The sequence below is a fragment of the Numenius arquata genome, chromosome 10 (assembly GCF_964106895.1).
Source record: "Numenius arquata chromosome 10, bNumArq3.hap1.1, whole genome shotgun sequence".
In the NCBI taxonomy this organism is placed as follows: Eukaryota; Metazoa; Chordata; class Aves; order Charadriiformes; family Scolopacidae; genus Numenius; species Numenius arquata.
The window spans coordinates 48,669,137-48,740,152 of NC_133585.1; the positions used below are offsets into that span (position 1 = coordinate 48,669,137).

General features: G+C 40.6%; 3 protein-coding genes across 5 annotated transcripts in view; 2 read left to right on the plus strand and 1 right to left on the minus strand.

The window, feature by feature from the left end:
- The first annotated feature begins 483 nt into the window (after positions 1–483).
- Positions 484–29,955, plus strand: ZDHHC2 (zDHHC palmitoyltransferase 2). Its single transcript, XM_074155118.1, has 12 exons — positions 484–655; positions 10,615–10,641; positions 13,807–13,901; positions 16,649–16,769; positions 17,700–17,769; positions 19,299–19,331; positions 24,532–24,652; positions 25,369–25,501; positions 27,850–27,976; positions 28,146–28,238; positions 29,313–29,422; positions 29,876–29,955. The coding sequence occupies exons 1-12, from the start codon at positions 484–486 to the stop codon at positions 29,914–29,916; spliced, it is 1,143 nt and encodes a 380-aa protein (XP_074011219.1). The 3' UTR covers positions 29,917–29,955.
- Positions 29,956–41,919: 11,964 nt separating this feature from the next.
- Positions 41,920–62,342, minus strand: CNOT7 (CCR4-NOT transcription complex subunit 7). Of its 2 annotated transcripts, none has more exons than XM_074154589.1 (7): positions 62,319–62,342; positions 61,235–61,360; positions 60,734–60,927; positions 57,189–57,350; positions 50,971–51,115; positions 46,111–46,221; positions 41,920–43,674 (listed from the first exon to the last, which is right to left on the minus strand). In XM_074154589.1, the coding sequence occupies exons 2-7, from the start codon at positions 61,349–61,351 to the stop codon at positions 43,546–43,548; spliced, it is 858 nt and encodes a 285-aa protein (XP_074010690.1). In that variant the 5' UTR covers positions 61,352–61,360; positions 62,319–62,342; the 3' UTR covers positions 41,920–43,545. The 2 variants fall into 2 exon arrangements, with proteins under 2 accessions (XP_074010690.1, XP_074010689.1); XM_074154588.1 differs by having other exon boundaries at positions 61,235–61,452; positions 62,186–62,324.
- Positions 62,343–62,468: 126 nt separating this feature from the next.
- The window catches only part of VPS37A (VPS37A subunit of ESCRT-I), a 13,131-nt gene continuing 4,583 nt past the window's right edge, over positions 62,469–71,016 (plus strand). The window contains exons 1-6 of one of the 2 annotated variants that reach the window (XM_074154541.1): positions 62,469–62,645; positions 66,792–66,866; positions 67,709–67,823; positions 68,645–68,745; positions 69,598–69,814; positions 70,872–70,942. In XM_074154541.1, the coding sequence (XP_074010642.1) occupies positions 62,527–62,645; positions 66,792–66,866; positions 67,709–67,823; positions 68,645–68,745; positions 69,598–69,814; positions 70,872–70,942 (698 nt within the window). In that variant the 5' untranslated portion in view covers positions 62,469–62,526. The remainder of the gene's footprint in view (positions 62,646–66,791; positions 66,867–67,708; positions 67,824–68,644; positions 68,746–69,597; positions 69,815–70,871; positions 70,943–71,016) is intronic. The other variant, XM_074154542.1, reaches the window with a different exon arrangement.

A 71,016-nucleotide genomic window follows, 5' to 3' on the forward strand; every position in this document is an offset into this window, starting at 1 on the left:
CCTTCCAGTCCCTAAAGGGGCTACAGGAGAGATGGGGAGGGACTCCTGATCAGGGAGTGGAGTGATAGGACGAGGAGGAATGGTTTTAAACTGACAGAGGGGAGATTTAGATTAGATATAAGGAAGAAATTCTTGACTGAGGGTGGTGAGACACAGGAAGAGGTTGCCCAGGGAAGCTGTGGGTGCCCCTTCCCTGGAGGTGTTCAAGACCAGGCTGGATGGGGCTTTGAGCAACCTGGTCTAGAGAGAGGTGTCCCTGCCCCATGGCAGGGGGTTTGGAACCAGATGGTCTTTAAGGTCCCTTCCAACCCAACCCATGACTCCATGACGCCGCTGCCTCTCGATGGGCCCTTCCCCTGTCAGGGCGGGCGGTGGGAGGAGCGGCCGTGCCAGAGAGCCCTGTCAGCGCGGGAGGGAGGGACCGGGGCGGGCTCCGGCGGGGCGCTCGGCCGGGGCCCGGACCCCCGGAGGGAGGCGGCCGGGATGCGGTGCGAGAAGATGGCGGCCCCGCCGCCGCCGGGGCCAGCCGGCTCGGCGGGGGCTTGTATGGGCTTGAGGCGACGTTGCCAGCGGCTCCTCTACTGGGTGCCGGTCCTCTTCATCTCCAGCATCCTCTGCTGGTCCTACTACGCCTATGTCACCCAGCTCTGCCTCCGTGAGTGCCGCCGGGGTGGGGGCAGCGGGCGGGGATGGGGGAGCGCGGCGGGCTCCCGCGGGACGGGGCTGAGGGGAGAGCTCCTGAGGGGAGACCGCCTCTGTGGCGGCCAGGGGCGGGCCACGGCGGCGACAAACAACGGACAACGCCGCCGTTCGGCGGCGTTGTCCGTTGTTTGTCGCCGCCGTGGCCGCCCCTGGCCGGGCCGGAGACTGGCCACCTCAGCCCGGTCCCCTTCAGAGTCGTGCTCGGCCTCCGCGCTTATTCGTCATGTCGTGTGTCGTCCCCCCCCCCCCCCCCCCCCCGCCATTTGGTCGCCTGTGGTCTCCAGTTCTTTGGGAAAGTCCTCCTCACCGTGCCCCTTGGCTCTTCAGTAGCCTGTGGCAAATAATTCATCACGTGGGGTGTTTTGAGTGGATTTGAGTTGTCGAGCCGGAAGGGTTTTATTAAATTGAGCAGGAATGTATGTTAGATGTTGTTTCCCCTTTCCCTTCTGCTGGGGGTGAGGTTCACGGTGGTCGTTGGTTGTTTCAGGTCTGTCCAAGGAGCAGCGCTGAGGGGAAAATACCCAGCTCAAGCTGAGTCCATCGTGAATACAAGCCAGCAGTGTGCCCAGGTGGCCAAGAAGGCCAGCAGCATCCTGGCTTGTATCAGGAATAGTGTGGCCAGCAGGACTAGGGCAGTGATGGTCCCCCTGTACTGGGCACTGGTGAGGCCCCACCTCGAGTGCTGTTTCCACTACAAGAAAGACATTGAGGCGCTGGAGTGAGTCCAGAGAAGGGCAACAAAGGTGGTGAAGGGTCTAGAGCGCAAGTCTGATGAGGAGAGGCTGAGGGAGCTGGGGTTGTTCAGCCTGGAGAAAAGGAGGCTGAGGGGAGACCTTACCGCTCTCTCCCACTACCTGAAAGGAGGTTGTAGCGAGGGGGGATCAGTCTCTTCTCACATGTAACAGGAGATAGGACAAGAGGAAATAGACTCAAGTTGCACCAGGGGAGATTTAGGATGGATATTGGGAAAAATTTCTTCACCGAAAGGGTTGTCAAGCATTGGAACAGGCTGCCCAGGGAAGTGGTGGAATCCCCATCCCTGAAGGTATTTAAAAGGCAGGTAGACGTGGTGCGGAGGGATGTGGTTTAGTGGTGGGCTTGGCAGTGTTAGGTTGATGGTTGGACTTGGTGATCCTCCTTTGAACTGAGACAATTCTGTTATTCTGTATGACTGTATAACTTTGCCAGACCTCAGCTGTTCATGTTGAAAATCTCGGCAGTTTGGTACCTAATTTTGGATATTTCTTTTTTTTTTTTTAACAGAAGACTGTGATAAAATTTTTGTCCTACAGATGCATGTCTGAGCAGTTGACACATTAAAATCATTGCCAGGCCTAGCACCTCTGTTTTGGAGGGAGGTGTCAAGACATGGTGTGGTTCCTATATTGGAGGTGGGCTTTTTACATCTTTTTTTTTTCGCTGACAACATTCAAATCTGTTAGTTTTACATGCTGCTTTTTAACTAGAAATTGGGATTTCAGTTGCTGTGCCCTCAGGAGAGGTCTGAAGTGTCTGCCTCCAGCGCAAGGCAGAGAATTGTCTGGAAGGTTGTGGGAGAAGTTGGCTGAGCGAGCCTGGGAAGGCAAGCTGTAAGCTGACAGGAGGAGGGCAAGGATGTTTTGGAGGAAAGTGACCGTCTTCAGTTAACATCTGTCCTAACATATACATCCCTGTGATGCTTACACAGTACAGTAGGCTTGATTCCGGTGCTGCTGTTTGAGTTATCTACTGTATTTTTTTTCTTCTGTGTAATTCTGTATAACAGAGGAAAGGTTTTAGTTTATCTGAAAGTGGGTACTTCTTAAGGAAATGGCATGTTTGAAACTTGCTTCAAGCTATAGACTATAGTACCATTATTCCTTGAGAACCACTCAAGGCCTGTGATGAGAGGGGAGGAAGAGGGAATCCTGAGGCTCTGATAAAACATCTTTTACTGTATTCCTTCCTAAGGACAAAGGGGATTTTATTTTTGTTTCCCCCACCACCATCCCCTCCCTTCCCTATTCTGCCTGGCTCACCAGTTTTTGAATTCAACATAATAGCGGTCTGCGACTTCCACTAATTCCATCTTTTATCTATATCTGGATGTTTTCCCTCGCTTTTGGCATATTAAGATAAAATAAACTTATGTCTTGTCTTACTAATGAATATTTAGTGTAAACAACAGAAGGAATAGCTAACAACTCTGAGAGCGAAAGCCAACGGCAGGAATAGACTGTGAGGATTTCAGCACTTTGAAGCCAGCCTGTCTGCTCAGTGCATCTTGTATTCCTGCAGCACTGACTGCTAAAAAGGACATACATCGCTGCTTATTTTACTGCGGCTTACTGTCATTGATGCTAATGACAACGTACAGGGAACAGTGTTAACCATGGTGCGGTAGGACGTAGCAAGGACTTTGCACAGTTGTAATGCAGGTGGTTTATAGGAGCTTTCACTAATGCGGAGGAGTTTCAAATGTAGAATTTTAAATATGTTTTGGTGTTTCAACTGAGCCTTGTAGGAGGGGAGATTGTAATTTTTTTAAAAAAAGAAAGAAAAAGTCTACGAAGGTGATCCCTGTCATCCCTAAAGCTGTGAAGTTACAGTATTGAGTAGCATTATAGAAACAGAAAAAGGAATCCACAACTTTTAACTTTACTATTACCATGTCCAGAGTTCCGTCTCTTTTATTAGTGGATTCAATTAAGTGCTTGTGCTGCTTTAACCTTTAAGGAAAATGAGAAACTATTATCTTCTTGCTGGTGGTTAGAGAATACTGGAATTAAATGTGTACATGAATTGGTTTTAAAACCCCGTACTAAAAATTGCTCCTCTCTAATCCATTTCCATTCTCTTGATTTTACCAGTATTGTCATCCCACAACCCCTGCCTGGCAGTAGTAGTTGTCTTTTTTTCCCCAAATAACTTTCTTTGTGTTTAAACTTAATGGCCTTTAAGTATTCCTTGCCTTAAAAAAAAAAAATATTGAATGTGTTTATGAAAACCTGAGGGTTACAGATTTGTTGTTCTTTCTCTGAAAAAGATGAGGAAATAGTGGCGATGTACGATGAGTACATTGAACTTCGATAGTTGAAGCTACTGAAATTTCAGCCTAGGATGTATGGAACAGCAGTAAGGTGAAGTGCAAATGAAATTCTTTCCCCCAGCTCCTGTATCCCTGTGTCTGTACTCAGAAAATACATACTTGATTCAGTAAAGTGTTTGCAATGGAAATAATTACTCGTATATCTTCCTTCTTAGGTGTATCTCTAACTTGGGTTAGTAGAACTATAAGGGCCTTAAGAGTAGTTGTCCACTCCATGCTTTGGGTAAGGCAGAACCAGTACTTACTTGCAGTTTTTGACAGTTGTATTGTATATGTTCAGTTTTGATCCATTTTTACATGTCACTGATTTTAATTCTAAGGATAATGCTCTTGCTCAGGGAATCCTGTCCGAAAATGCAGCTTGAATTTTTAGTTTGCTGTGGAACACGGAAACAAGCAATAAGCATTTCCTGACTACCTCAGTGAAGGGAAAGGGAGGAAAGATTGCCACCTGGTGAGTGATTTGCCTGATTTGGAAAAGAATAAGTAACTTCAGCACAGTTGAAGAGGGGGGCAACAAGACATTCACAATACGGTCAGGAGAGCTCGTAAGCCACATCTTTGGGTTTGGAGTAGAATACGTGACTGGGATCTGTCCACAGCTACACTCGGTGTGGAACAGAGAAACGTGGAATGTTACCCAGTTGCTAAAGATGTTAATGATCGTGACAGATTTATGCTGGAGGATCAGATTGATTAGTGCCGAATCGAGGATTTTGACTTTGTGTAACATCGGGGGAATGGAATTACAGCAGGATAAAAAGCTGCTTAATTCATCACAGTTTAGAGGCAGAATTAATGCATGCCCTGTAAGCATGGCACAGTGTCATCAGGGGACCAGAAGCGGCAGAAAATACGGAGATAGAAGCTGAGAGAGGAAAAGAAAAAGGGGGGATGTTGAGGGGGGGGGAGGTGAGGCCCAAGATTTGGTCAGCTGGATTTGAGCTCTTTCCTCAGTATGTTCTCCAAATGGATCAAAGGATTTATGGTAATTGCTGCTTATGTCTTGTAATCGTCTACAGCTTACATTTGGCTATAGAAATAGAAGTGCATTTTAACGCAGCAGTTGGCTATTGTCAAATAACAGTTAAATACCCTGTCTGTACATTGGCTGCTAAGGTAGCAAAGGACTTTGATCAAAGCAAATAGGTATTTTTATACTGTATTTTGCAAACAGCACATTTTTTCCTCTTCTGAGATCCCTGGTTACTTTCAGAAACATTTCAAACCTGGCAGCTGAAGTAAAATCGGCTGCTGAATTTTAGCCAGCAGTACTCCTGTGCGTTTCTCAAATCCCATTTGATTTCTCTCTCAGACTTTCAGAGGAGGCTGCCATTCTCCACTGCTGAAATTGAATCGAAATCTGTGTTAAGTGGGACTGGTTATGTCTCCATGTAGTGGCTAGCGTACTACCTATAAGTTTTGTGCCTTGAAATTTAAACCATGGCTTTAAGTTGAGAACATAAGGTCTATGGTGAAGATATAATTATTAGATAAAATTGTGGGTTTGGTTAAAGATTAAACACTGCTTGATAGATAGCAGCTTGAATAGATGTTCGTGTCAAGGCGTACTCTTTGTTTGCTAAAAAGGACTGGTCATACAAGTTCTCTAGAAGTAGTCTTCAGTCTTTACTTAGTCCTTGTGACTTGGAAAGTAAATGGAAAGTTTGCGAAGAAGAAAGATTAGACCAATTCTTAGTCCAACTCAATTCAAAAGCAGTGGGTTTGTGACCTTACCTAAAGGTACCAAGCTTGCTGCTGGGTAGGTGGGCGGTGATGTGGTTTGATGGGCACAGGGTTAAAATGAACTTACCGAAACATTCACAAATGCTGTCAAATCCAAACGTATGGGTTGTTGATGACTACTTACGCCAACCTTAAATCTCCCAGAAATATTTCTGTTACTCTTGTCCTGAAGCGAAGCACTGGTGGCAGAGTCTCCACCTTGTCAATCCAAATCAATGCAAATCACTGCTCTGTCTGGCAAAGAGGTAGTTTTTATTGCAAGCGCTGATGTTTTTTCTAAAGGACTATTGCAGACAAGGATAGAACACTTGTCGCAACTATAAAACACTTTTATGTGTACAGAGAGCTGAGTTAAACTGCATCTATAGATTAGTGTTTTACAGCTTCAAATATGCTATAAAGATAAAATACGTACTTAGTTTTGTGAATCAGATCCAAGATGTTAAACTCTATAAAAGTTTAAGAGAAACAGCTCTTTATAGATGTGACTGCAGAGTCTCTGAATCAGATGTATCTTATTTTCCCATTCTAAAGTTTTAAATATTTTAAAAATATGCATAAAATACGGAAGCAAGATTTTGTAAGTCCACTTCCATCAAAGCTTTAAAAAATTAATTGCTTTCTCCAGTCTTTTTTTTTCAAATCTAACCATTACATTTACTGTTCGGGAACTTTGATTTTTGGATTTTGAAGTCAAGGAAAATTTAATGTTAGAAAACCAATGCAGATTTTTTACATGAATTTTATCTTCCAAAATCTTTTGGATTTTGTGGTAGCAGTGTGTCCTGCCATGTCTCTAGCTACATGCAGATGGATGCCTACTTAATTTTCCATGGGTGAATGCTAATAGAGATTTCTGGAGAAAGTGAGCCGCAGTTCAAGAAATGGGAAATTCATTTCTGTCACTGAATTAAGGTCTGACCCGGTGCAAGGTGCCTCTCAATGTGGCTTTTCTTCTTGGCAAACTGATTTGGTGATGGAGTCGCAGCAGGCAGTTTTGAGATACCATGGTGCCTCTTTGCTTGCCAAGGCAGCATTCCCAATGCTTCATGGCTTTCTCCCAGTAAGGAAGACCACCAGCAAGTGTGGGATGAATTCCCCAGCCTTCTCTGTCTGTCTTTTCCATTCTGGACTTCACCCTATCTTTTGTAGCACAATTTTCTGTCCTCAGTCACTGTTGTTTTTTGGGAGTGCAGGCTGTTCAGCAGCATTGACTACTGAATGTGCCGTTCCTGTTTCTGGCTGCCTGTGGCTCAGGGCAAGCAGGGAACGATGTTTGCGGCTCAGGAAATTGGCATCTATGTTGGCTGAAGTCCTGCGTATGTCCCAGTCCGTTCCCTAATTCTGATGAGCACCGTCTGCAAGCTGCATAATGAAACAGAGAGGCTCTAATTATGTGCTGGTCTGCTGGTACAGGACTGTAAATGGCATCCTGACGCTTTAGCAGTGGAAGGCAGCTTCTTAATGAAATTGGCCCCTGCAGTATCTTGGGCGAACAGAGCTGTAACTTTTTAATGACTTCTTGAAGACAGGTCATGGTTTTGTAATTATCTCCATCCCTGAGTATACGAGAGCATCATGCCATTCCTCCCTCCAAGTGTTTTACTCTGTTTTCTCCCAGATTATAGAAATTGCTTAATGGTTCAGATTGGCATGTCCTCGGTGTTTATTTTAGTCATTGTAGACGTAAATGCTTTTTACCCTTATTATTTATATGCTATTTGACTACCAGTAAGTGAATTTGCAGCATTTAATGACAGGATGCACAGCCTGACCTACTTTTCTGTGCACTGCCAGCAGTGAATATAACTCCTTGGAAGAGAAATGAGAAAACTGCAAGAAAGACTGATATAAATGATTCACAGAAAACTATATGATCAAATACTATTGAATCATATAGCAAAACTGTATCACTGTATCTACTGAAAAATATAAAATTTGATTAAAATAAATATATCATGTGTGCTGTTCAGAAGGTGGGGGAAGATAACAAATGTTTCTTTGATCAAATCCAAAATTAGAGAGGGTTTTTCATGTTGGAAAGTTATTTTCCATGCACTTAAATAGTGTGATTTTAGAATTATAAGCATGTTGTGGTTACCCTAAGAAGTCTTTGTACTGTGGTCATTCTACAAATAGAGTAGAATGTTTGATTTTTAAGAGGAATTTTAAGGGAGAGTTTGATATGTAAGGGCTTCTCCCCCAACCCCCAATTTAAATTGGGCACTTAAATTTTAGCCTTCATGGTCTGCAGCTCCTGACTGTCAGAAACATCTGGCTTCCCAATTAGATACCTCAAAAGCTGAAAAGATGGTTCACAGAGCAGGTATGGACTTCGAAGAGCACATTTCATCCCGGAGGGGACAGAGATTTTGAAAGGCTGTAGGCTTGCAGTCAGGTAGAAATTAATAAATTTGCGGTTATTAGTTGTATTGGTTCTTTACTTACAGACGTGTGGAAAAGTTAAAAGTCTTGAACACATCAATTAATACATTTTATCCAGGGTTAAATGGGAAAGAAAGGTGACAACTGCTTTCACACCAATGTTCTGTGAAATCTGCCATTCCCTTGTTAGGAGAGAAAAATACCACAAATTACTGTGAAAGGTTGGTTTTCTGAGTAGATTTTAGTTTGGAACTGGTGATTCTGCAATGTATGCTTGGCTACAGTTTTTTAATTAGCAGAGAGTAGTTACTCCAAGAAGACTGGCAAAATTTCTGCACACTTTGCTGACCATACCTAGTGGAGAAAGAAGATCAACCTTTGTGTATTGGCTGGTTTGTCCTAACCTGAGAGCTCCAGCACTTTTAAATTACACATCGATTCTGAAGATGTCTTTTGTGGTTTTTTTTTTCTGGTGAATGGCTGTTTACTTACAATTTTACAGTTCTTGTGCATTATTGTACTGCAGCGTCTCTGTTCCTCAGAGTCAAATGTGTATCCCTGTTCCCTCAGCTTCTTTCTAGCAGTTGTCTGGGTGGATATTTGGCTTATCAAGACCTAAAGATTTCTCTTGGCTCTACTAGAAAAGTGAGGGCAGAATAGAGTTTTCTTTATAGTGGCTTATGCAACTTCTGTGGTGTCTTTCAGATTTTGTGAAGAACTTTATAAATGTGGTTATTTACTGTTTTCCCTCAGGTAAGGTAGATGCTCATTTTGGTAGAGCTATAGTCAAATCTCTATTTTAATAGACTTACGGAGTCGTGGAATAATTCATGTTTGAGAGGACCTCAGCTCATCTAGTCCAACCTCCTAATCAAAGCAGGGTTTGGTGTGAGGTCAGGCCAGATTGTTCAGGGTTTTATCCAGTTGAGTCTTGAAAAGCTCCAGAGATGGAGACTGTACAATATGTCTGGACAACTTGCTCCAGTGGAAAAGTTTTTCCTTGTATCAAATCTGATCCTCTCATTTCAACTTATACCTACTGGCTGTTGTCCTTCCACCCTGTGCCGTTATGGAGAGCCCAGCTCCGCCTCCTCAGTGCCTCCCTGGAGGTCCTGTTAGGTCCTCCCAGAGGAGGAGCGGTGTCTTCTCCAGGCTGAACAAGCCTCTTCTCAGAGGATGAGTGATCTGGTCCCTACCAGCTTGGTTGCTCTCCCTTGGACTTGTGTCTTTCTTGTACTTGGGGGCCCAAAGCTAGGGCAATGTTCTGGATGTGGTCTGAACGCTGTGTAGAGGGGGATAGTCCCTTGCCTTCATCAGCTGTGCACCTGCTAATGCAGCCCAGGAGGCTGGTGGCCCTCTCTACTGCCTGGGTGCTACTGAGTGATACTCAGGTCAGGGCCCACCAGCACCACCACAGCCTCTTCCACAGAGCTGCCCCAGCCCCGCTGTCCCCAGGCTGCGTGATTTCAGGGAGGTGTTTCTTTACAGGTGCAGGACTTGGCCTTTGCCCTCCCTGAATTTCCTAAGGCCTGTTCCCGCAGCCTGTCTGGCTCCCTCTGGATGGCAGTCCTGCACACGAGCATACCAGCTCATGTCCCTAGGGTGGTGTCATCTGTAAACTTGATGAATGTTCACTCTTCCAGAGCATTAGTTGCAGTGTTGAGCTGCACTGGTCCCACATTACATCCTTGCATTGTGCAAGTTATATTTAAATAGCGACTCCCTCTATCAACAAGCCTGAGTTTAATACATCAAAGTAGGATGGCACGGCTGCTTGGCCTTTCAGTAGGAATTGCCTTGTGCCTGGTGCTTGAAGACCAGCCTTATGTAACCATTTTTGTTGGGAAAACAAGAGCAGATGTCCTCTTGCTCGCAATTGTAGGTGTCAGTATATTACAGTTTGTAGACTGCTTAATTGGGATGGACAAATGGGTGGTAGAGGGGTTTGGGTGGAAAGGGAAGAGGACCATGAGGTTTTGAACACCTGGGAGTTTCTGATCTCTCTGAGATATATGTGTTGTGGGGTGGTGATTTTTTGTAAATAATGTGACCAAGAGTGGAATATAGGTGTAAGAGAAAGATTTATTCTCTTTTCATAAATGCGGTGACTGATACATGATATCTGTGTACTCCACTCCTTGCCTGACATACTCGCACCTTTCTCACTGTCTTACTCTCCCCAAATCCTGTAATCCATGAAATTTCCTTTTCTTAAAGGAAATGCAACTTTTGTCTACTTTTGGGTTTTATGCCTTAGAGACCTACTGAAGGTATCACTGAGTATTGCTGGCAGAACCAGTTCTGGAGCCTGACACCTCCGCCTCAAGAACAGAACATAAACAATGAAACTTGGAAGGAAGACCACAGTTCTGAAGAGCAACTGTTCTTCAGAGATGGCTTCTCTTGGGTTAAGCTTGGGCAGAAGGAGGTGCTCAGTTGCCAGGAACTAAGCTTGGGAGTGGGAGCCAGAAAACATTATAAGCAATTGGCAGCAGCTTTAATTTTTTATGTATTCTCACGATGAATGTACACAGCTACACCATAAAAGCTTGGTAGTGTGTGGCCTTAAGCTTGTATTGTTTGATGATTACTCCTCCCTCTTTGGTTGAAAGACAAAAGTTTAAAATACTCAGCTATATAACTTGTAATTTAAACATCATTTTTACTCTTTCCTTTTTTTTCTCATTTTTCAGTGACAATGACAAATATTGGAGAAAAAGGTAAGATTTTTATTAGCTTTTTATAAGTAGAATTCATATATCAGGATAATATAGTAGTTTGTTAGTAGAATTGACATACAGATCTAACGCGTTTTTAAAAAGTGTAATTTTTTTTGTGTGTTCCTCAGCTCCCTTTATTATGCTGCTGTTACTGGATATTGCTTTAGCCATTTCAAATAGAACTTTATACCCTTCTTACTGGCTTTCTGAAGTGTCAACTAAAATAATCCTTATATTCTTTTTTTAAAAATTTTTATTTATGAACAAGGAGAGCTCTTGTAAAACCAGGACTTCTAAAGACAAGCGAGGTGTTTGTGCAGAGTGCAACATACTTAAATGGAAGGTGATTTTTTCCTACAGTTTCTTTTTAGCCAGCATCTTTGAAGAAACAGAATCCTTCAGATACGTAACCTTTTCAGAAGATAATAAAACTGCCTGATTAGCTGTCATTAGAGCTCCTACCCTGAGGCTGTAGCATGTTTAGATTGCTTTTCCAGATGCTATTTTAATACTACAGCGCAACATGGAAGTCTAAAGTGTGGGGCTGTGGAGCTTTTGGAGGAAGGAGTTGGGAGTTAGGAGACAAACTGTATGCTTCCAAAGTTTGTGGAATTCCAGCGGGTTTTACTGAGTCATTGGCGACTCCCTCACTTAAAAAAAGTGTTTGCCAATTTAGAAACGTTTGCTTGAAAAACTTTTTTCTGTCCTATGATCCGTCACCCCACATGAGTGCATAAGCATATCTGCAAAGTTCAGCACCTGCAGACTCTGAAATAATTCCAGTGTCTTGCTGCTTCATAGTTTGTGTGTGTGTGAGACCACTGTGGTGTTAGGCATTGCTCACAAAGCACATTAGAATTATCAGCAAAATGCATTGGGGAACACTAAAGTTCCTTATTTTTAGCTGCTGAAAGCCTTGGTGAGCTTTAGCCAGTCAGGAGAAATTTTCCTGGGCTGTACTTGTGCCCCAAGTGTTTTCAGGGGTGAAAACTGGGCAAATGGGGCTCAGCCCTGTTACGGGTTGCTGCAGGTTTCCCGGCACCTCTAGCGATGCTGCTTATTTGTAAATGGGTTGCCTTCAAGCAAGGGATATATGATTTGGATTTTTGTTTTTCAGCAAAAGTGTAAAATAGAAGGATTTCTGCCCAGGGAGCTCCTTTTTTTTCCCTTGTCCCAAAGGAATTGAGGTTCTTTTGTTGAACTCTCAACACCCACAGACCCAGTGGAGCAGCTGGGTAGCCCAGGGTTCTCCATGGCGGTGCAGGGAAACTGATGGGTAGGTGACCTGGGAGAAGTGACTGGTCAGGACCTGGGCCAGGTTGGAGAACTGAGGGGCAAGAGCAAACAAGAAGAGCCTAAGTCTTGTGCAGATTTCAAAGGGCAAAAATAGGATAATGTCTTTAGGCTAAAATTTTGCCTTCCTCCAGTATTCTGTTTTTTAATGTGTAAAAAAGGAATTTTCTTATCAATCACAATTACCATTATTCTCACAACAACAAAATGTAGATGCAGATTAGTAAACTCAAAGTGCACAGAACTGATGTAACTTCCCCTACCTTGCCCTCACTTTATGCCATGAATCTATTGCTGTTTAAAAAAATATGGATTTTGTTTGGGTCAATCAGGGTTTTTCTAGATTTGATAGAAATGTGAACTGTTCCTGCCAGATGCTTGTGCAGTAACAAGATGGTCATTTAGTTTATTGTGTTTGATGTGGCGTCCAGTTCTATCACTTACTTACACTGATGAGATTTTTTTTTTTCAGTTTCTAGACATGGCGTATGGCCCTTTTCCCCTCTCATGCCAAAAGCTTTGTACAGTGTTGCTCCTCAGATTTTGTTGGCTGTTTATTATTTTTTAACTGCCTAGTGAATAAGAATAAATATTTACTATGTTGCTGCTTTTTTGAGTAAACAAACTTCAACACCAGAAACATTTATTCAGTGTTACTTTTGAGGCAAAATTACAAAAAACAACAACGTGCTGGGCTACTGTTCCTGCATTTGTGCAAACCATAACGCGTTATGGAGAATTTTCTAGCACTGGATAGCATTACATGTATAAAAACATGGGCTAACCATACAAGGGCAATATTTCAGATTGTGTAGTGAAAGTATACAAGTTTCCCTTTATAATGTTTTTTGACAATCTTGTGAATTTATAGAAGTTGTGTAAAGACTATTTGACCTTGTAGCTTCCATATAACCTTGAGCTCTCTATGATCTGAGTTCATCTGTACAGCAGGGAAATAATATTTTTCACTGTTGCTGTCCTAGCTGCCCTTTATTTGCTGCTCCTCTGACCGACGAAGAAAAATTCAAGGACATACTCTTCCTTGTGCATTAGAGCAAGTTAATCAGGGGATACTGGTTTTGGATTTACTATTTACTGTAGTGAATTGCTTACTACAGTGAGAGCTTTTCAATGGAAACACCTATCCATCCATGGCAGGCTCTTCGGAAAAGTTAATGTTACCTTCTGTATTCTATTAAAACAACTCGGCATGGTAAACATTGGCTGCCATCTATCTAAAAAGCCATCTATCTAAAATCTAAGAATAATCACTGGCTGTGAAAAATACAAAGTAGTGAATGAACATTTGAATTAAAAGAACCCGCAGGTTTTTAAAAATCACCTTACTGTCCTCCCTCCTAAAAATCTAGCAAAACAAATTACCTGGTTATGGTTACTGCTCAGGTATCATATGTATATCCACTCAAAGATTCCCCTCACTCTAGGTGTTGTTTAGGTAGCTATATTTCCTTTGAGGGGGGAGGTTTTGGGGGTTTTGTTTGGGGTTTTTTGCATGGCTAGCACTCTCCCTACATGGTTTATAAAGCTAAAAAGCAGAGACACATCAGTTGAATAGGATTTAACAAATGTGTAAAGGGAGAGTGCTTGCTAAATAGCTATGGGGCTCTAATAAGCTATTAAGCATTCCCCTCAAACTTTTGTAATATATGTAGCCTGTATCGTGACTTTCCCCACACAGTCTGTATTTGTCTCATGTAAAGTTGCAGTGCAATATTTTTGTTGCAAAGCTTTTGCAGAGCCTCTGTATTTACATCTGTTAGAGTAACTATCTGTGATACGTACGGCATCCGTTCCTAAGTACTATAATATCACTGGTCTGTTTGTATTAATTCTGTTCCTTTTTGATTTTAGTTGTGTGCCTGGTTGCTTACCACATATTTTTCATGCTGTTCGTCTGGTCATATTGGAAAACAATCTTTACGCTACCAATGAATCCTTCAAAAGAAGTAAGATAAACTTTTGTTTCTGAAATAGCCTAGTCAAATGCCTTGTTTTGTAGTAGTTGAATAACTTAGACTCTGATGTCATGTAGTTTTACACTGTGTAGAAAAATACGGAAGGTAGTTACAGCTTCTTAATAGGAGTAAGTCAGATTGCAAACAGTGTAATGACCAAGACCAAAAAAAATTACACTTTCCCTAAGTTTTAAAGGTTTTTTAATAGATTTTTTAAATTAGATAATATTTATGATATTAAGAAGGAAAAAACCTCTCCACTTGAAAAGTGTGAGTTATTTGAACTAGCAGCTTAAATCTTTGTATGGGAATATAATACTTTTATGTGGGCAAAAAATGTATTTCCCTGTGTTTAAGACTTAAATTTCTTGTCAGCATCTGTCTGTAGTCCTCTGAATTAAAGCTTCTCCCCAGCTGTTTTGGTGTGAAGGAACTTGGGGGTTGTGGCATGAGCGCACAACAGGTAAACTGATGCTGGGAAGCCACAGCTGGCTAAGCGGGGAGGCAGCTAGTATAGAACAGCTGCATGGAAAACTAAATATATACCCCACAGAAGTGTTAAAGAAGGAGGATCCAGTTGTGTTGGAGAATATTAAGATACAAAACCATGTTCAGCATGATGTAGCCTTAAGATAATTGCTTTTAGTACAGTGTTGGGGTTTTTTTTATTACTTTAATTTCACATTCTTTTGGAAAAAAAAAAAAAAAAAAGAAAAGAGAAAACTGTCAATAGCTTTGATGAAAATCCTCCCCATGCAGCTTGGTATAACCAGTACAACTTTTTGGCCTCTTCCATCCTGTCTTTGTACCAAAACCCCACAGTCCTCAGCAGGTGCTATGTCACACAGCCTCTGAGGACAAGAGGAATCGTGCTGTGGCTGTTCTGGAGTTTGAAATACCCACAAAGCCAATACTTATTTCAGCACAGACTCATAACTCTTAGCTCCTATAACTACCATGCCAACAGGAAATAAATAGCTTGTGATTTCTACTGTCTGTTGTGTAGAGGTTCTTTTCTGAATAGTTTTCATTCACTAATAAGATATGTAATTGTGGAAACAAGTAGATAATTCAAAGTAATTGCATCTTCCTTGAATTTCACACTGCAGTCTTTACTACAGTTTGGGGCAGAGAGGAGCAAAATAAATTAAGAGTCTATTTCATTTGGTAATTACATAACAAAATATATGCATGTATATGGTGACTGGAACGATAATGAGAGGGTTTTCAAATCACTGGGCTGATGCCAATAAAAGAATTCCAAAACATTTTGACAAATCCTTCGTAATTACAGTGGGATTCCAAAGCCATCATACAATGCTACGGGAGAACGTCAAATGGGATATTAAAAGTATTGAAGTTGGGTTATAGAAAGCAATGTGTGGTGTTTCTGTGTTCTTTGAATTTACACAATGTTGCTGGCAGTAAGTGACATCTTTGTTGTTCCGTGTCTTTTTCCTAATCTTCTAGAGCAGTATTTTTAAAATTTAATTAGGGTATTTTGTAATGTTAAGTTGCTGCTCAGCTTCCAGTTTCTAGGATGAAGTCTGTAAATGTAAAAGGATGTATTTTCGACTTAACTGAACTGACTTCTCAGCTGTAGCAAGTACTCGATTGAAAAATGAAAAACGGATAGACCTTTTGTGTTTTGTTTTTGTGAGTACTGCAGCTGGTGCAAACCACACCAGCTCATGCTAAACGGTGAACTTCCAGGTTCTGCTGGAAGATTGTGAGCTTTGTCAGAAGGGTAGAGCGGTGCATTCTCTATGGAGGTGAGAATAGGATCATAACTGTATGTTTCTGTCTGCTTTCTTAGTTTTACGTGCATCACTTTCATTTAGGGAAAAAAAATAATATTACTGTAATGACTAGCCTTTCTGTAGACATAAATGCTACGCAGAGGGCTTCTGCGGTACAGGTTAGGGACAACCACTCTTCCTGCCTTTTCAGAGGTGATTTTATATCCTGTTTCTCTGATAGAGATACCAAATACTTAGGCAATCTGCTCATTTCTAGAAGCTATAGCAACAAAGCTGACGGTGTTGCTGTGTTGCAGAGGACTTTAGAGTATAAGAAATTTGGACTACTTTGTGTATACCAGACATCTCTTTCAGTAATTTTTACCCTCTCAGCAATTTAGTGGAGCAGTGTTTATTACTGCCATTTTGGGCAGTGACAGAAGTTGTCTTTTTATGCAGGAAGATGTTAAGACGTGGTTATTCTGTCATATAGGACACACACGTCTTCCTTCTCTCAGCCAGTCTCTGATGTAGAAACACATCTTCTCCACTGGCAAAGAATAAAAGGGAAAATGCCCGACACCGGAAGAGAAATAAAACTATCTTTTTCCGCTATTACTAGTAGCATATTTTCTTTCACTTAAAGCCTGACATCCCTAGGTTATATTCATTAGCTAATATTCAGTATTACAGAAGCAAATTAACTGACCTTTCAAGGGGATGGTCAGCTCTCGATCCTGCTCTTGAAGAGTGTCACTTATTACATCTGGAAGCATTCAGAGCTGCACCAATACCAAATCGGAAATAATTTTAATTTTGTCTTCACTAATTTAATTTATGGCAACTGGTCTTAGAAACACTGGGTTATTTGCTGTAATACTTTCTACATGCTGCTAATCCGTCTTTACATAATGAGCATTTATTTCTCTTTACATTTCTACAGATACTTATTTAACTTGAAATTTGCTAACATTTCTTTGGTTTTAAAAATTATTCCAGTTTCATCTATCATATTCAGACAAGGAATCCCTAGAGAGGGAGCCTAGAGGTGAATCCCAGCAAGAAGTCCTAAGACGGGCAGCCAAGGATCTTCCTATCTATACACGGACAATGTCTGGAGGTAAATAGGTGTTCAGAAGACCACCGAAGGCAGGTGTCTTGCTGTACTACCTAAACTAATTAAAAAAATGTCAAGGGTTTGGATTGTAGGGAAGAACTGCTTTTCATACTTCATAAAATAACTAAATGACCAAAGAATTTAACTTTAGTGTAGGTTTATGCAGCTGCATTTATTGAGTGGAAAGATTGTTGGAAAGTAAATTGCTGTCTACAATTCAGGATTTTAAAGCATACTGGCAATGCCTTGCTAAATGTTTGCAAGCTGACATTAACAAATGGCTTGTAATAGTAACAAACTGTAGCAGTCTCCAACTGCATAATTTCTTCTTTCATAGGTTAAAAAAAAATTAAAAAATAATAAATTTATCACTGTCTGCATGTCATGTATATCTAGACAGATCACAATAAAAAAGTGTTACTGTTTTACTTGCTGATGGTTCAGTTGAAAGAACAAAAGATCTTCCAAACTAAGAGTTAATCTTAACCTACTGATCCTGTAAGTTTGTGAATGCTGGCTAGCTAAGCAAATCCAAGAGATAATCCCATGTAGTAAATTAAAGCTGTTAGAATAATAGCTTAAAATAGCTATATTGTTGAACAGTCTTTAAAGGTTTTCCAGTCTAGTGAGGGTTTTGTGGGTTTTGTTGATTCATTGGTTGTTTTGCAGAGCTGAGGGGTTTGGAAGAAAAAACCCTGATTAGCATGATTAGCAGAGATTGCAAAACCTGAGCTTTTTGAGTTCGCTCTGCTAGATTCAGCATTGCGAGTACTTAAAGAATGCTTCAGTAATTGCAGCTGCTTCTGATCATGCTAAAATGCTTTCCTGGGTGTTCTGCTGGGCTGAGCTGCTGGTATTTATGTTTTCACAGACTTCAGGAATCAAAATGTGTAACTGTACATGGAGATCTAATCTTGGAACTTTTTTCTTTAGCAATCAGATACTGTGACAGATGCCATCTTGTAAAACCAGATCGTTGCCATCACTGTTCTATATGCGACAAGTAAGAAAATATTTTAAATAAGTAGTTTTCTGAAGAAATTTATTATCTTTTTTTCTTGACACAGAAACTTTTATTTTTTATGCGTAGATTATTCAGGTTTAATGTTTTGGCAGAGAAGCTTTTTTTATTCCTTAGATTTTTTTTCCAGCTTTAGTTGTTATTTATTTATGTATTCCTAAGGAAGTCTGTAACTTACTCTAATTTGTTTGATGGCTTTCATGATGCCAACATGGATTACATGGTCTTACACATTCTTTATGCAATGGTTAAAAATTCTGAATATTAATAAAGAACTTTCCTTAAGAATGTAACCAAAAATAGCTGATAAACAAAAATTTGCTTCTTTTGTTAGAATCTGAATAAAGATCACTACCCATCTCAATCTAATCATGATGTCACTTGCATCTTATCCAAGGTAATAAACTTAATATCCTATTTTTCATTGGATAACTTGCAGGTTATTTTTATTTGAAGAAAGAACCAGGCATCACCCATTTCTCACTGAAACCATAAAACAAAGTTTTTGTTTGTCTAATAAAAATGAAGTTCACCTCCATATTCCCCAGAAGTTTAATCGCTTTCCAACTTAATCTTTCTTTCGGCTGTTCTTCTTTCTGACCTTTCCCCAGTAAGCTTGGATATCTGTGTCTTTCTCCACTCTTGCCCCCTGAGATTTAAATTTCTAACTTTAAGAGAAGGGGCTTCCTCAAAGGTTGATTTATTCTCAGCTTTAAGGCTGATCCAAATACTCTTCAGCTGATAATACATCAAACCTTCCAACATTACTGTGAGGCAGAGAAGACTTTCCATTTTGTGTGGTGAACAGCAGAGGCACTGAAAGAGTAACTGAGTTGCGGCAGAAAGAGGATCTTGGTTGTGTTGTATGGGATGGTGGTTGCGGTGTAAGATAGGAACATTCTCGTGTCTCAGCAGGGTAGAGAAAAAGGGTGACCTGTGTTATCCTATCAAACATGAGTGAAATTTCGAGAATGCCATTAGTTAAAATATTTTGCAGAATATTTTAATTTTGTCCTTGCCAAAATTCACTTGCTTCAATTATATCTGATTTTCTTGTGCATATTTTATTGTGGAGAGTGATAAATTGCAAAACTGTTTGGGATTTTTCATACAAGGTAAGTTCGTAAAAACTTCCTGTGCATTTGCATATTTCTGTAAAAGCAAATCATGTACTTGGAAATATGTTTAGTTGCATCACTAAGCATAAAAACCTATTCAGAATGAGGACCAAATCCTAAAGCTGAAGTTATAGATTGCATTTTCTTACATCACTAAGCTATCACTCAAAACAAGGGTTTTGAGTTTGGGTTACCTAGACTTTACTTGTAGGTAAGCTGTATTATTTGAATTTAAATAGACTTCTTTGTTAAGTAGATTAATTATCCAATAGTACATATGGGTAATTCTGAATCTGAATTTGAATGATTTAAATCTGACATGTAACTGTGCTTCTGACTTTTGTTTTTCTTTTGCCTTTTGCAATGCTTGGAATTCTCTTGGGTTTATTTAAGATGCATTTTGAAAATGGATCATCATTGCCCTTGGTGAGTGTACTATTGGCTTTCCTTTCTTAGTTTCTCATTTGGTAAAATAAACTCGAGGGGCCTGTTTTGAAGGTGATGCTTCACTACTCTAGAGTTAGATGCTTACATAAAGTTACTGGTCTTACAGAACCACTGGAGTTATTTCCTCTATGTCCTCTTTTCCTAGTTGTGAGATGTGGAAAGAGGTTCATATATCATTTTTCTTAGACCTTTGAGTTAGGTAACTCCATGGTTTTATAGTTAGAATGAGACAGACTTCTGGTCAGTAAGAAAACTTCTTCTAAGAATTGCTTATTTTCTTCATGGACTTTGACTATGACTGTGGCTGAGTTGTATTGAAAGGTGAAATACTGCCCTAGGTTCAAAACCAAAGAGAAGCGCTGTGCCGTGTCCCCCCCCCCTTACTGAAGCTCCTAGCACAGCTTGAGTGGGCTTGCTGGAAACAGCAAGTTACCTCTTTTATTTTATGGGTTATTTGTTTTCTTTCATTTTTTTTCTCCCCTCTCCCTCCCACTCTTCCTCCTTTTGCTGCCATGTTGGCCTGCACAGTGTTTTCGTTTTCCTCTCTTGTCTCAGCAGCCCTTGGGACTCAGTGGGTAGACAGGATGTGTAATTAATTTTGTTAGTTTGGCAGGTATCTCCCAGAAATAATTAGAGATAATTGTTTAGTAAGGGCCAAGTTAAGAGGATTGAGTGGTAGATGGCAGTTCTTCACCACATGAAACCAATCAGAAAAGAAGAACTCTTTGTCAGGAGGTGTAGTGACAGGACAAAGGGTAATGGTTTTAAATTGGAAGAGGGGAGATTTAGATTAGATACCAGACAGAATTTCTTTACTGTGAGGGTGGTGAGGCACTGGGACAGGTTGCCCACAGAAGTTGTGGATGCCCCATCCCTGGAAGTGTTTAAGGCCAGGCTGGATGGGGCTTTGAGCAACCTGGTCTAGTGGGAAGTGTCCCTGCCCATGGCAGGGGGCTTGGAACTTGATGATCTTTAAGGTCCCTTCTAACTCTAACCATTCTATGATTCTGTGAACTTCCTGCACTGAACAAACTGAATGGTAGATGGTTCTAAGCAGCTGGGTTGACCTTCTTAAATTCCCAGGGCAAGGAGACTCTGTCCTGGGGGAGGAAGGGCTTCTGGGCTCCTCCTGTTTGTCTTGGTCCTGACTACAGCCTCTGACACAATACAATGCGATTTAAGAATCTCCCCTTATTTTGCAGCTGCATGGTAGATACATTGAAAGAAATATTTCACAGTATAGGGCAGAGTTACTTCCTACATGTATATTTTTTTTTGCTGTAGGGATATCAGCGTATGAAACTTGATGATGCTTAGTGTTAGTAGCGTGCTTCTTAAAAAAACCAAACCAACAAACAAAACACAAACTGATAAAAACGTTGAATGTGGAATAAATTTGTTATAAGAAGAAATACTTCTTATAGCTGTCTTGTGGAAAGCCATAAAAAAAAATAGCTGTCAGGCTATTCCTGACAAAACACCAGTGAAAAGTCTCAATATTACTATTATTATTCAGTGTTATACATACTTCTCATAAGCTTTATGGTCTGTTTGGGATTTTTTGAGTTGTCCTGCCTTAGGATAATACATGAGAATGTCATTTATGTAAACTTCAGTTTGAGAATAAACATCCATTGCATCAAATAACGAATCATAAACTGAGAGCTTCATGTTGTGTAAAAGGGCAGTGAAGTGGTATTTCACTAGGGCATAGACTTCTAGAAAAATAAACTCCATTTTCCTCTCAGTAGCATTTGCCTATTTTACCCATTTGCAGACTCTTTGTATCCAAACAACATAAACATACCCAGTTTGAGAGAGTGTTTACATTGCTCCTTGTTTTTAATCTAATAAGCAACGGATGCAAAAAGAAAAAATAGAAATGGAGAAGGTATATATCTCCGCTTATTGATGGAGAATTGTTTCCTTTGCACTCCAAATAACAGAAATGCACTTGAAAAAGAGATGTTGTCTTATTTTTCCTAATTTGAGTGGATGTCCCCTGTTCCTTGCTGACCCTGAAAAAATTAACTATGTGGAAGTGATAGGAGAGTTTTGAAATACTGCAGAGATGCTGATCAAACTTTATATTTCCTTTAAAGACCCATGTTCCAGGGGTCTTTGGGAAATATCACGTGGCTATTTTACCAACAAAAGTAAGGGTGCAAATCAGTATCATGGGTGGGGTTTAGCCCCCCTGAAAACATCGTGAGGTCCTGCTTTGCTTATCATGTTGGGATTTTTTGGTGGGAAGGAGGTGGGAAAGAACCTGTGTGGTGCTTCAGGAGAGCAGGGAAACAGTAATGGAAACTACTGTTTTAATGTTCTGCTCGGAGACGGGTTTCTGAAGGGAGGACAGGTAAAAATAACCAAGGGGGAAAGTAAGACGGAGCATTCGGAAGGCAGAGGTTGTGAGGGGGGATAGTCATGGCCAAGCCCCAGGTCAGTTCTTTTCTGGGAGGCTTATTTTGGCTATCACTCCTGCGCTAATGGAAGCGCTGTGATAAATGGAAATATTTAATGCTAATTGCCCTCTAACTACTCCAAACGGTTTAAGTGGTGCAGAAATAAGAGCATTAGTGATTTCTATGCTGGTGCTGGTGCTGCTTATACTATTTAGATGGAGTATCTATCTGCCAGGAATGCGATGGCTTGAGTCACCAAAAATGTAATTTGTAACAATTCTAATGTTAACAAGGTGCATTAGCAACACCTTAGAAACATTTGAAACATCTCTCCTTTGTCTTTTGAATCATCTGAAAAGAATTTAGCAATTCCTTAATTCTGTGATGCTTTTTGTTAACTAAGCTGCATCACCTTCAGTGCCTTGTAAATTATTTTTTTCCTGGCGTTTTCAGTAAAATAACTCTTAAGCTGGAAAGGATATATTTTCTTTTTGTACTTCAAAATTAATTGTTTTAAATGTTATCTGTAATGTAAATTTTAACCTGGAATGTTCTTTTGTATGAATGTTTCACTGCAATAGCACCCCCTTACTTATTTATGTCTGTATGTTTATCAGTTTTATTCTTCCTCAAAATATTAAACTTTAACCACCATTCTTGGGTCTTATGATTTGATATTACGTGTTCAAATAGCATAATTACCAAACCTTGGTGTTTACTTTCTCTTTAATCTTTTGATGAACTAATCTCTTCCAGTTAGAACCCCTCAGTCTGGGGCTTTGTCAAAACACTGACAAAGTGTTGCTTTGGGCAGGGAGTGGGATAATTCATGAATTTTTTTTTTAATGTGTATACCGTATGCAGTAGTGCAAAAGAACAACAAGAAAGAAATATGTCTTTGATTCAAGAAATTTCATCCCTGGTGAATAACATTTCGCTTGATAGTTCTTTTCTCACTAAACTGTCATAAAGTAAAAGAAATATGAAAGTACAGTAGTGTTATAGAAACCTTGCATCTGAATTCCTTGCAGTTTATCATGGCATTCCTAACTTTGACATGTCTAATGAAGAAGACACTTTGCTGTGGAGAACTGTAAATTTACTTGCCAATAAGAGTCATGATCAATAAGAATCAAGACCAGGGTGGATGGGGCTTTGAGCAACCTGGTATAGTGGGAAGTTGCAGCTAGATAGTCTTTAAGGTCCCTTCCAACCCAAACCATTCTATGATTCTGTGATGAGCTTAGTTAGAAACATATCTTCTGGGGCGTTTTTTAATTAGAACAATCTCTTGTCAGTCCTTCTTAATTATAGTTAATATAGATGCTTAGCTATTGCTGCTTATTTAAATGGCAATGCTAAATTTAATTTTTAGCCAAGGTAGCATGTTTTGTGAAAACCCAATAAAAAACAAAAAAACCCACCTGTCTACCCTGAGGATGGATGACAGGAGTGCACAGCGAAAGATTACTTGGTATTTTAAGATCTTATCCTATTCTGATTCCTATGTATCCTGCCATTACCATCACTGTCTCCCTAAAGAGAGTAGTTGCAAGAACTTGTCCTGCACTTGTAGAAGAAGCTAAAGATGAGACTCGCCACGCCTTCTTATTTTTTGAGAATTATTTTTCAACATACAAGTGCTTTCATAGATGTGGTCTTCTCTTAGTTGGCTGATCTTTCTTACAGCAATATCAGTTAGTTAAAGAAGGTATATGGATTATTTTTTTTAAACTCGTATGGAGAGCTATGTCAACATTAGCAGTGCAGTGATAACTTTGGTTAGCTTCTTAATGCAACCAAATAAAAGAAAAAGGAAGCTGCTTACCAATGAACTATCCATGGGCAGCACTCCAATATTTTTCATTTGGTGGATGTAACATCATTACATGTTTAATAGAGCTCTAGAATTCTTAGATAATACTTAATATATTGTCTCTAATGGAAAGCTGCTATGCTACTAAATGTACCCTTGTTACGTCTCTCTGATGATAGTCTATACAAGTTGCTTATTCTCATGTATAAATTCTTCAAAACTGGGAAACAGGTGAACTTGAAGCCCATAAATAAAAATGATAAAATGAGATTTATTTTAAAATTTGGTTGTGTGTTTAAACATTCCTAATCTTTTTTTTTTTATTTGCTGTCATGTTGTCGCCGTTAAGGAACATTTTCTGTTTACTCAACAGTAGTATATCCCTCATTATTTTATATAAATGTAAATCTTTTTAGGGATCTCCTTCAAATCTTAGTAGTAAAGTTTACACTAATATATAATACGATTAGTGGAGGAGGTTGTGGATTAAATGACACTGCTTTTATTCTCACAAAATTAAATCGAGATTCAAAATCTTGATTTGTAACTGTCCCAGTTGTTATGTACAGTGTTATGCCTAATTGTAAAACAGGGATACTTAAACTTACCTACAAACTGAAAAAGTAACTGTAACTGCAATCACATTTACATAGGGTGTGCTGGAAACAGATTTCATACTGTAAGTCAAAAGTGAATTTCAGTAAACTGTTGCAAATGGTGTTGCTTGGTAAAGTTCTTTGTTTGCTGTTGTTGTTTTGGTTAGAATTTACACACTAATTTGAAGTTGAAGCTAAATACATTTCAGTAGCTTGAAGCACCACAGGTAGGAAGGAAAATTTGGTTTACATGCTGATACTAACTATTTTAGAGTAAATATGTTTAATTTTAAATTGGATGACAGCAAGGAAAATAACTTTCTTTACATTCCTTTTTTTTTTTTACTTTTTTTTTTTATCAGGGTGAACAACTGTGTAGGATTCTCCAATTACAAATTTTTTCTTCTCTTCTTGGCTTACTCTCTACTGTATTGCCTTTTCATTGCTGCAACGGATTTACAGTATTTTATCAAATTTTGGACAGTAAGTACTCTACATACTGTCTTTAAGCATGTGAAGTTAATACTGTGCAAGAAGTCTAACATTCGTGGCTTTACAGAAATCAAGTATCTCCTAATATGGGGTACTAAAGTTTAATAATCATAGCCCTCTTTTTTTCTGTTTATCATAGGTTAGGAAATTTCACTTATTCCTACATTATTTTGAAGCTGCATAGAACAAGCATGCAGTTACTTAGAAAACATTTTACAAGGGAATTGAAATTATAGATAGGTTTTATTAACTTCCTCTAATAATTTGAAAAAGCTTCAGAGAAATGTTCTAATATTTTAATTATGATTAGCTGGGTTCACAACTTAGAATGTTCTCTTCGTAGATGTGCATTATTTATGCTGTTATATGACTATTTTGAAAAGGCAAATTAAACAAGGTAATTTTTGTAAAGATAAATTATTCTTCTCTGAAAGACACTTCAAAGTTCAGACCCAAATTGCAGGTTCTTGTTGTCAGTATTTATACGTTCTCAAGAAAGGGCCCGTTTCTTTAATTTAGATGCCGTCAGCAACCTAATTGCACGGTCATCTGTACATAGAAGGTGTATAATTCATCTATTCAAACCCTTCTTGCGTGGTACGTTTGTGTCTGCACTGAATTTGATTTGGCTGAATAGAGGATTACTAATAATCAAATTAAACAGCTATTTCCCCAATTCTAACGGCATAATTTTATTTTATTTTTAGAATGGCCTTCCTGATACTCAAGCCAAGTTCCACATCATGTTTTTATTCTTTGCTGCGGCAATGTTTTCTGTCAGTCTGTCTTCTCTCTTTGGGTATCACTGTTGGCTTGTCAGCAAGAATAAGTCTACGTTAGGTAAGTGGATTTAATACTTCTGTGTTTGACAGCAAGAAATAAATAATAGATGTATACTATATATACTGGGAGTAATGGAAAAAGCGGGCAATCCTCTGCGGGTTCCTTGGATCCTGGTTAGAAGTGCCTGGGTCTGGCAGTAATGGTTTCCCAGTTCTGCTGCTCCCTGGAAATTCTGACTCTTTTCCTCCTGCCCCAAGAAGCCAAACTATTAATGAATTTACCCTTTTCCTCTCAGTTCCTCCCATCCACAGCTTGTTAACAAAAACTGAATAAACTAAAAAAAAAAAATTGAGATTGCTTTGTAATAAATGTTAGGCACACTAATGCATGTTTGCACAAGTGCTTCTTGTTTGGCCTTTCCAGCCCCCAGGTCTGAGTCCTCTGATGTGGTGTCTCTGTCCGGGCAGTGGCTCCAGCGCTTCATTCCCACCCTTGCCCCCTGCAGAACCAAAGTTCCTGTGTTCAATTTGGCTACAATTTTGTTTAAAAGCTCTGAAAAGCATAGTTATTAATTCCAAAACTTTGTCTGTACTGGAGAATGATCTGATACAGAAGAACAGACTTTAAGGCAGTGCTTCTATATTTAGTAGTAAATGAACACAGAGATCTGAAAGGCGGTTTCACAGTTGAGTCCTGTCTGCCACGTAATCACAGATGCATAAAAAAGGACTCTGTGTTACGAGTTAATTTTAAAAACCTCAATGAAGATGGCCTATGCCTCTACTATGGGAGTGTGTGTATAACTGCATTAAATATGAGTGTTAAACCAGGACTTCCCACCACCTGGATGCACGTTTGTCTGGTTACAAATCTTTAAAAAAAAAAAAAAATAAAAGGAAATGCAGAAGATTTGAGTGCCTGTTCTATACTATATCCTGGACTGCAATAATACCAATTTGCAATATCGTCTTTAAAGTTTCTAAATCTCTAAATGCTTTTCCATTGATCTAAGCTGGATTAGAGCAAGCCAATGGATTGACCTGTTTTTTCCAGTTCTGTTGGGAATTACTAATACGTAGATGATTAGTGGAAAACTTTGCTTATATATCATTGGAAGGAAGCTTGTTTACATCAAGATTTCTCTAGGGTTTGTGGGTTTCTTCAGTATTCTGAAAAATCATCTACTTGGAAATTAGTAGAAGAAAAAATTTGTTCAATCTAGTTATAAATGGAGAAAAGTTTTATTAATGATGCTTAAATGAACAGAAATAATTAAGTATTCTGTTTATAAACTGTTCATATATTTTTAGTGCCCCAAAAAAATTTGTTCAAGTGTAATGCAGTACACTTCTAATTCAGTATTTCATGTTTTTAAAACAAATTGCATTCCATGCAAGTAATATACCTTGTTTTCGGTACACTTAAGCTACTCAAAAGATGAGTTTGACTCTTCTGCACGTTTTACTTTTGGAAATTGCTCGATATGTGGAACTTTGAACATGCAATAGTTTGGTAATGAAGCCATGACATCTTCACATGTGATTGTGCTTACATCGTCCTGAGAGCTGTTTTCCTAGCCTCACATGGACATCTAAAAGGAAATCTCTATTTTCCCTTCCCCCTTCTTTAAAACACCTTACAACTAATGCATACTCCATGCTGAAGGTCATTTCCAGCAGTTCATAGCTAAGGATTTACTGCAAAAGGATGATCTCTGTGTGGTTCCAGCAGGGTTTGTGTGAGCTGTACTGTCAGGACATGGTTTGCCTACTATATATAGCCAATCAAGGGAATTAAATGGCTATCAGTCACTTGGAGGAAAGTGAATGAGTTTTCTGCTTCAGGCACTTTGCAGCACGTGAAGCTATATTTAGTTTTCTTCTCCAGAAATATAGGTTGGACGTCCATGGGGAATAATCTGGGTCTACAAGTAAAGTGCTTTCTTTATGCAGCTGTAAAAACACACAGTATTTTCGTACCCCAGGGTGTGAAAAGCCAGTTTTACTACTGAAGTGGGTTAAGCTTTACTTCTTTTCCATTACTCTTTCTGTAAGAAAAAACACAGATAAAGGTTTTCCCTTCTCAGACACTCTCTGTGGTATAGTCACATGCTGAAATCTTCATATAACATCACATTTTCTTAAAAAGTGGGTTCTTTGCTCTTTCTGGCCATGATTAGGGTGGAAGAGGAGGGTAGAGGAGGTTTCCACCCTTCCTCAGCCATAGGACTTTCTCTGCACACACAGAGACTGAGGCACTGACTTTGGCTTTCATGAGTGGACTGACTTCCTCAGTTACTTGGCCTTTCCACTTGGATGATATCATCAGTGTAATTGGCTAAATACTGCTGTGAAACTTAAACGTCCTATCTTGTGAAGAAATCTAATGCATTTTTTTCTTTTAAGAGGTATTCAGAGCTCCCATATTTCGTCATAGAACAGACAAGAATGGCTTTAGCTTGGGCTTCAGCAAAAACCTAAGGCAGGTGTTTGGTGATGAGAAGAAATACTGGTTGGTGCCTGTGTTTTCAAGGTATGCTCAGTTTTTAATGCTTCATTTGTTGAAACTTTTGAATAATCAGGATCCACAGAGTTTGGGGGGTGGCTAGTTTTTTGAAATAATACACGGTAATCTTTAGAAAAAAACAATTCTTCAAAGGTTTTTTTTTTTGTATGTATGACACTAATTCTGAATTTTTCAGTCTAGGGGATGGTTGCTCCTTCCCAACTTGCCTTGTTAATCAGGATCCTGAGCAAGCTTCCACACCCAGTGCTCTTAATTCAACATCCAAAAAGTAATCTGCTTTTTGTTACTCATTTCAAATCGTTGATGTTCTGTTTTTTTCCTGTGCACGTATAAATAGACCCATGTATAAGATACACTTCATTTGCTTACCACTTTTAAGTATCTTATTAATGAATACAAATCAGATTTTAAACAGCTAATTCAGCCAATTCTCAGACTTATAATTAAATTTATGGAAATATGTTTGTCTTGGTTCAGTGTCATCCTAGGATCTGAATTTTCCACGCCTGCTTAAACAGTATCCATAACATTGTGTTCTGCATACATATGAGCCAGTTAGTCAGCCTGCCTGCGATATGGATGCATTACCTTCCAAGGCTTCTGGGGGAGGCCGGCTTCTTCATAACTGGTGAAAAGATGCTTCACAGAAGGGAATCCCAGATCTCTGCTCTTGTGCTGAAGCACAAGAAGCTGCCTATTAAATGTATTTGTTTTATTTCTGCTGATACTAGGAGTCATTTTCATAATCCTTATCCTTCACAGCCATGACATCTTTAAAGTGTGAAAAGTATGCAGGTGTTCCTTAAACTAAATAAATATAATAGCTTAGTATTTCATATTGTCGCTCTTCAGCAATGTTTATGTAATGAAGAGTGTGATAAGTGTAGTAGACTTGAATATGGACTAAGAAATTATAATGGAATGGTATTGACAATCTCTTATTCATAAAAGAAATGCATTACGCTTCAGCTAGCTCTTTATTAACATTTTAAATCTTACCCTAGTGATCCATAGCTTATATTAGGCAAGATGTTTTGGAGATGTTCTCTCCACTGTTTATCACGTGAGGTTTGTTGTAGTGGGAGTGAATATGGATGGAGTGCACTTGGCACTGAAGTACGTGTTTTAATGTATAATATCTGTCAAAGAAAAAATGAGAATGTTTCCTTGTTCTGCACTAGGGAGTTGTGCTTCCAACTGTGACATCTACAGTGTAAGGTACGTAATGATCAAAGTGTAGTGATTCATCAGAAAAGCAGCTAGGTAAGGTAGGGAAAATACTGCCTACAACAAACAAAAATTACTGCAGTTTACTACAATGTTCTTTTTATTGGCATTACAGTGAGAACCACCTGTTTCCTGCAAAGCCGTTGCGTGATTCCCAGAGCCACCTTCTTACGGATACACCATCTTGGTCAGAAAACAGTGGGAAGGCTGAAAAGGGCAAAGTTGGTAAGGAATCGATTTATGCTGCGATGATTTGTTTTGTAATAAAGGATATTGGAGGATATAGTGTAAAAATGACCAAGGTCACTTAGTTTTTGTACTCATGAACGAAAAGTCATGAAGGTTATTTTAAATGTATGCTTGTAGGAGGTTCCACGTATCAAGCTGCTGTGCCCTTCCCAGGTAAACTTGACTAAGAGATACTGAGAGCACTAACACTAGTAGGTGCTAATTATCTTTTAGGCTGAGCCTGATAATTCTGTCCAGAACAAATTGCTTATATCAGAATATGACACCTTGTTGCAACTACTGAAAAGCCATGTAATGGCCACAGGACAGGAATAGACTTGGTAATAGTGGAGTGACATTAAGATGATTGATAATTAAAGGCTGTATTACTCACTGAAAGAGACATGAGACCTTTTCCTGTAGAAATATATATTTTTTTTGTCTTTAAAGGTATGAGCAATCCTGCATTAACCATGGAAAATGAAACCTAGTTTCCCTTAAAAGAAACATCTGAATACATAAGGAAAAAGGTATGATAATATTCTGTGTAGTTAATATGCAATTCCAATCTGTTTTATTTTCTTTAATGTTTTTTTACCATGAGGTAGTAGCACATGAATTCATAGTTTTAAACTAAAGCTCCAATTTCTTGATTTTTCATGTTTGGAAAATATTGTTTAACCTTTATACCCATTGCTTCTAGGTAGTGTTCCAAAATATTATTATTCCCTTTCTCTAGAAAGATAATGAAATTGTGACTATTCAAGCTGTCCAGCAGAGCTTTGTAAAGCTAAGTTTGACAATTAACTTAGTTCTTAATTCTGAACGCAAAGATCATAGCTTGGTCTACTAAAGCAGGTAAAGATCTATCAGATAATGAAAGGAAAACAGATTTATTCTAATATGTAAAACTTACTTATCAGCAGCTTGTTCTTCTATGCCAGGTACTGAGCACCCGGTTCAATAACTTTAAAAGTGCTGTCTACTGAAGATAAAAGACAGCCTTTCCTGAGCATTTAGTCACCTATTGTCAAAAACAACCGCGATTATTATTTTTTTTTGTTGTTGTTATTATTTCTTGCATTGATATCTTGCCACATAGACTTCTCAGAGGGCAGATTTGAGAAGCAGTTAGTAAATTCTATTACATGCATAAGAGGAGGAGACCTTAATAATTGGTTGGGGAGAATGAACACAATCAATCATCATTCACTTCAGTATTTGAAAATTTCTAACCTCACCAAAGCTTATGGAAATCAACTATTTAATATTTAAAGCTGGATAAAAAATTTGACTCCAACCCTAAGAATTTCAGCATATCAAATAATTTATGATTTTCCAACAACATTGGATGAGTCATTCCAGCAAGGCAATTTCCATCTCTGCTACTGGAAGCACTCTTTTAGTCATCCTGAAAAAGTGTCTCAAGTGGATGTCCCTCATTTGTGCGTGACATGACTCCTGGGCATGGTGTCACGGCTGTCAGTCTGCTCTCGGTCGCTCCTGGAGGGAGTGGAAGGCATAGAAAGCCATCAGAGAACTGCAGCGATTGATACTAGACCCATCAGGCATGGCATATTGGACCATGGTATATGGTTAGGGCAGATTATAAAAATGGTAGGTGCGCAGATACCAACAGGTGGCCTGTAGCTTTTACCAAAAAGGTCCCAGAAGTTCGCTTGGATTCATCAGAGAAACTAGAAAATTCTTGACCCTTACATTCTGGTTTTGTGTTAAGTAAGTTGTGAATGAAGACACAGATGGTTCTAGATATAGGTACATCTATAAACTTGACAATGGTGTGAAGTGTTAAAGTGTTGAAAATGTGGGTGTCAAATGAACAGTTATAAACAGATGAGCGAATGCATCTCAGTCGGTGTCTGCAATTTTGACTCTGTAGGGTTTTTTTAATAGAATCTAAAAATCTCATTTCTAACCCTTCGTTCACTGTATAAAATGACATACTTCAGTCCTGTTTAATCCATCAGGATTTCAACAACAGCTTCTGGAAAACAATAAATTATTCAACTTCAGTTAGTTTAATGTCTTACATGTCATCACTACTCAAGAGTAAAGCATTGGAGATAGGCTTCAAAGAAACAGGTTTTTGGATTGGTGACACCAGCCATGGAGCCACTTATTAATAGACTGGGCCTGTTGGATTCTATGATTATGTTACAGAAATACCATTAATTGCAAGTAGTTTTGTCAGGTTGGACTTCTACTTTTAAAAATTCCTAACGCTTTTTTTATAGAATCATAGAACAGTTTGAGTTTGGAAGGGACCTTTAAAGGTCATCTAGTCCAACCCCCTTCCTGCAAGGAGCAGGGACATCTTCAACTAGATCAGGTCCTCAGAGCCCTGTCCAACCTGACCTTGAATGTTTCCAGGGATAGGGTATCTACTACTTCTCTGGGCAACCTGGGCCAGTGTTTCACCACCCTCAGTGTAAAAAAATTTCTTCCTTACATCTAGTCTAAATCTTCCCTCTTTTAGTTTAAAATCCTTACCTCTTGTCCTATCGCAGCATGCCCTGTTAAAAAGTTTGTCCCCATCTTTCCTGTAGCCGCTTTAGGTACTGGAAGGGGCTATAAGGTCTCCCTGGAGCCTTGTCTTCTCCAGGCTGAACACCCCCAACTCTCTCAGCCTGTCCTCATGGGAGAGGTGCTCCAGCCCTTTGAGCATCATTGTGGCTTCCTCTGGACCCGTTCCAACAGGTCCGTGTATTTCCTGTGCTGAGGGCTCCAGAGCTGGAGGCAGTACTCCAGGTGGGGTCTCACCAGAGCAGAGTAGGGGCAGGATCCCCTCCCTCGACCTGCTGGCCACACTGCTTTTGATGCAGTCCAGGATATGGTTGGCTTTCTGGGCCGCGAGTGCACATCGTCGGCTTTTCACTCACTAGTACCCCCAAGTCCTTCTCGGCAGGGCTGCTCTCCATCCCTTCATCCCCCAGTCTGTGCTGATACCGGGGGTTGCCCCCACCCAGGTGCAGGACCCTGCACTTGGCCCTGTTGAACCTCATGAGGTTCACATGGACCTGCTTCTCAAGCCTGTCCAGGTCCTTCTGGATGGCATTTACTTAAGTAATAACTTTAAGACTTTAATCTTTCTTTGAGCAGTGTGTACATTTTATTGGAACTTTGTCATTCGGATTATTCTGAATGTCAAACATGGTTTGTGACTGCTTTAAAGATGCTGAAAATGTTCTTAAGCTGTTTATATTGATAAATATCTCATGCTCCTTTTTTGGTTGTGTTTTTTTTTAATCTTTTAGTCTAGTCTGAGAAAGTAATCATTAGATTTGTGTTTGCAGTCTGATTACCCCACCCCTCGGATTTTGTGGGGTTTGTTTCTTTGTTTGGGGTTTTTTTATTTCTTCTTTTTGTGAGCATCCATTTTGAAGTGCAGCTTTTTAAAGAGAGAGGACTTTATGTTTTAAAGAGGCAGTGTAAAACCACGTAAAGGGTGGAAGTCAGTTTTGCCTCAGACCGATGCATGCACATCCCAAAAGGGCAGTAGCTAAGGACTGGTGTTGTCTCTGGCACGAGCATAAGTGCCGGTTTGGTTGTACCCTTGGCTCTGTCTGAGATATCTCTGTGTGGCAATTAAAAGACCTTCTGGAGATGTAACAAAAAAGGTAGATTACTTTGTGTGTGTACATACATACAGAGAGAGCTGACATACAGTTGCTGGAATACGAGCCCTTACATAAAAATGTCTTTATATTACTTTTTTGGAACTGCTTTGTGTTTAACTTCATTCCTTTATTGTCAGTATTTGAGTTATATTTGTTCCTAGGCGGTGACTAGAATACTGTGTTAAAGATGCTGAAGTCAAAACAACAAAACAAACTAATTTCATCTTTGACATGAAAAATAACAGCCCACAGCCCCTGCTGGTGTCAGTAATTTGAATTTCTGTCCCGATTAAGGTTATGTTCAATATCCTGTATCCTGTAATCCCTTATAGTTAATCAGAGGACTAATTACTGAGAGCACCAGATATGGTTTACCCTAATGTAATAGAGAATTGTTTTTTTAATGCTGTTGGTACCTGGAAGTACTCTTAAAAATAGCTTGCTTCATTTAGTAACCTGGTGGCCTGCTTACTCTGTAGTTGGTTTTTAATCACTGTCACCCTGAAGTGGGTCAATAACAACTGTGCACAGTCTTACTGTGTTCTTCTTCAGGGTGGGATTTTCATTCAGCTGTTCTTCGCTTTCCCCTTCGAGTTGATGAAAGCTGTTGCAATAACTTAATTTTTAAGTGTTCTTCAATTCTAATAATGTATTTTGTGATTAATGTTCTGTTCCAGTTGAAGAAAAAGCTGTCATCGGAAGAAAGATGCATTCTTCCAAATATCAGCCCTGTTGGCCAGCTGCTCCTGTCTGCTCCTGTGTGGATATGCTCAGAAACCAAACTGACAGACGATTAGCTGTCTCCATGTCATTGCTTGAAACACGAAACCAAACATACTACTTCTGAACCATACAAAGAATGTTTCAACTTTAAAATTATTGGGTTTGAATGGCGAAGGATGATTCTGAAACGGCAAAAAAAAAAAAAAAGGAGTCTGAGTTTACTATTGTAAGAATTCAATGGCTGGTTTTACTTCGATATTCAGCACAAGAAAATGTGACCTCCTTGCATATCAGTCCATGTGCTTGCCTTGGTTTTGAAAATTCACCTGTTAATTCAAATTGCTGTAAGTAGTTGACTTCAAAATCAGGTTTTTGCACTACTGGCTTTATGAATTGGGAGAACAGCCAGTGTTGATTACGAATAACTTAGTGGCTTGGTGGTCTGTATTTTCTTTCAAGAGCTTGATAAGCAATTTTTGAAGATGAGGAGACCCAAGTGGAGTGTCTGACTATTTTTGGAACATTTGGGGGAAATTTTTGGAAAAAATTTTTGAAAAGTTCTGTTTTCCTTCATATCTGTACTACCAATAGTTTGAAAAGTTGCAGAGAGGGGGAAAAAACGCCTTTGTTAATTGAATGCTGCAGTGGGTCACTGGTAAGTAGAGCGATAAAAAGCCTGTGTTCAGATGGGTAATACATCCATGAAGCTGGCCAGCTGGGGAGTTTGAAGGGAGCTGCACAGGACAGTGCTATGAAATGGGAATTTTACTGTCCCATTTGGAATTATTAATCCCTTCGGGAAACAAATGTTGGCACTTTGATCCAAAAGGCTTTTTACCAACCTGCCTTCCTGAGAGCCACTGTCTTTCAAAATCCTAGTTTCTTATTAATCAATAGTTGTCTCAGATGTCTTTTTTTCACTTGTTTTTTAAGACACTGCCTTTCTTGCTGCATAACTTAATGAGTATCATGTACGGTCAAGGAGACTTACTGTTCTAATTTGTGATATTTGCATTTACAGGACAACAGAGGTGTGATTGCAATACCATAAAGCCAAGCTGCTGCAGGTAGGGAACCCCCTTCAGTTCAGTTCAGTTCAGGAGCCTGCAGCTTGCTTAGGATCAGAGTTTATCGGCCAGATAACGTAAGATGCGTTACCAACTTTCAAAGTCAAGGAAGTTTTCAGCAACACAAATCGAATTTGTCTCGTGCCTTTTGTATACGCTACATTTATGGTATCAGTGTTTACATTTAAATGCAAATCGTTATTCTTAGGAGGAACTTGGTTACGCTTTCGCGGTGGCTGGATAAAAAAAAGACTAGTCCAAAAAAGAAAAAACTTAAAACCTCTCAGACTAAGCTCAGTTCAGTTGAAGCAGAGAAGTACTTCTGTTACCAAAACTGAGTCATTTAGGTGGGTTCACAGTGTAAAGATGCCAGTTGTTTGTTTAGAAAACTGGCAGCAGGACTAAGTGACAGATTTCTGAAAGCAAAAAGCTCATCATTAACTCTCCTATAGGCAGGTAACTTTAACATTTGTCTTTCCTGGGTTTACAACTTAAGTGATGGCTGTTGGAGCACAATGTGGCTTTTTTCCTAGTGAGGGAAAATCTATTTGTTTTACTTTTTTTTTTTTTTTTTTAAATCTCAAAATTTTACCAGCCTAAAAACATCTGTTTCTTGCCAGAAGTGCCAGAATGTGGATCCCTTGATGTAAAACACCTTGTTAAAACTAGCATGAAGGTAGCATACAGTTTACATGATGCCTGCAGACATCTAGCAACCAAAAGTTTTTCGCAGCTATTTATTCAGTGTTGTTCTGTCAGTTTACCTCGTATTAGTGTTTGTTTAAAGGCTAACTTGTCAAGGGATAAAGGGGGAGAGGTAAAATATATATATATATTTTTAACACTTCAGGTTCTCTATCTGTATAGTCTTGTTTTTTACGCAGTTAGTCACAGGGTGGTTTGTCTTGGAGCATGCTTTTGAAAATACTGAGTAAAAAGTTGAATTTCAGCTTCGGTGTAACTTGCTCCGTATTTTTACGTAAAGACAAAGTACAGATTTCTTCCCCAGCAAAATTCATAGCGGAAATGGATCTCTCCAGTATGGATGTCAGCCACCCTGACTATGGGCAGGGCTCTGGCTGGGCATCAGCATAGGGAAAGGACAGGGATAAGGGAGCAAGAAATGCCTGGCTTCTTCATGTCTCAGAAGTCACGCGTAGAAAGCACAATAGCCCTAAATAATCTGCAGCTTTGATGTAGCCAGAGGCTGTCTCTCTAGCAGAAGAGTGACGGAGGCGTGGGAAACACACGTGGATGAATGGAGGAAAAAGGGGGAAGAGCAATGAGGGTGGCTCGGAGATGACTGTTTGGCTGATCCGAGCCAGCGGGCTGTAGCTACAGCTGCTCTCAGGATGGGTGGGAGCTGTGCTGCCAGGAAGAGCACTGTTGGCATGGCTTTGAGGGTTCCTGGCAGCTCTCGCTGTATAGAGTATGGACAAAAGTGAGCTAATTGTGCTCCACAGTCCAGCTTCTGGTATAACTATGTTCTTGGCTTTAAGCTGTCTAATACTTTATATAGCAAAGTGGAAGTGATCTTTTTGATGTACTGTCATTGAGCATTGATGCTGTTACAATGCACGCGGGAGAATTTGTGCAGAGGGAGGAGGAGCAAGGATGGAATGTTGTTTGTCCACTTACACTGATTCTCCTGTTCTTGATATTCTTGCTGGGCACTTTACTACAGCCTTTTGTGTAATTTCTGTATTTTTTTTAAAGACTGCTTTTTACCTACTGTACAGTTACTAATCTACTTTTTTGCTAAAAGAAAATAATAGCCCTGATATTTGTCTAGCAGTACAACTGCATTTCAAGCTTCAGTGGAACGAGTTCTACAGACTCCTCAGATGGGTTGGAGTCCCTAATGACAACAGAATTAAATTTATTTTGTATATATGTAAACAGTCACATGCATCATAGCCCCCCACATGCGTAAGAAGCTTCCTTAATTTGTAGGTTAAAAGAAATCCCAATACCCATCTGCGCCAGAAGTGGTCCACAAATATTCTGTGTCAGTTGACATACTGGTGGTGGAATGCTCAAAGTCTTCACAGAGAACTATTTTTATTAAGAATATGGAACACCTCGGTGTTGGTGAGCTCCTCCCACTGAGCAATTGGACACAGCTGCTGCTCTGCACTTTAATTCTTTGAGAGAAAAAACATTTTCCAGTTTAAGTTGCAGATTGAAGGTTCTTTAGTAGCCAACAACTCTGGGCAGATCATTAATGAAGTTATTTTTAACTGTTTTTGTACTTAAAATCAAGGTCTTCAAGCAAGAGCTTGCGGGAAGCAAGTTTGTTGTAGTGCATGGTGTGCTGTAGCAGTTGTTAGGATTTGGGCTGCAAGTTGTTGCCCCGATGCAGTTGGCTGGTGTACGGGGGGAATATATTTCTACATAAATTTAGTGTATAACTTTGCCACTGGTTAATGTATTGCTCACATAAATAAATGCTTCATGTTCAGCAAGTCATGTATGCAGCCATCATTGACACACTGCCTTCAGTTTTACTGACGCTGTACCTAAACAGTGGAACATCATCTCTACTGCAGCTTCATTAACAACATAGTTAACTGCTTCACGAGCAATCTTTGACTTCTTCAGGTGAGTTTTCCCTCCCCAGTTTAATTACTAGATCCCTAGCACCTCTCAAACCCCCGACGCTGTGAAACGGGTTAAGAGGGAACCAAACCCTCTTTGGTCTTTGATGGGTGAAACACTCCATGTCTTCATGGTGGCAGAGCAGACCAAGCTGCACTCCTTTGGATACTGTGGAAGGTTAAAGAGGTGGAATTTTGTCCCAAAAAAGAGGGGGTTCTTAAACCCACCCTACTTTATAGAACTGAGGGGGGTGCAGGAAGGGAGGTACATTACTTACCCAGGTTGTCACCCAGAGCAGCTTTGCCTCATGAGGACTCCAGTCCCTCCCATGCCAGATTCTTCTGATCTGCCCAACTTCCCTCTCTTTGCTAAGAGTCTCCCCTGCGGAAGCGTTGGAGCCATCTCTGGTGCAGAGAAGAATGAGATTGTCTACTCAGGGGCCTCTAGAAATGCAGGAGCAGTTACCCAAAGATGAAAGCAGCCTTCGCCTGCTCCAGTTCAGATGTAACCTGCAGGATATGCTCCAAGCATTTTCCATATTTTATTTAAAACCCTTCCATAAATATTTGTATCAAATCATATACAAACTTTCTCATCCAAAACAAGATGAAAACCAGACGTGCTGCATGGGTGGTGGGGTTTCTTTGTTCCCACGTCACTTGCAGCTATCACTTGTTCATGAGTGACCTGGTAAGAAGACAGGAAAAGCAGCCGCCTTCTGGGGTGAAACGTTGAGCAAGCGGCACCCGAGGTAACCTGAGGAAATCCTTGCCTACTTTCCTGTCACAGTTCTTCAGTTGTTCCCCTTTTAAATTTTTCATCACCATTCTTCTCTCGCTCTTCCCCTGCCCTTCCAGAGAAGTCCAGATTGAGAAGTCTTTCATTTGAAATGTGCAATCAATATCTACATCCTTCATATTCCTCCCAGTGTTTATTTGAGACAGACAATTCCTTCATTTCTCCAAGTTTTCCTTACGGCACCCATCACTAAAACGCAGCAATTCAGGCATCCTGAAATCTGGCTGTGTCATTTTTCAGCAGTTGGGACAACGATTCCATCCTTCATCCCCAGATTGCTGAAATCTTCTCAAGCAGATGGGCCCAGCAGCTTGGCTGCAGCAGTTGGAAGAGCATGTCCCTTTTCCCACACCTCCTGCCTGCTCACGGCTTGACTGACTGGCATAACTGGAACTGACCCAACACTTCCTGACAGTCATCCTTTTATGAAGTCGTCATCCTCTTTTTTTTTTTTAATTCTGAAAACAGAGTAATTTTCAGTTCGCCTAAGAAGGAGCTCCAGTTATAAAGACAAAATACGCGTTGTATACAAACTGTGTGTTACAGCCTGAACCTATTTCCAGTTATTTTCTCTGTCCTGTCAGAGACTGAACTGACCAGTAGTTCCAACAGATACAGGTACAACAGAGAAAGTCTAGAAGTTTAGTGACAGTATAAGCTCTAGTAATTAATCTTCATATAAACCACTACTGTAGATACTGCAGATACACTCCAGAGCGTGCAGAGGGACAAGAATGATGGAAAACGGAGCTTGCGAAGCTGTTGTATGACGAAAGGTAAATAAAAGATACTGCCACCTGCAACCACAGCTCTGATGTGATAACCTGTAAAAAAAAAAAAGCACATTTTCTGTAATGCAGCTCAACAAGTTCAGCTGTTGCCAGTTTCTAACCAATTCACAGAGGAGGGAAGGCTTCCCCTCTCCTCCCTCCATCTCTCCCTCGCATGAGCCAACAGTTAATTGAGTTAATTGAGGGAAGCATCTCACAAGCCCAGGAACAGCACACACTCAGGCACAGTGATTCTCCCACTTCAGCAGAGGCAGAAAAAGCCTCTCTCATCTGTGCTGGCAGGAAAAGGAGGAGAGAAGCCTCTGCAGGAATCAGATCTTCACAGTTGGCAGCAAGGAGCACATTTCATTCCCCAGAATGCTAAAATAATGCAGGAGAACTCTCGTTTCTCTGCCGTACTCAGCCAGGCAAGAGGGAGGAAAACACCAAAACAATCGAGCTATAGAGATGGGTAAAGGGAATGATGTTCTGTCACGATTCAGCTGTACGTACAACCGTTACGTTGTGCTTGTGTTGTGATTTCAGTATATTGCTGTATCACTTTTCTAAATCAAAAAATCCCACATAACAACAGGTATGTTCAACTACATTGGGTATTAAAGCATTAATTCCTCATGTGGAGTATCTAGAAGAACCTGGTCAGAGAGTACTGCACTAACGCACTCGCTCTGCAGCTGATGGACTTGGCCCTTCACCTGGTTTTCTAAGTGCCTGCAAAAAAAGGATTACATGGAAGAGTTTTACAGAGCTGAACAAGTACCACCACTCCAGAACATTGAGCCAACACAATTAAATGCAAGATTTCCTAAGGACTAGTACTTATAAGCTAGGAAATTTTGCTTGCAACTATTAAGTGGAAATACTGTAAAATTCCACTGTCCGCCACGTGGGTTTCTATGACAAGGACACCTCAAAAGACAGGTTTGATTCAAACTTTGGTTCTGAAGCACATCCTGTTACTTAAGGTAGGTTACTGCCCCAGCATGAATATTCACACCATCAGTGCCATGCAATTAACAGAGACACAACTTGTAACCCAGCAGAAACAAGTCTCCACTGGATTTATGCACAGCTAAACATCCTTTAACCTTTGAATCATCAGATTCAACTTTGGATAGACTTTGGCTTTCCTAACCCAACCCCTGCACACTGAGACAGCGTCACCTGTCCCTGCTTCCGCCTTTCATACGCTTCCTTTCTTTCTTTGAGTTCAGTCAGGAGGTCTTTGTCCATCAACACAGGCTTCCTGCTGCCTTCCCTTAATTTCATTCTTGAGGTTGGAGTAACCAGTCAGGTATTATTAGAGAAAGTTCTTGGATATCAGAGGTTATAGATCATCACCAAATTCCTAAACAAAAACGTCCCAAATATTCAGAATATGTTCCAGACCTATTTCCTTCCATCTCAAAAATCCTACTTTCCATGAGCAAAGGGATGAAATGCTTAAAAACAAAAAAATTAAATAAAAAACATGTCAGAGAACATGATGTTCCTGGAACAGACTCATCTGACTCCAGAAGCCAAAAATACAAGTGAATAAAAAAAAAAGAAAGATCAAATACAACAGGTTTTGATATCACATTTCTTCTGACAAACCTACTCGAACAACAATAGATTTTAAATGGATCAGGAAGAGCAGAGGCCCGAAAAGAGAATTCTCCTCTCAGAACAGAAAGCTGCATGTCTAGACAGCTGGAACTGTGCCCACCCATTTATTGCTGCAGAAGCAATTAAAGCTGTCCACTTTGGAAACACACTCAGATTTCAGGCTCTGCCGTTTACAACAGTCCTACACGTAAGAAGAAAGGTCTTTTTACATAATCTCTACCATTCACCATTTAAACTGCTCCTTAATGGAAACTAAATCTAATTTTGCCACCGAAGCCAAGTGATGCACAGATGTGTCCCCGGCTGGAAGGCACACCACGAGGACCAGACCAGGAGATCTCCCACAGAATAAAGCATAATCTCAGTTTCATGCCGATCAGCAGCTTTTGAGAAAAGCTTTTCTTCCAGGAAGAAAGCTAAAGAGTAGAATTTCTTAAAAAGTCAGTGATCCAGGAGAATTTTAGGCCAGGGCTTACGCAAACGGCCTGGTCCTGCTCATTAGCAGCTGGGACACGACCAAGACATACCTTTGGGTTTAGGTTCTTCCAAAAGGAGTCCAGGCTCTGGCAGGGAAGCAAAGCAAAGCACGGCACACGGCACGTGCGATGCTCAGCACTTCAAAAGCGTATCCCACTCTGAACTACAACTGTGACTGTAGGCACACATTTAGCCTCTAAAAATGTTCTTTGATCTATATATTTAAAAAAAAAAAACCACCCCAAAGTTCTTCGAACAGTCATTCCCTTCAGAAGCCCCCCATGGAGAGCTCTGTCAGTGTGCTTTAGGCAAAGCTACCAAACTTTAAAGCAAATGCATCAAGCTTCAGGGGTTCTTCATGCCACATGAATGCAAATTTCCCACGTAAGCCCATAGTTCTGCTGTGAAAAGACAGAGATACTGATGCCACAGCAGGAATCCATCCTGTTTTCCCGTAATCCCTATCTTATCAAAGCCAAAGACAACCAAAGTTAGAACAAGTCACCATCATCTAATGCATAACGGTGTTAAAATTAATTACTACTGGGATTTGGATGCCCCAGCAGTAAATTGTCATCGCCACTCTTGCAACCCAGGTCAGTGGGAAGGAGGTGACTGGGAACACATGAACAGAATCCTGCTCTGAAAGCAGCATCAGTCCAGGAGCAGCAACTCAGATCCTGAATTAGACCCTTTTCTAAGCACGTGGAAGGGAACCAAACAAAACGGGACACACAACTGAACTGACTCAAGACATTCCAGGAAAAATTTTGCAACAAAACCACCAGTCTGTTATATAAGAAAACATTTCTTAGGCCTTTATTTACAAAAGCTTTAAAAACAAATACCCTCTGTTATGCAAATTATTTGTTGTTTAAAAAGGACCACCCAGTTACATCATCGTAACTCAATGAAAAAAAGTTGTTTGATTTTTTTTTTTGTTGTTGTTAAGTACAAGGTAAAACAGAATAATTTGGCGAACATTCGGAGATTTGTCTACAATTGATTTCCATGTGGAAGACGCAGCCCCAGCCGCAGGCACACAGCGTCGCACGTTCCATCGTTCCAGGCTCGTATTTAGCTATTCAACACCAAAAATCCTTCCCGCACCGCTGCTCTGTAACACATGCTATGCAGAGTTAAGAACGTCCTTTAGGGTCCTTTAAAACAATATATCTAAAATATATTGCTAAGATCTACTCAAAAATAAACTAGCATTACACTCCTCAGGTAACTTTATTAGCTATAAGTTATTTATAATTTTGTTGTTTTACAACAAATATCTGTAACATCTGTCTTTGTAGCAACTACAAAAAAAGCACGATTTAATTGTCCTTCTAATTCAATAATTCAATTAAATAGTATTTTTTTTCCAGATCTTTGGGTTTTATCTTCAACTAAACTGACTTTCAAAAAAATCATCAAGTCAAGCACATAATAAATATGACTTCATAAAAAATATCTGAGGTGTATGTTACGAGAATAAAAGCTAAGAAGTTAATCAAGGGAAGTGCGCCGTGATGAAACTCCAACTATTCCAATATCCTTCAACTCTCAGCTTAATGGCAAAAAAAAATAAACCAAACCCCACGCTGAAGTCACGACTGTTCTTTTCCTGAAGGGTGTAAAGCTGTTTTTTTCAGGCTTCTTTCCCCCACCACAGAGCGGTTTTAAAGCAGCAGCCGACCAGCAGTCAGCGAGTGCAGGAAGGGTCTGAAGACGACCGAACACCGGTAAAAATAACAGCAGTTACTACGATTTCAGTAGTTTGTTTTGCTCGACCAAAGGGAGGTTACGCGGCAGATAAGTCATGTTTTACGGGTTGGAGAGGCCAAGGAAACACAGCGTGAAGCTGCTGAGCTTGGCAGGTGATTGTTTTCTAGCTGAGGGAAAAAAAAAAAAAAAGAAGAAACCAAACCGAACTTTGAATAAAACAGAGTATCTGAGTCAGAGTCGCTCTCTAAAGTGCAAATTTGATGGTCCACAATCTTGAATAGCTAAAACGCCTGCGTACTGGAAGGAACAGACACGAACAGGGAAGTTAATTACAATCAGTGCCAGTTAATTTGGAGAAGGGAGGGGAAAGAGACAAAAAAACCCAGAAGGTCGATACAGGTAAGTTTACCAGACGTTATGATTTAAGCTTTCCCCTTCTCTCTGCCACACTGATCCTATACACGCTTCTTTACAAACGGGCTAGTTACGAGGCCAAAATGTAACCCAGAAAATTTTTTTTACATATCAATATTTTAAGATCAAAATCTGTGATAGGAACAGTCAAGTTTAGTACATAGAAAGGCAGAAAAGGAAGTGTGCTGAGAAAGGAGGGAAAAACCGCCTTATTGTCCAAGGGGTTCAACCAGAGATAAAACCTATGTACAAGCACGCGGGAGGTGGCAAAGGTGGCCTTTCATTTCATGTCATGACTGTTTGTTGGCTTCTTCTTCATACGCGTTTCCTGTGCCGTTCTGTACGTAAGACGACCCCGACCCAAGGCCGTATAAGTGGCCACAATATTTAGCATCGTCAATGTGATCTTCAAAGAACATCTAAAGAGTTAAAAGAGAGAGACGAATTATTGCCAAAGAAAAGGCTCAGTTTAAATAGAACTACAGAAAGGCTTAAAAACATTACTTTCTTTTTAGCATAAAATCTCAAATCCCAAGGTGCAGAAGATGATATAATGAACATAATAACACACTTAATCTCAACACATTATCAAAATGATAGCACATTTTGATAATGTGATTCTTTAAAGTAAATCTCTTGGGGAATACAATCAGTCTTTCCTGATGAAGTGGCCAAATGCAGTGTTTTGGTAATTTTGTATTACCAGTTATCGCTCATTTTTCTACAAGTGCAAAGATGTTTCCCCAACTGATTCCTGCAGAGTTTCTCACAACAGGCATCCACTGAGCATCCCTCACGATTGCCCACACTCTACCTGCTCCTCACTGGGGGGGGGGGGGGGGGTTATCATACTATGGCTTGAAATGGAGGTATTTCCTGATATAAAGGATCGAGGATGGGGAGAATGTTTGAGCACAAACCCCATTCTGGAGTTTAGAGAATCATAGAATGGTTGGAAGGGACCTCAAAGGTCATCTAGTTCCAAGCCCAGAAAGATGCATTTCCAACTGGCTCCTCACACAGGAGGGCTGCGTTTAAAAAGGAACAGGCAACATTAAAGTCAATTGTGCACTAAGGCCGCATTTACACCTTACAAGTCTTAATGACAAACACAACCTTTCAGAGGAAGGTGCATGAAACCCCATGATATTCTGATATTCTACCTTTCAGATTTAAGATTTCAAGCAAAAACACAAGTGGAGGGTTCTGCGCTGCAGGAACTGAAGACCTCAATTAAAAGTTTCAAAGCCCCACAAGTTCTTAAAGAAACCAACAGGTAGGAAAAGCTCAAAAGAACATCTCTACTGTTGGAGTATCAGTATTTCTGACAGGAAGAAAAAGTTCAGCAACTTTTCGGGTTGGGACTCATAATCCCAGCAAGTTGCAACTCCTTCATGACAATTAGTAACACATTTATTAGTTTTGTACCTCTAGAAGCATTGTAAAATGAAGTTTTTTCACTCAGAAATACATTGTTAAACAATGAACTCTACTGAAAAGGCTTTAAAAATGCACATTAAATACATTTCTCTCTGTTGACTACTGTGCCCTTCGTCAGAAATGCTGTATTTGCAAAGAATCTGATACTGATTTAATGAAAAAAAAAATCATCATAAGCAATCCATCTTTGTTGACTTCATTAAGCAAATACTTTGCACTAAAAAAAATCCTCAAAGGTTCCTACTTCTCCCAATGAGAGCTTTTGATAAACAAATTCAAGCAGCTAATTTGCCATGTAACACAGACTGCATCTCATTAGAGGAACAATCGTGGGTTTGAACCTTTTCCTCTAGAAAACTAACTTGAAAGGCAGTATCACGGCACGATTATCACGTACCTCCCTCTTTCCCTCTCTTTGCCTTGGATTTTGTTTCAAATTCCCGAGTGAAAGATTAACACCACCGGGCGTACTTTTCACCTGCCACCTCACCGGTGTTTGTCAGAAACTGGCGGTCGTTTTCTCCTTTATACAAAGGCTGGGTTACAGCAGGCAGACACCCCCGCGTACGGTACTAAACCTTATAAAATGGTGAGGTTTGCCATTGCCATCCGTTTTGACGCGGTACATGACGCTGAATTGCTGGCATAATGCCACGTTCGGATGCCCTGCTGGCATTTGACCACTGCAAATGCTTTCCAGAAGAGGCCCCTTCGACATCTGTTTGTTCTGCTTATGTAAACTACCCTAATACCTTCCTACGCTACGCGGACAGGCAGCAGGGATATATGACGCTTGTAAGACCCAATTTCCCCTTGCTGCAAACCTTGAATTAATTACAGTCTTTTAGGACTTGAGTTAATCCGTGCTTTACTCAATGGTAAGGAACAAATACATGGACATTCTCCACAGCAGCCTGAAAGTCCTTATCTAACAGACCTGCAGCCTGTGAGTTTAGCTGGAAGCGGCTGCTCCAGATGCTCTTTCCCCCAAAAGGCCCATCACACGCAGCAGCTGGCTATTACACTGAGCGGAAGCTCCAAAAAAATTTTAGCTTGAGTACAGTCACCCAGAAAGGAGTCTGGCTCCATCAGGTCATCACTCACTGCAGCAGCCACCTAAAAAAAAGGTGCCCTGCAGAACAGAGAAGGAAAAACAAACCTAAAATCCCACAAAAAGTCCAAAAGCCAGGCACAGGCTGGAAAGAGGAAGCAATACTCGCTCACAGCAGCTAAGCAGGGACCAGGACTCCCCTTACTCCGGGCAAAATACAGGTGGTCTTATTTCGGTCATGAAAGGAGTGACCCCTGAAGCCAGTCAGAGACCTCCTTAGGACAGGGCAGACTTAACAGAATCAGCAGTTCCATCTGTCACAGCACATCGCTATCAGGGAGATAAAGCCAACACATCCACCTACTTCTCTCATTTTGAAAAAGGCCATTCCCGTGAGTAACGAATCGGATCCCGCCTGATGTTGTGGTCCTATCCTTTCCAGCTCTAACTGCTCGGCCACTTCTTGTAATCCACCCTGAAAAAGAAAACATTTTCATTGACTGCTGAAAAAAATGAAATCCGAAAACTGAAGAGCTGTATTTGGGAAGATCTGTTACACAAGTCATCCAACCTCGGGTATATTTTAACATCTGCACAGCAGCTGAAAGTCATTATACTGGATAAATAGATACCTGGGGAATCAAATATCCAGTATCAATAGCAACATTAGATTTCTTTGTCAGTATTGATTAAATATTAGATTTTTGTGTCAGTATTGATTAAATAAAGCAGTATCTCTGACCAACAAAACTACTCCTCCTTCATGTTTCAGCTTCTCCAGTAATGAGATGCTATTACTTAACAAAATTCCTTCAGGATGTGGAAAAGACTGGCAATGCTGAAGAACAAAACCAGGTGTTCCTGTCCTCCTCCTATTTGAATCAAAGTTTAAAAGGTAAAAACCTTGTCCTACAAACACAAGAATTCAAGTGCTTACAAATGAGGTGCCCGTATGCCTCCACATGTTAAAGTACCCAGACTTCCTTTGAAACAGACCGTTTTCTTTCCACTTACCTTTCAACAATCAAGTTGAGGGTTTTTCCACTTCCCTTCACAGAAAGTGAGAGTATCCTTAAGTACCTAGAGCACTACATGGAGTCTAGGAAAATGTTACGCAGCAGGCATTTAGAAACCAGGTGGTAAAGTCAAAAAAAGAAGAAAGTGCCCACTCCGCCGTCTCTACGAGACGTTCTACCTCTCTTTAAAGTTGTTTCATTACCTGCTGTAAGAAAATAGGGAAAAAAAAATGCCAAAAAAATCCATCATTTATCAGCTAGTTTTCTAAAATACTAAAGTCCAGCGGTATAGCCAGCTTTTCTGTTAGAGATGTATATTTAATAGTCATATGTGTAATGAAACCTACTTCTTAAAGTAATAAGGATCTCACATACATGCAAAAAGGGAACAATTTAAAACATTGTCTGCTTTGAATGTTGATTCAAGGTTGAAAAGGACAGACTGTGAAGCTGTAGGCATGGCTCCAAAGCTGCAAATCTATCTGCTCTTTAAGGTAAAACATCTCAAATTTTGAAGCAAATTTTCTTCCCGACTAGCAGAGTGACTAAATAAACCTCTTTTCAGTGCCCCTCAGAATGGTAATAACCACATGTGGAAGCAAACCCGTCAGAAGTGGGTTTGGTTTTACATAGGTAACAGAGATCAGGTGAAGGAAAGACATATTATCCTGTAACCGCAATCTTCTAATGCTGTAAGCTACATAATTTTGTACCTAAATTCTTTTTTAATAATCATTAAGCCATAAAGCTCCTGTAAATAGACTAATGCGGACGCTTAAACATCTAGAAGGATTAAAAAAAAAAAATCTCTAGTGCTGCCATAAGCTTTGCAAGGCAAGAATGTTGCAGAGAGGCAACAAATGCGTTTAAAAAAAGACTGCCAAGTATCCAAGTTCACTTCCCTCGCACTTTTAACCCGCTTAAAGTACAGGAAGGGAAGCAGTAAGAGGCAAAAGGCAAAACAAAGTCAAAACTCACATGGCAGTAAAAATAAAGTCTGACCTGAAAACCAGGCCAAACATTATGAAAATTCCTGTGAGTCTTATGGCTTGGGTCTGGGTTTTTGTTTTGTTTAAAAAAGATGGAAGCTTCAGTAATCGCATTCCCAAGTGACACCTACAAACCAACATGAATCCCTAGCACTGCTATGGCTGCTTGAGCAGCAGGAATAGAGTTTACAGAAGTTTAAGATCCATCCATACACTGTACAGATAAGCACTGAAGGAAGCTTGCCTTCTTTACGTGCTTGGGTACCACATTTGAACACTACAAACATGCTCAGTTCTTTATTTTACACTCACAAAACTACGCTGAGGGTGGGTGTGCAAGGGAAAAGTGCATCTCAGACACAAGCATGTTCTCCGCTTTCTAACTCCAATAACGAGCTGATAATTAACAACAGCAGTTAAGCCCATGCCCTTTCAGGGCACCATTTTCTGCTCCTAAACCCTCTACTCCCTCAAGCTGCACGTTAGCAGGGCCTCATCGTCAGGTTTCGCCAGCTGTAGGACTGTCTACTCCAGCTTCAAACAACTGTGCAGAAAAAACACTCAAGAATAAAAATCAGTCATATTCACACAGCAGCTGCAAGCTCTGGAATGCAGACTTTGTAATTCAAAATTTACAGTAAGAGCAGCCAAAGAATGCTTTGAAAATAGCGCTTTTAATGGTATATATCTATTTGTAAATATATCACACACCACTTTGGTGTGGAACTTCTTCATCTATAACTGCAATAATTACAGAATAAAACCTGGTTGCCTCTGAAAATTAATAGTCTACTGAGATTCTCTTTCAGGGAAGACTTTTGCACCCCAGATAACATTTAACTGTTGGAGGAGAAGGAGGAATTCTTTTCAATTTTCAGAGGATTGGTCTTTAAAGGAAGAGGTCACAGAATGATTTACATAATTGGCCGCAGCCAACAGCAAACCCAGTTCAAACTCTCAAGTTTCACAGCACTGGTACCAGAGCTCATTGTTCTGCACAACCCTCCATATTAAAAGCAAGTTTCCAATAAGGTCTGTAAATCTACATCGCTGAGAGTGGCCGTTACTATCAAAAGGTCTGCCATTGTTTACACAGAAAGATTTTTAGAAAACAAGCAAGAGTTTAACCACTACTAGGTTAATATCTCGAGCTAACTCCCAATCTGTGTGCCGGTAAAGTATACAGTACATTAACTCAGAGGGACATGAGGAAATTCACAAACTACTTTAATTCCACAAAAAGAGCATCAAACAGCTCCCTGACCCTCAAGGGTATTTCTCAATGTCCCAAGTTCTTTTCCGAGCACATGGGGTCAGGGAGTAGGGGACCCTACAGCAATTTAGTGACTTTCATATGAAAAATAACTCGGACAAGTCAATAAAGGACAACTGCACAGCAGTTCGATTCACTGCGATTTAATAAGGACTGGAAGTGACACAGGACGCATTTATAGAGTCACAACACTGAATATTTAGCAACTTGTTTGAGGCAGCTGCTCTCGGTACAGTGTAAGTCCACCAGCACTTCATCACTGGTCAATCTGGAGGGGCAGGGAATTCCACATCCCTTCCCTTTGGTCACCAGCAGCCCACAGGTTGGGTGACAGGGAGAAGACTTACTGCAGGAAAGCTGACGTACAGCTCTGCAAAAAACATAAACCACCCTTGTTCTGAACCTTTGCTTAAATAAGATCTGTGGAGGTTTTTCTCATCTTCCAAAAAAAAAAAAAAATAAAATTACTCTGTAAACAATGCAGGTTACACACAACTATGTCTTAATAAAATGACAGGAAATACAACCCCCTCCTCCCTAAGCCCACTGGGAATGTCGGTCACCTCTGGAACGGTGACACAGAACTTCATTCTGTCACCTTTCCCACATCACTGAAGTTGGGTTATACATTCTGTTCTTGGTAAGTCTGTTGTCACCACTAAGACACCAGATGCTTTACTTTGCGTCACCAGGAGAGAGAGAGAGTGAGGGGTTAATTTTGTTTGAGGTTCCCCCTCACCCCTCCTTTAAGACTCCTGAAGTTTCTGAACATTTTGTTTTTATTTCTGGCCTCTGTGGAGGAAAACTCTAATATGTTGTCTAATACCCAGCTATTTTCTCAGTTGATTATACCACACAGGTAGGTAAATTTTTTGCACTAGCTGGAAGGGAGGTCACCATTTTCAACATTAATTTGATTAACAAAAGGATTTACAGACCTTGCTTCCCACAAAAACAGGCTACTACTTAAGTGACATACTCTATTAGTTTATCTCAGAAAGAAACAAAGGACTGTAACCCCCCCGCAGATCACTAGTTGAGCACGACGAAGCGACGAGCCATTCCTTTGCCAGGATTTGGTTGTGGTACAGTCAGCGTTCTCTTTTTCCTGCAGGTTCTCATTAAGAAAGCCTAGAGAAAGGAGTCACCTTCCATAAAAGCAGCGAGTCATTAGTTGCCTCAGATGAGCGACGCACCTCATTCCAGCAGCAGTCCAGACTCTTACAGCTCTTTGGCAAGTAAAGCTGTTACAATCCCTGTAGCATCCTTCTTTCACTTGCCGTCTTCCCCTTCACATACTTAGTTCCAGTTTCCATTCATTCTCCAGTCCAATAAAGCATCCGCATTTGATGCCTGACAGAGTGAGCCAACCAGTAACCCCGCTGGCCTGAGATTAGTTTCTAGTACTGCATTTTTTTCCCAAGGAGTCACATGTTGTCCCTGCACATGTGCTGCTGTTTATTTTTCCTTACGGGGCCATCTGAAACATCCTTCGCTCCATTCCTCTTCCCAAGACGCTTCCACAGCATCATCGGTGCAATTACCTTTGCCAAGGCGCCTGCAGTCCGTTAGTGGACTGCACAACGAGGAAATAAAGAGTATACGAAACCCATCAATTCTTAGGGCTCAAGAAGCGAAGGATCAATTCCAAACATGAGTTTATCATCTGTCAGCAAAGACTGGGCACTATAAATACAGTATTGACAAGCTATTTTTAACTGGTAAACAGTTAAAAAAAATTTTTTTAAAAAATTGATGTGTGCTCCTGCCTGCCTCTATTAATAGCCTTTAAAATTAAATATATAAAGTGTGAGACAACAAGGCTGTTTTATGGGTATTATCAAAGCAAAACCAGAAAATAAAAATACAGAAAGTAAGTATTTTTTAGGAGAAAGTACTCTCTCTCCAAACCCAAAATCTGTTCTAAGCCATTAACAGTTACCTACCTTCAGATTTTTGCAGCTCTTCATGAGATATTTTACATCATAGATGACAGGGAAAAACAACCGCAGTATCTCAAAGAAGTCCAGCTCTTCTTCAGGTAAATTAGAATTTGTCAGGATTTTGATTAGATAGCCAAAGTCATATCCGCTGCAAATTAATAACAAAAAACAACATGAGCAAATAACTTAGAAGCCTCCTTCTCACTTCCAACACCAAGACTTTATTACACATCAACAGGACATTTTGCTTAATTTCAGTACAATTGAAACCGACTCTTACGAAAGACTAAGTCTCAGTGTAAACGGCCCCATTGCAGCTTTCACAAAAACATTTAGTCTCAATGAGGCCAAGTGAAGAAACAGAAAAAAAGACCTGCCCAGAGGAGCTTCTCCAAATCCTGAACCAAGGCAGTGCTGCTGGGGCTCCGTCTGATAACAAGAATTTAAACCAGAAAAACTCCGAGCCGGTTCCTTCCGCACAGACTGGAGTTTCTCACTACAAACTGAACAAGAGAGACACTTCTGCAGTTCTTGAAATCCAAAGGATTCCCAAGTTTCCAGAGCCAACACGTGTTTACGGCTGGAGGCAAGTTTCACCCTCAGCATAGAAAAAGAGCAGATTTTCTTTCAACTTTCCCAATTAAATCAGCACACAGACAACTGAAACAATTAATATTTTGTAGACTATTACTCCTTTTTGAGGCAAGGAAAGAGTAAGTTGGAAAATTTTTTGTGTCCACATATAAGTCAGGAGGAGGCAGCAAGATAACTGAGCAGTACGGGTTTGGGAGAAGAAGCTGAGGTATTATATACATATATATAGTGTGTGTATGGGAGAGAAGAATTTGGGAAAACTTTCTTCTCAGTAGCTTGGCTGAACAAAAAGGACATAGGAATGAGGTGTGAAAGTAAAAGGGGAAATCGTACTTTTACAAAGGGTTATGAGAGGAAACAGAGCGTTTAAATCAGATGTCAGGTATTGAGCAGGACTGAACAGCACAACAACAAGTGATGACTCGTTAGCCTTTTCCCTAAGAAAATCTGTCCTGGTTTCAGCCGGGCTGGGCTCTAATCGGACAACAAAGGCAGAGATTACAAGTCAGATTACTCATGATCTGATCATGAATCTGATCCATTCTGGTCCCTCGTACTTGCAGGATTGCTCACGCACACGTACACCGAACTCAACGAGGGACCAATACGTTATCCGGTTATTAGGTTTGCATCGAAGCAAATCAGTTCCCAGATTTTATTGATGTGCAATTTTAAAAAGGTCTGTACTAACAAAGAAGATGAAAACACACAGCAAGTCTGCCTCTACTGAAGGCTGCATCGGTTTCGCTGCTTAAGGAACCTCAGCCAATAGCTGAGAGACAATTCAGTTGAACGGGTGGCCACCACAGACTCCAAACTCTGTTTAAGACTTTGTGTTCATTTTTGGTTACATGAGGATCACATTCAAAACCATGAGTTTTGTGAGTTGGTACATCTTGACTGAGATCTTTAACTGTGAGATGAGCAATACAGAAGACAAATCAGTTCGGAGCACTGTACTGCTGATCCTGGGGATATTTAGCACCCACAAAGACTGGTGACTTCTGACGTAGGCTCGAGACTTTAGCTTGCATACCCATGTAAAGAGGATTGCTTTTTGTGCCTTTTGTATGCCATGGGATTCTCTACAACATCTTTATCTTATGAATTTCTAGTCAGAGGCCAGAAAATCTTGAAAATACTGGGAGTGAATGTATTAATGGAATTTTAGCAAACAATCCAAGATGTACGGAATATTGCAGCTCTCCCATGGGGATTTTCCAGTGCTCTAAACAGGAATTTCGTGTTGAATGAATCCCGCGCTGCATCTGGTGCTTTGAAGCTGCGCTGGCAGCACTCCAATCTCCACAGCAGCAGCCACTGGCCAGGGAGCAAAGGAGCCAAAGATAAAGAAGGATTTCAGCTGAGTCTTACAAAGTAAAAACCTGCACTATACTTGGCAAAACAATAGCTTATAGTTGATCTAATAAAATTAAGCTTCTGAGGGGGGAAAAAAAACAAGTGGTGGGGAAGCCTGTATCAGCATAATTTCCTCTTTCAATAGAGGGCTTTAAAAAGCTACGTTGGCAGAGAAGGCTGTCCAGAAAGATGCAAAAAAAGACTGTTCGGGATTATAGTGATTTATTCCTCTAGAGGTTAGAGAGCTTACTAACTCATTGAATTCCTGACGTCTGTCATCCCTGTGGCTCAAATGCAACATTCATATTAAAACTTCTAAAGAGAAAAAACACACTATTTCTGCTCCTCCTCCTCTTAAAAAAAAACCCAACCAAAACCCCAACTTTGACTCCCCTCCTCTTCCAACAAAAAAAATTATGTACATGACTGAATTACTAGAAAACAGATGCTCTCAAAACACTCCCACTTCCTATTAAGAAGGAAGCACTGTAAGAAAAGTCAAGATTCTTTTCCTATTTGTATTGAGAGGAAGCAGGCTATCATAAATCTGCAATTTCAATGAAGAATTTTTTATATGTATATATACACATACACACATGTGTATTTCCCCCTGGAGATTGTAGCAGATTCTTTCATTCTAGGATCCTCATGCAGAAAGAGGGATTCACCAGGCACAATTCCCCTTCCATTGCAATCAGTCAGGTACCTGTTCTTGGGTCAGTTTTAGTCAGCTCAACCAAATGGTATCTCACATTCCTTAAGTTCCAGCTGCTCACAGGTAGACCCATTGTGCTCGTAACAATCATCACCAACCACACTTTACTAATCACAATGCAGTATCAAAGCATTTGCATCATCTTTTTAGTATTCTTTTCGGGGCTAATATGCTCCAGTCATCCAAGCTTACAGAGACATAGAAACTGTCACTCCCATTCAAGACTGAGACATATCTAGCTCAAAAATTTTGAGTGGCTGCTGCTGAACGCTAACAGAAGGGTAAGAAAGTCCACGGCGAGCAATTATGTAATTACGTGCTCAAAGTTTTCTTCTAATCCTCCAACAGGCAATTAGTGGTTGGTTTATATCCTGAAGCACACAGGCTTCCTTTCCTTAAAAAGCTTTCACCATTTCTAATATAATCACTTAAATTTACCAAGTGCAGCTACCCACAATCCCTGGAGCTACACAGCAACATAAGCACCCTTACAACCACTTGTGTCCCCCCCCCCCTTTTTTTTTTTTTTCACTGAACACAGACAGCTGTAGATAACAAGACCACGGAAAAGATCAAACACGTTTGTATTTCTTTCCCTTATTATCCAGATAGCCAATTAACAATGAATTCTACTCCAGCACCAACAGTCTCTGAAATAAATCAAAACCTGCCAGAGCTGAGAAAGCTTCACTTCATTTTATAACTGGCCAATAGAAACGAGCCAACAGATTAAATAGGCACAAATGATTATTGAAATACAATAGCTTGGAACTTTCCAGCTTCCCCAAAACATCTGGGTTAAGAGGCATGTTTGCACAGAGCCTCCAAAGATAGGCTGAAGAGGCTACACACAGGTGGACACTCAAAGCTTCAGCAGATCAGTCAGTCAAACATCCCCAAAAAAAAGCGTTTCAGCTGTTCTGCTTTATAACTTGTTAAGCTGCCGAGCACTCACAGCTCTCTCAGCTGTGACAAGAATCAGAAATTCAGGGCTTCCCCCCGGCTCCTCTCTCATCCCCTCAAATACATTTTTAACACACACACAAAAGATTTGATGGAGTCGCTGATGCAGTTGTGCTATACAAGAATCGGTGACGCTGCAAAGGTCTCCTCGCTCACGCCTGGCAGAACTGCAGGTCCACATAGATTTGCCAACAGGTCAGGGTGCCAAGGCAGCAAACGCGAGAGGTAAAAAGCACACAAAGAAAACTATTTGAGAAGTCAAGAGCTTAGAAATAAAACTACGTAAGAGTTCAAGGAAATCAAAGGCTGGGTAACGAAACAAAACCAAAACATAACCTCACACTCTGGGAAAGGAGTAATTCCCCTCTGCCTGCTTCCTAAGAGACTCATCGATTTTGAGGGTTAGTAGCAATTAAAGCATTTTAAGGAAACAGAAGCACTAGCACAGTCAGCAACTCCCAAGCACAGGTTTTTAGGTATTCTAAGAACTACTGCATGGAGAGCCCACAAGAAACAAGTTTTCAACTGAGCTGTTCCGCTGTTTAAGTTTCCACTGGTAGAACACAACCACAATCATCCAAAGATGTATTTAGAAACAGCTGTTTACTATTCTTTGGGACACATTTTATGTGACCCACGCTCATTTATAGCTTTGTGCAATCTTAGCTTCCTCCGAACTTAACCCCCTGCTCCAGGGTTTTGTGCTCAAGACAATATCAATGCGCTCTGTCAAGCACAAAAGCCCTTGAACACTCTCCTGCTTCAAGCAGAGCTGTGGATAATCAGTGTTTGACAAACATTTGCTGGAATAGCTGCCTTAAGAGGATTTCTAAAGACATTTTCAATGAAGCCCACAACAGAAACTCATTTTAGCACAGATGAAACCCGGACTTTATTAAAGCCATTCTAAAAACCCTTCATAAGCCACACTAGTAAAAATGGCATTATTGCACAGTTTGCACTACACTTTGACCAGCATATTAGTCAGGGATCCCACATAATCAATGTAATTATGCTTTAAAAAGCATCCCTAGTGTAGAAATGGTATGCTTTTGCTAGGACAGCTTACACCGGGCCCTTAAACTTACTCTGGAAAATATATACTTATACTAGAAAAACACTGTTTTGCAGCTGCTTCTACATGGTGAGATGGTTCCCTTCTCCTGAACTATCCAAGCTATTTTACTGCAGTCAAGTGTAAATCACAGATACCCATTTAACAGCCGATAATAATGGGTTTAAGAAGCTGAAATAAACTTAATTCCCTATTTCAGCCTTTGTAGTTATTTTGACACCGTTCATGGCACTCTTGTTCCAGTATTTTTCCCCAAGGTGCTACCCCAGTAGCAAGATACCAAGAGTAAGATTATTCTGGAGTCATATTGTGAGTCAAGACAGCTGCGAGTGGAAGACGCAGGCAGATTAGGTGACAAACACACTCAAAGAGGTTCCTCCTTTTTATTTTTGTTATCATTGCTAGCTGCCTTCCCTCCCCCGCTTTTGGAAAGTCAGTCTAACACTCGCTTTCTACAAAGCGAGTCAAAATGATGAATTCTGCCACAGGCCTTTCTAACTACTGTTTTACATTCCTTGCTGAAGCAATCCTTATTCTTCAGTTGGTTAATAACATAAATACTTCTCTAATTCCATGTGACTCTCTCCTCCAACCTCCCCTCCAAGATTTAATACTAAAGGATGAAGAATTTGGGGTTTTTTTCCTAGTTTCCTCAGGTACATATTACCACCCACCAATGTAGCATGCGTGGTAAGAATAAGGCTGTAAGGAAACTACTAGTCTCAGCTCAAACATTTGCTCTACTTTTGTTCACTTGCTTTTGCAGCCGGCATTTAAGATGTCAGCTGGAGGGTATTACACAGCAATAAGCCTTTAAAGCCACTGTTGCTCGCAAAAAGTGCAAATTATCTCTGGCACGTAGTTGACTATACAGTGACAGCTAAGTCTTATTAACACCCAAAGATCTTTTATATCTTGACAGATTCACAGAGATCTAGCATTTGCATTTCTATTTCTACTCAGAAGATGAGCTCCTGTGATGGAATAATAGTAAAATACATTCATTTCTGCAGCTAGAATTAAGGCTTATCAGGGCTCTCCTTCCAAGCTGAGTAATTTTCAGCTGCCCAGATTACCAGGAGATTTAAAACAATTTTAAAAGTGCTTTATAAAACTCTTTGCTGATAATTCTGCAGTCTCTCCCATGAGAAACAATATTTGCTCAAGAATTGCTTAGGAATAGTTTAGTTTTATCACTGTTACTATCACTACTAGCATGTGCAATATTAAAAGATACAATGCCACCTGCTGGTTTTGGAGTTTCATGCTTTTCTGGTTTAGAGTTTTCCAGTTACAGTGTAAACACCAAAAATAAAACACCGTACCATCCTGTACGCTCTATTCTTTAACAGGGAATGGTGCTATAGGTATCACAGCAGAAATAGTCTTACCAACCAAGACACGCGCTATGTACACCACTAGATATATCCCACTCAACACACCAGATGTGAAATCCAGGCTCTAGAAGTCAATAATCGATACTGAAAACTCAAATGCTTAACAGGCAGAATTTACCTGTGAAAGGAAAGCCACTTGACTCCTTCACACAGCACAACTCCTGATGTCATAAGCAGTTCTGCGAAGTACTGTGTCTCGATTCCTTCTTCCTCGTGCTTTTTGAACTGGATACCAGATGTTGTCAACAGTTCAATAGAGTCCTGGGCATACATATCTTCTCTAAAAACAGAGAGAGGAAAAGTAAACTTTCAAAGCGATTACAAGCCTGGTAACATTTCTGTTGTGCTATTCATTCCACAGACTTCACTAGCATAGAGCAGGGGCAACTCGATTTTGTTCCGTGTTCATTAGAAAACCAATCATTTTTCATAGCTTTTGTTAACCTTCCCTGGCATTTCACCATTCCTTGCATCTCCATTCTCACCTCCTTCATAAAAAAAAAAAACTAGTTCCTGCTCCTCCTCTGGTTACCTAGAACTCCCCTTTTGCAAATCTATGGAGGGAAGTGAATGTGTGAACACAGGTATTTTACCAAAATAAGATCCGTTACTTGAACTGTGACAAATTAAATACAACAGTTGAAGCACTAACACGCTCCATTACAGAACAAGGAACAGCACTCTCCAGATCCCAGTGCTGTATTTGTTCCGTGGATATCATTTCCCACACATCCCTTGTGATTTAAGCTTAAGTAAACGTTTAGACACATGCTCATCAAAACTTCATTCTCGCTACAACTGGAAATCGAATGCTTGCTCCGCCTAGTCAATCCTTAAAATTCAGGTAGCCTAACGTTGTCTTTCGAAACGACCAACTTCAACGCCCATGTTTTGGGCCTTAGATTTAACAGGATGGAAAAAAATTCCTCTATGCCTTTTTTGATCACCTCTTATCCCTATATTTATTCCCATTACCACTAACATTTTTGTTAAGTCTTAAGGATTTTGTGATGACATGGATGTGGTTTTTTTCCTAAAATTTAATCTACATCATCATAATAAAGATATAGAAGGAAACTACTTCTGGGGAAGTAACTGGGGAAAAAAAAAGCCAACACAGCTCTACTTAGAAGATGATAGTATGTAGTCCACTACATACTATTCTACAGTCTCTTCAGTATATAGCTTTCGATTTTAATTAAAAAAAAAACCAACACAAAACACAAAAAATAAAACAGACAAGACAACCAATATATCAAACTTGACTACTGGATTCAGCCATAGACTTATATTCCTTATCCCTAATAGCAAGTCATCATTCATCAGAACACGGAGATACATTCTCAAGATGTGTTATATCTTCTTTTTTTTCCCTCCCACACAGCTGCTCATTAGTTCTCCAGCTTTAAGGCATCGGCTTCCCAACACCTGTCCATCTCCCTAACACATTAAAGAATCCATCCAAAACAAACAAGCCTGTTTTACAAAAAGAAGTTTTAATTCTGGTTTGTTGCTCTGCGCTAATCAGGTGGATAGTTCGTTTAGAGAAATATTTATGCTCTTTAAAAGCACACTATAACAAGACCTGGCTGGAACCACACACACAAAAAAAATTACCCTCCAGGAAGAAGAATCCTGAGATTCAGCACAGCCAACAGCTGTTTTCCTTTAGGAGCACAAGACTTGGCACAGTGCCACTTCCCAAAAGGAAACAGACAGAAATAACTAATTTCTCCATCCATGTAAAAACAAGTAATATTTGTGTTTCATGCAGCACTTACCTTGCCTACCTTTCTGTATAAAATCCCCCCCAGTGAACCAGTAACAAGTTAGTTAGGTGACTACCCACACCTTGCCTCACCAAGCCGTCTTATCTATGCTGCATCTGGCACAAATCAATGGAGAACTACTTTTGTTTTCGGTTGCTTGACCGATGAAGCTCAGAAAATAAATAAAACATAACACAGGCTCTTCTCCCCAGATCACAGTTCGGGAGTTATCCATTCATTCATTCTTCTTTCTCCCATACTTAGCAGGATTAGTATATTGTTCTACTAAGGCAATGGATAACTTCCATCCAGCATTTCTATGGCCAGGTAAGTTTAGAGATACAGAAATACCAAATCTGCACTTCCATTTCTTTCAAGATGTGCTTCAAACAAAACTAAAGAGACCTCAGTTCCTCAGACAAACTGATCTGTGACAAGCCACAGCACTGCTTGTTTAGAAAAGCAGATAAAGAGCAGCAGATCTTTTTCTTTGTAAGAATCCTGACTACTTTGAAAACAAGTCTTTTTATCTGCAGAAAGGTCGGTCAGTTCTCTAACCCTCCTGTGTAGGCTGCAGTTTTAACTCAGGTCTATCGAGCTGTCCAGTGATCAGCTTGTAACACAACTGCCAAAAAACCCCAGGCCTTCAACACGTGGCAATTTGAGAAGCGTTTGCACTGATACTCAACTCGGGCTGTACGAAAACCTATCAGACCAATTATGTGTATTACTAGGATCTTGAATTTTTTTCCTGAAATCTCATCAACTACCTGCTAAAGATATAATTAGAACTCCACAGAATGGTCTCATCCCACTGGAAAAGTTAGGTTTATACTTAAAAGGTTTGTCACTGATAAAAATCACACTGTGAAATAAAGTTCACAATGCTGTTCCAATAGATAGTAAAAAAAAAAAAAAAAAGTCACCTTGCTTTTTAACCAACACTTTGCACAAAATAATCCAGAACAAAAATCTCCACGGGAGCTGTGCTGTAGAATCAATAATCCCTTTCAAACTATTATAGAAGAAAATGAAACTACAGTAGCTTAGTAGAGTAAGATGCTTTGAAAATACAAGAAAAGCTGCTGGAGTATTAAGAAGCAGACAGCATTTTACCTAGAATATTATCTAAAACTTCTTCACTGAATTTCACTGAATTTTTTAGAGTTGGAAGGGACCATAAAGATCATCTAGTCCAACTCCCCTACTGAAGCAGGATTGCCCAGAGCATGTCAGAGCATGTTACTCAGGACTGCATCCAGGCGGGTCTTGAAAATCTCCAAAGAAGGGGACTCCACAACCTCCCTGGGCAGCCTGTTGCAGTGCTCTGTCACCCTCACTGTGAAGACTCTTGTGAGTCTTTTAACAAGAACAATGTTATTTTAAAGACGACAGAAGACACTTGCTTTAGAATTTGCTGGTAACATTTGCCACGCTTCTTTTTAAGTCACTTTGGTAAGTTTACATTTTTTTCTTCACGTGGGTATTTTCCATTTAAAAATATGCAAAGAAACTACATGTGACTTCTCTAACAACTTGTAAGAGTTAAACTAAAGCTAAGGTAAAAGCATGCTCAAACACTGAATGTGAAAATGCAGAGCTAACTCTTGCACTAAGCATAAATGCCTCTTTTTAAAACCTTTATTGAAATTGCTTCGCATTTTTTGACCAAATTGCCAACCGTAAGACATGCTGCACAGAAATGAGGGAAGAAAGCACATGTTTGGCTAACAAAAGTTTTCCTCACACAAAGCATCTATGGTATTCCAACCTTATAGATAAAGAGTTGCTATGGCTTTCCCAACCTAGAGTACATTTTCAATACATCAGTGTCCCGGTTTGAACCACGAGAATCAGAAACATACATTCAACAGCACAGATATTTAACACTTACGTTAAATTAAATTTAAAATTGAATTGCCAAGTTGAAGTCCCTGGAGGGTATTCGCCTTGCTCATTCATAAATGTCAGTCCTAGTTGAATTATTTTTAGCAAGTCTACATTGCAGCGTAATAACTGGTACTGATAGTCTGCGTTGCTTCTGAATTCTCCAATAGGCCTTGCAACTACTCCTGGGAATTCTGTGTCCTGTAAGAACAGGATTAAAACATCAATAAAAGACACCCACAAAAATTTACATTGCTCGTTTTTAATAGCAAGCATTTCGCGCTTCTAACAGTTTCACAGCCGTGAATTTACACTGTGTATAAGTTTAGCTTTTGAAGAGGTAATAGATTAGGATCCTAACGTTCACGCAGCATTAATTCAACGTTAAGAATCCATTATTCTCCCAATGAAAACAGATAAACAAGTTTATAAGCAATTTACTAACATCAAATGAAGCCATCGTGCTTTCTGCAGTAATTTTCTAGATAAACCTCAAGTGCCCACTTACCATAGCTACATAGTTATACTTCCGTATAACTTGCCGAATTTTCTTCATCTCTTCATCCAAGTTACAAGCCCAAACTTCACAGATTCTTTGGCTATGGTCTACGGTAGCTGCTGGCATAGTGGGGGGCTTTAGAGACCAGACATCAAAAGTTACACTTGACTGAGGATCGGTTTCATAAAGAGGACTTTATTTGTTGTTTGTTTTTTTTTTTTTTTAACCTAAGGGACAAAGAAAGTATCAAAGTAAGTTTTTATGCTTCATTTATCTGAAAAAAAAAACAAAAAAAACAAACAAACAAAAAAAAAAAAAAACAAAAAAAAAAAAACGAAACCAAAAAACAGAACAACCACATTTAAACAACGGGATCAAGCTTGATTCTTCACAATTTCGTAAAAGCAGCCCTCCAAAACCGCGTGAATTTCAGCTGTATGAGTTCAGAACTATCCCAAAGTAAAGCTTTAGGATTTCAATACATTATTAACTTTATTTCTTGCACAAAGCCAGGCAAAGGGGCAAGGCGCACCAGCCCGACAGTGAACAGCCACGCCTGAGCCCACAGGCGTTATTCCCCCCGCGGGTCGGCAGAGCGCACTCCCGCGCACCGGCCCCGCGGCTGCCTGCAACCCCAAACGGAGCGGGGAAGGCGACCTGGGGACGCGCGGACACCGCGGAGGACCCGCAGCCGCCCAGACAGGTGGCCTCCCCGGGCTGGGGAGCCTCTTCCCGCCCGCCCTACACTGGGGAGGGGCGTGAGGGGGCACCCAGACGCGGCCCCGCGGACCGGGCCGGCGCACAAGGCCCGAAGAGCGCTCTGAGGAGCCGCCGAGCCCGCCAAAACATCCCCCGCCCCCAGCGGGCCCTCACGGCTGCCGGTAAGGCCGCGGGGCCTCGGCGGGACAGAGGGGAGGAAGACGGTCGGCTCCCCCCGCCGCCCCCCGGTCCCTCACTCACGCTGCGGGCCGGGCCGGGCCGCGGCGGGTCTGGCGAAGCCCCGCGGCGGCCCCCGACGCCCCTCGGAGCCGCCCGTCGCCGCGCAAGACGCCGGAAGCGCAACCCCCGCCGCCCCGCCGCACAAAGCCATTACATCATCGCGCCGCGACGACGCCTTTCCCCCCTCACCTCCGGCCGGCGGCGCCAATCACCGCCCGCGCACACACCGCCCCGTCCCGCCCCCCGCGACGTCACGCGCGCGCCCGCGGTGACGCAGCCGCCGTGAGGGGGAAGGCGCCGGGGCGGGAGGAGGCCGGGCCGGGCCGGGCTGGGCCGCGGTGCCGCCGCCGGGAGGAGGGAGGATGAACTGGCTGTTCCCCCTCGCCAAGGGCGGCGGCTCGGCCGCCCCGCTGCCCGCCCTCACCACCCTCCAGCAGCAGAAGCAGCGGCAGATCGAATCCCTGCGCGGCGCCCACGCGTCGTGAGTGGCGGCGGCCGGGCTGAGGGGGGGGGCGGGAGGGAGCCGGCCTGTGCCGGGGCCTGTGGGGCCGCGCCTCGGGAGAGCGCCCTGTGTCCCCATACAGGGACGGGGGTTCGGCCCCGTCCCCCAGTGGTGAGGCCCGGCTGGGGCCCGGCGGCCCCCGGGGCGGGTGAGGAGCGGGGAGCGGCCAAAGGGGGTGTGGGGGACTGGAATCATCAGGTAAATGATTTAATGGGCTTTAAAGTCCGCAAAGAGGGACGGGTGGCGTGTGTTGGAATAGAGGCCTCCTCCTGGAAGCGGGTTGTGGGAGCGTAGTTGTTTAAAAGTTAAGAATAAAACGCATGGTATGAAGGAGCCGCGCGCCGCAGCGCTCCTGTCAGCAGTGGCACAGCAGCCCGGCCGGCTCTGCAAACTGCTTACCTGACAGACGGTGCTCACTGGCTAATATCTGGCTGTTCCTTAGTAACTTGTTTTATTTAAATGCTCACCAGAGGCCAAGTGTTTGGGTTTTTTTTTCCTGTTCAACAGCCACACTTTTACAGCAAAATACCTTCCTTTATCCTGAGATGCCCCGGCTTGTCAGTATTCTGATCAGTTTTGCCTATATTTCAGTCTTCTAAAAGCGTTCATCTTCTGAAAGGACATCCACACTCCATATATTTAAAGTTATATTTTCTGTGAACACGTAAGCATTCATCCTCCCTATGATGTCTGTTGAAGTAGAATGATAGGAGCCTCCAAAAGTGATCCAGAAAAAGAAAATATAATATTTCCTGTTACGTCAGACTGACACTAGGAGTGGAAGAGAAACTGACTGTATTTCTGAACTTAATAATTGCAGTTCACTCGCTATACTAATATTTTGAATTATCACATAGGAATCATAATTATGACAGTAGTGCTAAGTATTGACTTACTGCATAAATCTTATGAGGAGAGGCTGAGGGAGCTGGGGTTGTTCAGCCTGGAGAAAAGGAGGCTGAGGGGAGACCTTCTCGCTCTCTACAACTCCCTGAATGGAGGGTGTAGAGAGGCAGGGGTTGGTCTCTTCTCCCAAGTCACAGGCGATAGGACAAGAGGAAATGGCCTCAAGTTGCGCCAGGGGAGGTTCAGATTGGGTATTAGGAAAAATTTTTTCACTGAAAGGGTTATTAAACATTGGAACAGACTGCCCAGGGAAGTGGTTGAGACACCATCCCTGGAGGTATTTAAAAGACGGGTTGACATAGTGCTTAGTGACCTGATTTAGTGATGGTTTTTTATCAGAGTTATGTTGATGGTTGGACTGGATGATCTTAAAGGTCCCTTCCAACCTAGACAATTCTATGATTGCTGCTTGCTTAAACTTAAATCTGTTCAGAGCCGATTTCACAAATATTTTTGAAAGACTTCACTTTTCTAGGGACCTCTCTCTGTGGGTATGCAGCAGTTTACCTAACTAGAAGCTTTTGCTGGAGTGGCCTTACTTAGCCTTTTATTTCTATTTATTTCACCCGTTTTACCCGTATATTTTCTATTTATTTCACCCGTTTTTCCCTGCCAGGGAGGTGAGCTCACTCCAAGTTAAGACCGCAAAAAAGGCAATCAGTTTTTGTCAAAGTTCAGCTTGCTGAACTCGTTTACTACCTGTTTGTGCAGGCATCAGTTCAAGCACAGGCAGAGAGGGAAGGGACCCAGCAGCCAGGAATGGAGATGAAGGGAAGGGAGATGGTAGCTGCTCAGATGTAACGTCACAGCCATGTGAACTAACCTGCCTGGTCTCTCTTGACGATTCATTTTTCTTGATGAAAAAAAAACAAAAATTAGGCAAACATAGAAGTAAGGCTGGTGAACTGTACAGTTTGCATGAGAGATACTTATTACTGAATTAATCAGAGTAACAGTGCGTCAGATTCTGTGCTCTTGAAAAGGTATGTGTACTTGTGCGAGTTTTCAAAAGTGCAAAGTCTTTTTTTTGGGTGGGACTGGTGTGCTTGCTTATGGACTCCGTAGCAGTACAGACCTATAGGATAGGAATATGCATTAAGCATTGCACGAGCGTTGTTTCCTAAGCAGTGATTAAATAAATGTCATTCTAGTGTTTGTATTGTCTGATAAGTACGTTTTGTCATTCATGTATGTGTACCCCAGATGCTTCTCGGTGAAATGCTCAAAATAAAATTGTTGGCATGGTGTAGTTACCTAAGTTAGGTAAGTTTTGTTTGTGTTGTCTTAGAACATAAAAGCCCAGGTATATGTAATCTTAATTTTATTAAAGTAGCTAGTCTTCCTTTTCAGGATCCCTTATGGTTTAGGAGCTTGAAATCAAGTTTTTGTGTTTAAAAACCAGTTTCTTACACCTGCTGCTGTTCTAGCCAAAGTTAAGAATGTGTGATTTTTCCAGTGTACCCATTCCCACTCGGGGAAGGGAGAACTAAGTTTATCGGTTCAAAGATTCACTTAAAGGAGGTTGTAACAGTTTGGGCAGCTCAATGAGATTCTGGATTTCTCTCTCCCTGTTCTCCTTTTCCTCTCTAGTTCCTATAGGTTGTGCACAGAAGTGGAGCATAATTATATACCCTTCTCAAAAGGATTTTGTAGCAGGCCATTAAAATGCCTGACAGGTGATTACAGGGCAGGAACGTGCGTGAGAGTTTCCAGGGAGAATCCTTCAGTTAAGGATGAGGAGGTGGTGATTCCAGTGTGTGGTGTATCACAGTAGAGCCCTACGCTGTGGTTTGAGTTCTCCTGCGCTGAAGATACCTGATGGTTTCTTCACACGGCCTGTGATTTCACAGGGAAAGAGCAGATACCGAGCTGTCTGTGAGAGGAATAAGGTCAGGCTGCGGAAAGCAAGGTGTATCGCTAGTTTTGTGTCTTACTCCGTTTATTCCTGAAGCTCTGACGACTAGAGTTTTAAATTCCCTGTGCAAATAATGCTTTGCAGGGGTACAAAACACTCCTTAACGCACACTTGCAGATAACGCGTTTTGGGGTTTTTTTTGAGGAAGCAATTGTATGGGCTGTGCCTGGCGGTGGATGGAGGGGCATTTCTGAAGTTGGGTGCAAAGAGGATTTCTGGGAACACCCAGCTGCCGTTATTCCCAACTGGAGCTGTGTTCCCTCCCTTTATAAGGGAGCCTTCGGTGAGGGAAAAGAATATTATTAACCAGGTGCAGGCAGGAAATATACATAGAGGAGGAATCGGGCTGCTTTTTAAGTTTGTTTTGATTGAGGCATTGTAAGATGAAGCTGAGTTTTCTGCCCTCCTTTCTCTCTAAGTCCCAACTTAGGTATGTTCATATTGTACAGAAATTCTGCTTCTGACCCAAGTCTTGTACTCTTCCTTCTCTTCCTCCTCCTCCTCCATATTCTTTGGGATGCCATCTTTCAAAACAGTCTTGCTGTGCATACAAATTATAGAGTGCTCTGAGTGTTGAAATCGGCTTCCTATTAATGCAGCCGATGTAAAGATTTTTCTCAGTAACTCATCTGTTATGGGAGAAGCAAATTTGGATTTGGTCTTACCAGACTTCATAAGATACGAGTTTCTTCACTCAGTGCTTTCAGGGGGGGTCTGTGTCTTGAGTGTCACTGGATTACAGAGCTTTGTGTTCTTGCAAGTAGCTGCTCTTGAAAGTATCTGTGCAAGTGCATAGAACTTGGTGCGTGTGGAAAAAAAACTACTGTCAAATAGTAAGCTTGAGAAAGAAAGCCTCGTGTAATGTATGTTCTAAACATTGATCTGTAGGCAGTGTTGCAGAGCAATACTTAGTTGTGTACCAAGTGTAATGCCTTGGCAAAGTAGATGTTTTATCAGATAAAATTCAGTATGTAAAAAAATCCCTGATGTCTTAAATTAAGCCAGTAATTGGAAAAAAAAAAAAAAGTTGAGATTGTTGTCAGATCAGTGAGCAGTGCAATTTTTTCCTGTATTTCCATTGCTTGATTGAGGTTTAAAAGTTGAATCTACCGTTTTTCACTTTAATCTTAATATTCAATATGGCATTCTGAAGCATATTAACTTATTCCAGCATTTGCAAATTCATTCTTACAAGGCTTTCCAAAACTAAACAAAATACAAAGGTCTGGGGTCATGCCTTTTTTTTAGACTTTAGGCTGTTATATCGACCACGAATTGGATGCTAACGATTTCTTCTTTGACAGCATTACAGAAATTCAGAAAGATGTGGAATATCGACTGCCATTCACTGTAAACAACTTGACAATTAATATTAACATGTAAGTAGAGTGAGATATCTCTATGCACATCTGGAAAATTAAAATTGTTCTCAAAAAAAATAGTAACAGAGCATAAATCTGGATTTACATTAGTAGTTGTAGTGATGTGAGTGAAACTAGTTCTATAGAAGATGCAGATGCTCAGCCAAAAGCAAAACTACATTTTGCTGTGCTCAGCTCTTAGGATACCCCTGTGGTTTTAGTTGAAGGTGAATAGGAGAAAATGCTTGAGAGTTTCTGATGACTTTGAATCTCCTGCAACTGAAAATAAATTTAATTAGTAATTTACTAATCTGCTATAACTCCTAACTGTTACCCCAGTGAAGCTTCTGGATCATAACTTAAGTGGTTTTATTGTAGCATTTCCTGTGAATTTACTTTGGGGGGTGCTTTTGCTCCGGCAAATATTAATGGTATTCTATTCACAAGGTTTTTTTATTACTTTAGATTGATAACTTGCCTGATATTCTTGCAGGTTATACTGCACTGTCTTTGTAGTAATAACATCTGTATTAGGAAATATTCTTGTTATGCTACAGTTTTTTCTTTCACCGTAGATGTAATTGCTTCATTGTTATAGTACAGTTTTGCCCAGTAAATGCTCTCTTCAGTTCTGTGGAAGTCTCGTATTCTAATCTGTCTGACTTCTAATTTTGTAACTGAGTAATCTTTTTGTGTGCTTCATTCACTCTGTATTTCTCCATAACTCTTCTTGTAGAAAAATAAGTTTATGTAATTAGTAGTAATTAATTCTTTTTTTTTTTTTTTTTGCATAAGAAGCCTTGTTATGGAAACTTTATCATGGGATGCAGCTGTAGTAATGATTATTCTTGTATTTGCAGCTTGCTTCCACCTCAGTTTCCTCAGGAAAAGCCAGTCATCAGTGTTTTCCCACCTGTGAGACATCATTTAATGGACAAGCAGGGAGTATATGTGACTGGTCCACTAATCAGTAATGTATGTATGATTTGTAGCTTCACATATATCTACTGTTAATACCAATTTTAATACTTGAGGTAAAAAAGAGTGGTACAGATTCTGATCCCTCTCAAACTGTATTTTGAGGGGTCTGAAAATAAAAATTCAGTAGTCTTCTGTATACTACTATTTATTCTTTTACTGCTACCATTACTGAGTTGAGTATTCCCTATATCTAAAACAATTTTAAGTTATGATGGCTTAGAAATTTCCTGTCACTTTTCTTGATAACGCCAATAGCACAGTTTTGTTTCTCTACAATGTATCCCAAATAAGGGAGAAGGATGCTTTAAGACTGTTTTGTAACACAGTTCTTTCTACCCTAATCCTATTAGAAATATGTCAAGATTTTAACTCTAATATTCAGGGTTTTAATGTGCAGTTTTGTGGGGTTTTTTCCCTCCCCTTTTCTCTGCCAACAAGGATGTGGTAGTTTTATGAGATGGAGGGGGAGATTATGCCTTTTTCAGACTGCAATTAATGCTTTTTGTCTCAAATCTTAATTCTCCCCACCCCCTTTCTCTGTTTTCCCAAATGTAACTTGGTAACTAAGGCGGGGGTTTTTTGCTTGTTCATCAGAAATGTTGTACTTTATTGATTCTCCATTGATAATGGCACGTAGAAAACACTTGCAATTTCTGTTCAGTTCTGGATGGCTTTATCACTTTATTTGGAGCTTAGGTATACACAGTTTACATTAGTTGTTATGTCTCTGAAACAGCATCCAGCACATTTTCGAACTTTTGAATTCCAGGCATAGTTTTTCTCCTGCATTGGGTTTTGTTTTTTGTTTTTACCAGTTTACAATGCACTCAGATCTTGGAAAAATTATTCAAAGTTTACTGGACGAGTTTTGGAAGAATCCTCCAGTTCTGGCTCCGAGCTCAACATCGTTTCCATAGTAAGTATCTATAAACGTGTTGAATTGAATCGCTTACATTTTTTAAAATGAGATTAAACCAAGTATTAGGAGGGCAGGAAGAGGAATAATGTAGCGGATGTATTGGGAAATGTAGATTCCCCGCCCTTGGGCAATTTCACGTGCAAGGACGTGATTGTTTTACAAAGAAACTCCAGATTTCATTGGAGTTACCGAGCAGTTTTGTTTCTTCATATTCTGTTCATAATCTCCCAGGCATAGGGGCAGCTTCTGTTCCACAACTGTGCAACAGAAATTGTGCAATTTAAGTAATTCTATTAAATATGCAGAAGTGGTCTGTGACATTACAGCTTTATCAGTACAAGGGTGGTCCTCGTGGCTGACGATGATACTGGCTTTAGATGCAGCTGCAGTTGTGAATTTCAAAAAAAAAAAAAAAAAATCATTCGTGTTATTTAGAAGTCGTCGTGTGTGTATTGCCCGAGCTGTTAAATGCGGTCCCGTAAATAAGAATATGACATGTATAATCTACAACACAGATGCGTTTCTCAGGACTTTCAGGTGGAAACAATTTTAATTTACGCTCTCATAAATTTTTGAGAAGTAGTTTTCTTAAAATTAAGAGCGTGAGTGTGTGTTTGGCTGCTTTACATGGATATAGTTTAATGGAGTTGTATATTATGTTGCAGTACAAAACATAGAGTAGACCTACTACGTTGGACATAACTGAGAACAGAAAATGCAAAGTTTATGGTGACTTAAAAATTCAATCTTGCATCTTGTATGTGGTCTAGTAATTATAATTCAAATGATAAATGTGCTGTAAGAGGTTTGTTGCTCGTGGTTGTGAGGTTTTTGTCTGTTTGCTTTTAGCCTTTTCAACAAACCAGCTGGAATGCCTCCTTATGCTCCTCAGGGGTTTCCGTTTCTCCCTCCGTACCCACCTCAAGAACCAAACAGAACGATGGCAGCCGTGCCCGTTGCCGAATCTGTTTCTTCAAGCTACGCTACAGACAAGCCTGCTGCTCCCTCCTACAGCTTGATTGCTGACCTGCCCCTGCCCGTTCCGACGGCAGAAGCAGTGCTTCAGGTCTGTGCGCTGAGTTTTGCTGCTTAATCTGTCGGACACGGGGTAGAAGTGCCCTCAAGGACACAGAGGGCACGGCCACAAGACTCAGGGGAACAGTCTGGGTGACTGCCCTTCCTTGTTTTGCTGGTGCTGGGAAAAGGAAACTCTCATCCTGGCTTTGATGAAAGCGTTTTTAAGAACAAACTTGAAGTCAGAGCAACAAGTTTGTTTTTCTGAGTTTCGGTGAAACTAGTGTTACACTAAATACCTTTGAATATACATATTTTCTGGAGCTGCACTCCCCTTCAGTGCAGCTGGGAGTGTTTCTCCAGCTGTAGAAAATGAGATCCTTGTCTCTCTATGGGATTTCCTGCCCAGAACCTGTCAGGTGAGAATGATGTGCAATCTCAAGCCTTTATGTGTATTTATTTCTTGTTTTCATGCTTAAAAGAGTTTCTCTTCACAGACCTCGTATGTGTATACTCACAAACTCCCTCTCACTGATGTGCTCTGGAAGGACTTTTCTGAATGTCCTTCAAAAACTTTGTATCTAAATGTTTAGTCTTTCATCAAATCTTGTCTTTAGAAACAAAAGCTTTCTTAATCCTGGAAGACGCTTTTCTGGCTTTGTAGAATTTAAAATTTCTACATTCTCTGGAGACAGAATTTTTTTCCCTTGCCTAAAAACTTTTTTTCCCAAGGTATTATAGCTTTGAGAACCACGTGAAAGAGATCAAAATGTCAATCTCATTCTCTGTTCTCACTTCCCTGAGTTATACTCCTCCTCTCTGTTTCCTGGGTCATCCCAGGTTGTCAAAGGGAGGACATAGCAAGACAGAATTATTTTCCTCCAAAATTGACTCCTCTTTTATGACATGCCACCCCAAACATCCCCAAGTATTTGTTTCCGTGGTTGAGTTGAGGCATCTTTTGTTCAGAGAGTAGCGATGCTGCTTCTTACTGCTTTTCCTGCTTTTCTTGTTGCTGGCAAATACTCGTCTCTGGTTTTAGATTAATCAGGTTAAATCAAGAAATTGCTCTTCAAAAATCTACTAAGCATTTCTAAACTTCCATTTAGGCTGGTCAGAATGGATTTACTTACAAGATGCCCGATGTTCCCGACACGTTTCCAGAACTCTCAGAACTAAGGTAAATTTTCAGAAGGCAGCAAAACTTTCCATAGTCATTAAAATGCAATTACTGTTGGTCTGTATCTGATTTTT

What these genes read in the sequence shown, in the direction of transcription:
- CNOT7 (XM_074154589.1), bottom strand. Translation starts at nt 61,351, where the DNA reads ATGCCAGCAGCTACCGTAGACCATAGCCAAAGAATCTGTGAAGTTTGG. An exon ending in AAGTGGCTTTCCTTTCACAG is followed by an intron (nt 51,116 to 57,188) that starts GTAAATTCTGCC and finishes ATTAATTTGCAG; the next exon opens with CGGATATGACTTTGGCTATC. An exon ending in AGAGCTGCAAAAATCTGAAG is followed by an intron (nt 46,222 to 50,970) that starts GTAGGTAACTGT and finishes TTTCTTTTTCAG; the next exon opens with GGTGGATTACAAGAAGTGGC.
- ZDHHC2 (XM_074155118.1), top strand. Translation starts at nt 484, where the DNA reads ATGCGGTGCGAGAAGATGGCGGCCCCGCCGCCGCCGGGGCCAGCCGGC. An exon ending in ATTTTATCAAATTTTGGACA is followed by an intron (nt 24,653 to 25,368) that starts GTAAGTACTCTA and finishes TTTTATTTTTAG; the next exon opens with AATGGCCTTCCTGATACTCA. An exon ending in GGCTGAAAAGGGCAAAGTTG is followed by an intron (nt 29,423 to 29,875) that starts GTAAGGAATCGA and finishes TTGTCTTTAAAG; the next exon opens with GTATGAGCAATCCTGCATTA.